The sequence below is a fragment of the Phyllostomus discolor genome, chromosome X, assembly GCF_004126475.2.
Source record: "Phyllostomus discolor isolate MPI-MPIP mPhyDis1 chromosome X, mPhyDis1.pri.v3, whole genome shotgun sequence".
In the NCBI taxonomy this organism is placed as follows: domain Eukaryota; kingdom Metazoa; phylum Chordata; class Mammalia; order Chiroptera; family Phyllostomidae; genus Phyllostomus; species Phyllostomus discolor.
The window spans coordinates 27,962,079-28,034,167 of record NC_050198.1 but is presented as its reverse complement, the minus strand read 5'-3'; the positions used below and the strand labels follow the sequence as shown (position 1 = coordinate 28,034,167).

General features: G+C 38.0%; 2 protein-coding genes across 3 annotated transcripts; one reads left to right on the top strand and one right to left on the bottom strand.

Moving 5' to 3' along the window:
• The first annotated feature begins 36,811 nt into the window (after positions 1-36,811).
• Positions 36,812-63,812, top strand: LOC114505108 (norrin cystine knot growth factor NDP). Of its 2 annotated transcripts, XM_036016441.1 has the most exons (4): positions 36,812-37,061; positions 43,211-43,284; positions 53,495-53,875; positions 63,479-63,812. In XM_036016441.1, the coding sequence occupies exons 3-4, from the start codon at positions 53,702-53,704 to the stop codon at positions 63,704-63,706; spliced, it is 402 nt and encodes a 133-aa protein (XP_035872334.1). In that variant the 5' UTR covers positions 36,812-37,061; positions 43,211-43,284; positions 53,495-53,701; the 3' UTR covers positions 63,707-63,812. The 2 variants fall into 2 exon arrangements, with proteins under 2 accessions (XP_035872334.1, XP_028378791.1); XM_028522990.2 differs by lacking the exon at positions 43,211-43,284.
• On the bottom strand, positions 51,486-52,322 carry LOC114505282 (40S ribosomal protein S6-like). Its single transcript, XM_036016440.1, has one exon. The coding sequence runs from the start codon at positions 52,282-52,284 to the stop codon at positions 51,535-51,537; it is 750 nt and encodes a 249-aa protein (XP_035872333.1). The 5' UTR covers positions 52,285-52,322; the 3' UTR covers positions 51,486-51,534.
• Positions 63,813-72,089: the final 8,277 nt, after the last annotated feature.

The following is a 72,089-nucleotide window of genomic DNA, read 5'->3' as shown; positions in this document are numbered from 1 at the left end:
CCTCCCTTATTATTGTCCAAAATATTTAAAGAACTCACATGAGTCCACTCTAAGAAGACAAGCAACCCAATTAAAAAATGGGCAAAGGACTTGAACAGACACTTCTCCAAGGAGAACATACAGAGGATCCAGAGACACATGAAAAGATGCTCAGTATTGCTAGGTATCAGAGAGATGTAATATGCATTTTTTAAAAATCAGCTTTATTGAAGTATAATTGACATACAGGGTGGAGAGAAGTATGTTTACAGTTGTGAGTATATGACACAGAATTTATTGTTGTATTATTATTTATTAATTATTGTATTATTTTCTATACAAACAGCTGTACATTTACTTTTTCCCCACTTTATATACATTTGTAAAGCAATAAGCATTTAAGATTCCTCCATGCCTTTTCATGGCTTGATAGCTCATTTATTTTTACTGCTGAATAATGTTCCATCATCTCCATGTGTGGTATACTTCAATTCATTTATCCATTTATCTGCTAAAGGGCATCTTGGTTATCTCCAAGTTCTGGAATAAAGATGCCATAAACATTTATATGCAGATTTTAGGGAATAGCTTTCTATTATTAAAAAACAAAAACAAATGATTATTTGTATTTCTTTTTTAACCATTTTTATTAATGTTTGGATACAGTTGTCTCCACTTTCCCACCACCACTTTCCCCTGCCCCACCCACCCCCACCTCCCACCTTTACTCTTTTCCCACTTTGGCCTTCTCCATGAGTCCTTTATATATGTTTATTGGTGACCCTTTCTTTTCCTTCCCCTGATATTTCCCTCACCACTCCCCTCTAGTTACTATCAGTTTGTTCTTAATTTGGGTGTCTCTGTTTATATTTTGCTTGCTTGTATGTTTTGTTAATTGGGTTACAATTATAGATGAAATCATATGGTATTTGTTTTTCACCACCTGGCTTATTTCATTTAGCATAATGCTCTCCAATTGCATCTATGCTGTTGCAAAAGGTAGGGGCTCCTTCTTTCTTTCTGCTGTGTAGTGTTACATGGTGTAAATGTACCACAGTTTTTGATTCATTCATTTACTAATGGACAACTAGGCTGCTTCCAGCACTTCACTATTATACATTGTGCTGCTATGAACTTTGGGGTGTATAGGTTCTTTTGAATTAGTGTTTCGGGATTCTTATGGTATAATCCCAGCAGTGGAATTGCTGGGTCAAAAGGCAGTTCTGTTTTTAGTTGTTGTTGTTGTTGTTTTTAGGACATTTCATTCTGTTTTGCAAAGTGGCTGCACCACTCTGCATTCCCACCAACAGTACACTAGCGTTCCCTTTTCTCCACAACCCTGCCTTGTTGTTTGTTGATTTGTTTATGATGGCAATTCTGAATCGAGTGAGGTAGCATCTCATTGTGGTTTTAATTTGCATCTCTCTGATGGCTATTGATGCTGAACATCCTTTCATATGTCTCTGGGGCCTCTGTATATCCTCCTTGGAGAAGTGTCTGTTCAGGTACTTTGCCCATTTTTTAATTGGATTGTATATCTTCTTGGTGTGGAGTTGTGTGAGTTCTTTATGTATTTTGGAGATCAAACCTTTGTCTGAGATATCATTGGCAAATATATTTTCTCATACAGTTGGTTCTCTTTTAATTTTGCTAATGTATTATTTAGCCATGCAGAAGCTTTTAATTTTATGAGGTCCCATTTGTTTATTCCTTTATGTCCCTTGCTCTAGGGAACATGTCAGAGAAAATATTGCTGCGTGGAATATGTGAGATTTTCCTACCTACGTTCTCCTCTAGGACTTTGATGGTATCATGTGTTATACCGAAGTCTTTATCCATCTTGAGTTTATTTTGTGTATGCTGTAAGTTGGTACTCAAGTTTCATTTTTTTTTTTTTTTGCATGTAGCTGTCCAGATGTCCCAACACCATTTGTTGAAGAGGCTATTTTTACTCCATTTTATGCTTCTACCTCCCTTGTTGAATATTAATTGATCATAGACTTGGTTTTATTTGGGGGCTCTCTATTCTTTTCCATTGATCTATGTGTCTGTTCTTATGCCAGTATCAGATTGTTTTGATTACTGTGGCCTTGTAATATAGTTTGATGTCAGGTATGGTGATCCCTCCTACTTTATTCTTCTTTTTCAAAATTGTTGTGACTATTCAGGGTTGTTTATGGTTCCATATAAATTTTTGAAATGTTTGTTCTACATTTATGAATCATGTTGTTGGTGTTTTAATAAAGATTGCATTGAATCTATACATTGCTTTTGGTAGTGTGAACATTTCGTTGATGTTAATTCTTCCAATCCATGAACACAGTACATGCTTCCATTTATTTGTGTCTTTCTTAATTTCTTTCTTCAATGTTGTATAGTTTTCTGAGTACAGGTCTTTTACCTCCTTGGTTAGGTTTATTCCTAGATACTTTATTTTTCTTGTTGGTATGTCAAATGGGATTTTCCCCCTAATTTCTGTTTCTGATATTTCATTTTTGGTACACAAAAATGCCTTTGATTTCTGAATATTGACTTTGTTTCCTGCTGTTTTGCCAAACTCACTTAATAAATTGGGTAGTTTTTTGGTGGAGTCTATAGGGTTTTCTATGAACTCTATCATGTCATCTGCAAACAGTGACAGTTTTACTTTGTCCTTTCTAATTTGTATGCCTTTTATTTCTTTTTGTCTGATTGCTGTGGCCAGAACTTCCAATACTATTTTGAATAGAAGTGGTGAAATCACACATCCTTGTCTTGTTCCTGATCTCAGTGGGAAAGCTTTTAATTTTTCTAGGTTGAGTATGAAGCTAACTGTATGTTTTCCATATATGACGTTTATTATGATGAGGGATGCTCCTTCTACTCCCACTTTGCTGAGACTTTTTAATCATAAATGGGTGCTGAACCATATAAAATGTATTTCTGTATCTATTTTTTAAAATTATTTTATTGTTGTTCAATTACAGTTGTTTGCATTTATCCCCTACCATGCCCCCCCCACCCCAGCAAAACCCAACTCCCTCCTTTGCTTCCACCCTCCCTTGGTTTTGTCCATGTGTCCTTTATGATTGTTCCTGAAAACTCTTCTGACCATTATCCCCTCCCACCTCCCCTCTGGTTACTGTCAGATTGTTCTTAATTTCAATGTCTCTGGTTATATTTTGCTTGCTTTTTTCTTTTGTTGATATGATCATGTCATTTTTCCACTCCTTTTGTTTAGGTGATGTATTATGTTTATTGATTTATGAATATTGTACCATCTTTGCATCCCTGGAATGAATTCCACTTGATAATAGTATATGATCTTTTTGATGTATTGCTGAATGTGGTTTGCCAGTGTTTTGTTGAGGATGTTAGTGTTTATGTTAATCAGCACTATTGGCCATAAGTTTTCTTTCTTCGTTGTGTGTTTATCTGGTTTTATGATTAGGATGATGCCGCTTTCATGAAAAGAGTTTGAGAGTTTTCTCTCCTTTTGGGTTTTTAGGAACAGTTTGTGAAGGATAGGGCTTAACTCTTTCTTAAATGTTTTGTGAAATTCTCCTGTGAAACTGTCCAATCCAGGGCTTTTGTGTGCTAGGACTTTTTGATTACTGTTTTAATTTCCATAGCTATTATTTGTTCAGGCTTTCTGCTTTGTCTTCATTCAATTTTGGAAAATTATATTGTTTCTAGAAATTTGTCCATTTCACCTAGGTTTTCAAATTTCTTGGCATATAGTTCTTCATAGTAATTTCTCACGATCCTTTGTGTTTCTGTGGTATCAGTTGTAATTTCTCCTATTTCATTTCTGATTGTGTTTATTTGCATCCTCTCTCTTTTTTTCTTAATGAGTCTGCTTAAAGGCTTGTCAATTTTGTTTATCTTTTCAAAGAACCATCTCCTGGATTTATTGATCCTTAGAATTGTGCTTTTAGTTTCTGTCATTTAATTCCACTCTGATCCTGGTTAATTTCTTTCTTCTACTTTCTCTAGCCATGTCTGTGTTGTTCCTCCAGTTCTTGTAGATGTAGGGTTAGGTTGTTATTTTGAAGTGCTTCTATCTTTGTTAGATAGGCCTGTATCACTATGAACTTCCCTCTCAGGAGTGCCTTTGCTGTGTTCCATAAGTTATGGACTGTTGTGAGTTCATTTTCATTTGTTTCCAGAAATTTTGATTTCTTTCATGACCTCAGTCTTAACCCATTCATTGTTTAATAGCATGCTGTTCAATCTCAATTAATTTGAGTGTTTTTGGCTTTTTTCCTTGAGGTTGGTTTCCAGGCTCAGGCCCATGTGGCCTGAGAAGATGCTTGAAAGTAAAATTTACTTCATGAAGAAAAAAGGGAAAGAAGAGTGAAAGTAAAATTTACTTCATGAAGAAAAAAGGGAATGAAGAATGTGAAATGGCGTATGAGAAGGGAAATGTATAATATTAGGTTTGATTTCAATTTTCTTGAATTTGTTGAAACTTGTTTTGTGAATCCTGTGGTCTATCTTTGAAAGTGTTCCATGTGCATTTGAAAAGATTGTGTATTTTGTTTGTTTGGTATGAACAGTTTTGTGTATAGCAGTAAGTCCATTTGATCCAGGACATTGTTCAATGTCGCAATATCCTTGTTGATATTTTGTTTGAAAGATCTATCCATTTTTTTAAACATTTCTGATTATTAACATGTTTCAATGTTCTCACCTTCTCATTTTTTTTAAGATTTTATTTATTTATTTTTAGGGAGGGAGGGGAGGGAGAGAGAGAGAAAGAGAGAGAGAGAGAGAGAAACATCAATGTGTGGTTGCTGGGGTTATGGCCTGCAACCCAGGAATGTACCCTGGCTGGGAATCGAACCTGGGACACTTTGGTTCCCAGCCCGCGCTCAATCCACTGAGCTACACCAGCCAGGGCCTAGATCTATCCATTTTTGACAGTGGGTATTAAAATCACCCAGTATGTGTGTTGCTGCCTGTACCTTTCTTGAAACCTCAAAGATTTTCCTTATATATTTGGATGCTCCTATGTTGGGTGCGTATATGTTTATGTCTTCTTGATGGATTCTTCCCTTGAGTATTATGAAGCGTCCTTCATTGTCTGAAGGACAATGTCTGTTTTTACAGCCTTTGTTTTGAAGTCTATTTTGTGTGATATAAATATTGCTACCCTGCTTTTTTTCCCCTCTCCATTTGCTTGGGATATTTTTTTCCCAACCCTTCACTATGAGTCTGTGTAGGTCTTTTGTTCTGAAGTGCGTCTCTTGTAGGCAGCATATGTGGGGGTGATATTTTCTTATCCATTCAGCTATCCTATGTCTTTTGATTGCAGCATTTAATTAACTTACATTTAAGGTTATTACTGATAGGTACTTATTCATTGCCATTTTACTCCCTTTGTACCTTTGTTCCTTTCTCTCTCACAGTTTTTCTTCCTCTTCTTAAAGCAGTTCCTTTAGCATATCTTGCAATGCTGGTTTAGGGAGGTGCATTCTTTTAGCCTTCTTTTGTCTGGGAAACTCCTTATTTCCCCTTCCATTTTAATTGAGAGCCTTGCTGAGCAGAGTAGTCTTGGTTGCAGGCCTTTACTTTTCATTACTTGGAATATTTCTTGCTATTCCCTACTCACTTGTAATGTTTCTGTTGAGAATTTAGCTGCTAGCCTTACAGGGGTTTCCTTATATGGTACTTCCTGTTTCTCCCTTGCTGCCTTTAAGTATCTCTCTTTGTCTTTAAATTTCGACATTTTAATTATGATGTGCCTCTTTGGGTTCCTCTTGATTGGGATCCTCTCTGTTTCCTGGACTCATGTGACTTTTTCTCTCATCAATTAGGAAAGTTTTCCATCATTACTTGTTCAAACAGGTTTTCTATCCCTTACTCCTCTTCTTCTCATTCTGGTATTCCTATTATATGGACATTATTCTATTTCACATTTTCTTGCATTTCCTTTTACCCCTCTAAATTCTTTTTGAGCAATTTTTTTTCTTTTCTTGCTGTTTTTGGGAGCTGTTTTGTACATTGTCTTCCAGCTCACTGATTCAATCCTCTGCTTCATCGAGCTTGTTTTGGTTCCTTCCACTGTGTTCTTTAATTCAAATTTTATTCTTCATTTCCTCTTGGCCCTTCTTGGTTGTTTCCATGTTATTTCCTCCTAGTTTTCCTGTCATTTTTGGTAAATTGCACTGAGCTTATTGAGCTTCCTTATAACCATTGTTTTAAATTCAGTTTCTGATAATTGACTTGTCTCTATTTCATTTAGCACTTCTACTGGAGATTCCCTCTTTCCTTTTGATTAGGTGTTGTTTCTTTGTCTTCCCATTATTTGTGGGACTCTTGTTTGCTTCTGTTTCTTAAATTGATCTGTTTTGACTTTCTGAGTTTGTGGGGTGAACTTCTATTGTAGGAAGCCTGTGAGATTCAGTGGTGCAAACTCCTTGATCACCTGAACTTGATGCTCTTGGCATCATGCCCTTTATGCCTTTTATGCTGGCTCTCCAGATGTAATTGGGGTTTGATTGTTGTTGGGTCATTGTTTGGTGGGTTCTTCTTTCCAGCTGGTTGACTGAAGGTCACTCCACCGACCATGTCTTGTGTGCTGTTGTGCAGGTGCTGCCAGGACAAAACCACAAAGCCCAGGAAACAAGCCCACATCTATAAATAGAACTCCCCCACCCACAATCCCACTATCAACAGCAAATGAACCACAATTAATAAGGGCATAAAGAGATTAAGACTACTATAAGAAAGAAGAGTGGATATGAGATGACCTAGTGAAAGAGAAATGATTTTGGGAGGTTGGAGGAAGGAGCGCTAATAAGAATTGAGAGTTGGAGCAATGGAAAGAGTGAAAGTAAAATTTACTTCATGAAGAAAAAAGGGAATGAAGAATGTGAAATGGCGTATGAGAAGGGAAACGTATAATATTAGGTTTAAACACTAACTAAAATAATATAAAATAAAGTGAAAGAGAGAAAGAGAAAGGAAGGAAAATAGTAAAGAATTAATAAAACTACAGAAGCCAAATTAGAGAGAAAGATCCACCACAGTACTATCAACCACAAATGAGCTAAAATTAATACTGGTGCTATGGGAATGAGGGAAAAAGGAAACAAATAAAAATCTAAGAGATATTTAGAGGAAAGGGAAGTGATTTTGAAATGATAGAGAGAGGGGGAATACTAAGAGTGAGGAACAAAAACCAGGCTAAGAGAGGGAACAATTAAAATTTGGGATGGAAGGAAAGGGTAAAAATAAAGGAGAATAAAGAAAACTAATATGTCAAGATGGAAGAGAAATAGAAGAAAGAGAAAAAAGAAAAAGAAGAAAAAGGCTAAGATGGCAAAATTAAAATTTGACTTGAAAAATAGAGTAGAAGAGGAGACCAGTAAAATTTGATATTTGAAAAAATGAATTAGTGAAACTCGAGAGATAAAATGGAGAAAACAATGCAACAACAACTACCCTGCCCACAACCATGCAGCAAAGATTGTTAAAGGTAGAAAGAGAACGTAGGTATTTTAAGAGCAGGGCAAAGGGATATGAAATTACCGTTGGCAAGAAAATTGGTTTTGTGCGTCTGGACGGGGGAGAAATAGTGAGAGTGTGGAATGGAAACAAGTTGTAGCTAGACAGAAAACAAAAATTGAAATGAAAATAATGCAAGGAAAGAGGAAGGTAAAATGGACTAAGAGGAGGGAGAGGCAAAATATGTGAATTGAAATACACTATAGTGTAAAATCTAGTAACAATATGTACAAACTTGCTGGACAAGAAATTATGTTAAAAAGCTATGCAGGAAAGAAAATAATGGAAATCATGAAGAAGACCACAGTGGCTTTCATCTCAGTAGCTTCTTGTATTACCACTGTTTTTTGGATTTTGAAGCTGCCTTTGGTGATGTCAGATGTTGACTCTATCTGACCTTAGGCAGCTTGCTGGATACTTCCAGTGATCTTGTGTTCCTGGCTGTATCCTTCAATTGTTAATCTGGTCACTCTGCACTCAGTAGTCAGGTTGGAGCACCATAAGGTGTGCTGAATCCCTCCTGGGGTGGGGGCTATTGTTTCCCCTCAGGCTGCTGATGCTCGGAGGGGAGTGGTCTGCCTGAGCAGGATGGTTGCTGCATATGGGGATTGGCTCAGCACTGTGATCCTGGTGGCTACTCACTCAGTTCTCTCCCCAAGGCCTCCATCTTCAGTCTCTCCTCAAGTCTGTCTAGTCCACTCTACCCACCATTTACCAGGATCTTCTGTCTCTGGCTATCTCCTTTGGTTGTTAATCTGGTCACTGTGAACTCAGCAGTCAGGCTTAAGCACCATAAGGCCAGGGCAGATACCCTCCTGGGGTCTGGGCTATTGTTTTCCCTCAGGCTATTGTCACTCAGAGGGGAATTGTCTGCCTGAACACACTGGATGCTCCCATCTGGGTGGTGACTCAGCACCAGAACCCTGGTGTCTACTCTCTCAGTTCTCTCCCCCAAGCTTCACTCCTTAGTCTCTCCTCAGGTGTCACCAGCCCACTCTGCCCCTGCCTTTGCCAGAGCCCAGGGTAAGTGGCTGCAAATGAAAATTTGTGTGTTGGCCCTTGAAACCACTCTTGCATCTCCAACCATCTGTCTCTGCAGCCTTGCCACTTTTGGTGCTGGTTGTTATCTGTGTTCTTTTTGAGCTCTGGTGCTCTAAGATAGGGATCCTAGCTTAGGGTTTAGACCGCATTCTTTTCAGGGGGATCCAACCGGCTGCTTCATTACCCTCCAGCACTGCCACCTGTGGGTGCCCAACCAGCCCTTTCAAATCTCTACCACACTCCTTACCAGACAGGTACAGGTTGTGCCAATGCTGGTTCTTCTGTCTGTCCAAAGTTATACTGCTTCTCTCTGGCTATTGCTTAGTTGTTTGTTCTGGGATTTTCTCCACAATTGAGTTGTAATTCCAGATTGGCCCTGGGAGGAGGTCAGTGTGACTTCCATTCACTCCTCCACCATCTTTGCTCCCCCTATTATTTGTATTTCTGATGACAACCCACTCTGCTGATTTTCTCCTACATCTCTGATCTCTTTTTAATCTCATTCAATGTAGATGAGCTCTAGGATTTTACCTTAGTTTCTCATCTTTATCCTTATTCTCATTCTCAGTGACCTCAATCACCTACACTGTTTTAAATACCCTTCATAGATTGACAACCCCCAAATGTGTAGCTCCAGATTTGAAATTGCTCCTGAAACTTAAGCTTGTATATCACACTATGTTCTCTACATTTCAACTAGCATGTCTTATAAGAATGTCAAACTTAATCTGTTCCAAACTAAGTTCAATAATTCCAGTACCACCCCCTCATCAAATTTGTGTTTGTCTTAGTCGACCATGGGGAATCATCCTGAGTTTTTCTGTTTTTGTTCACCTCCCACATCTAATTCAGAGGAAAGTCTTGTATATTCTAACCCCAAACTACAAACAAAACCTGTCCACTTCATTCCACCTGCACTACTTCAACCTTAGTGCAAGATACTACATTTTCTTGCTTGGAGACTTCAGTAACCTCTGTCCTTCCATTGTTTTTCCTTTCAACCTCCTCATTTTCCCATAATCCATCTTTACATATGAGCCATAGTGAGCTTCTAAATCATTGCTTTAAACCTATCAATGTATTCCCATCCAATTGCAAACAAAACTGATTTGTTTCCTAGTGCTGCTGTATCAAAGTGACAAAAACTGAGTGTCTTAAAACTACAGGAATTTATTGCCTCGCAGATCTGGAGACCAGAAGTCTGAAATCAAAGTATCAGCAGGCCCATGCTTTCTCTGATGGCTTTAAGAGAGAATTCTTCTTTGTATGTTCTAGCTTTTGTTGTTTGTTTGCCAACCTTAACCTTCCTTGTCTTACTGATTTATCACTTCAGTCAGATGACTGTCCTCTTCCTATGTACCTTCACATTATCTTTTCTCAGTGCATGTATGCCTTTGTGTCTAAAATTTCCCTCATATAAGAACACTAGTGACTTCATTAGAATTTGAGTATCTCTGTAAAGACCTTATTTTCAAATAAGATTGTATTCTGAGATACCAGAGATTAAGACTTCAACATATCTTTTTTGAAGGAGATACAAGTTAACCAATAACAAAACCCCAAACTTCCTACACTGGCCAATAAAACATTTTGTGATATATGAAGTCTGTCCAGAAGGTATCCAGTCGTGTAATATGAAAAATAGAGACATTTATTGAAGAAGATACAAGATACAAGAAGTTTTATACATAGGATAATGATGCTTCAGTCCCCTTCAAAATATGCACCTTGGGACCTCACATAGTTCTCCCAATTGCCATCAACTTCCCCATCATATTTTCATGAATATCATCAATAGTCTGAAATATCTTGTTTTTCAAAGGTGATTTTAGTTTTGGGAAAAGCCATAAGTTGTGGGCACTGAATCTGGGCTGTAGCGGGCCAAAGTCATCTGGGTGATTTGAAGTTTCACCAAAAAATTGCACAAGATGTGATGCATGAGCAGGTGTGTTGTGATGAAGCTGCTGATCACCAGTTGCCCATAGTTGTGGCCTTCTGAATCATCTGGATAGTTTCCATGGAGGAATATTCAAGCTTAATGCAAAATTGGATGTAGATGTGTTGCTCTACTTGCTCAGTCATTTTGAATGCGATGGCGACACAGTACACATACTCACTCAATGTCATCTACCACTTCTACTGACTAGTACAGTGAAGTTGTCATTGTTCACGCATATGCATTTAGTTCACTCTCCTTGGCTGCCAGATTACATTGATGTCATGCAAACTGTTCTTATTATATTAACAATGGCTGGATTTTTCCAGACAGACCTCATATATGGCTCCTACTTTCATCTCTAACCGTATCTCCTACTTTTGCCCCTCTTATTCTGTTCCAGATACCTTGGTGTTTATGCTTACCAAGTTTGCTCTTAGCATTTCAACTCAAATGTCACCTCTACAAAAAGACTAACTATGGTCACCCTATTAACTCACCCATCTTCCTGCACTATATCAAATTACTCTCTCATTATAGTTTCATTTTCTTCATAGCATTTGTCACAACCTGAAGTCACCTGATGTATATGTTGTTTTTATGTCTATAGGAGATAGTAATAGTAATCTACCCATAACTATTTACCCTTTTTCATCACTAACAATCTGATTGTGTCTAGTCTGCCATGCATTCAGCCCCAGGGCATGAAGTGTGACCAAGCCAGCCCAGTGTTAGCAATTATGTTTCCCTTTGCAAAGATCACTGTTTAGGTAGGAATGTGGACAAATTCTGGTAAATGGGATGTAAGAAAAAGCCCTTGGGATTTCTGGAAAGACTTTCCTCTCAGTGTAAGTGGACAAAAAGCAAGCTCTTTTCACCTTTCCTCTTGACTCCTGAATTTTGATGTGATGCTTAGAGTTCCTCCAGCTATCTTGCATTCATAAATTGACCTGCCAGAGGAGAACAGAATCCACCAATGCTGAGCATGATGGAAATTGGAAGGAGCTTAAGTTTTTGATAATACTATGGCCACCATACCAATCCTAGAACAATCTACTTCCTGATTGAGCATCATATATGTCCCATGTTTTAAGCCATTGATACTCAAGTTTTTTGTTATTTGCCTTGAAAGTGTCTTACTGATATCCTCCTCTACCATTAAATAGAGACATTGTCTGTCTTATCCAATGCTGGAGCCTCTGGGATAAGAATATGTGCCAGGTAGGAGGCACTAAAAGAATATTTTTTTAATAAATGTATGGATGAATAAAAGTACCTACTTGTATTCCTGCCATGCTACTTATCTTTGTTCCTCTGCCTCAGTATTCTTCTTCAACTTACATAGCATCTTCTTTGTGTCAGTGTTTCCTGTCTAATTTTCTGCTTTTAAATATCATCTGGCCTAAGCCTATAGCTTGTCTCCTCCTCTGCTTACTATGTCATTCTGGATCACTATATCATAGGCTTAAGCCCAGACAAATGTCTGACTATATGCCAGTCTAAAAATTTAGCTGGTTCCTATAGTTCCCACTGAGTGGTTTCAAAGCCCAAACCTAATGGAGTCCTCCTGAATGCACCACCATTGACTTTTAAGAAATCTCTACTTTTATTTATTTTTCAGTTACAGTTGACATTCAATATTATTTGATATTAGTTTCAGGTATACAGCATAGTGTAAGACACATAGATTCACAAAGTAATTTCCCCCAATAATTATAATAACCACCTGGCACTATACATAGTTATTGCAATATTATTGATTATATTCCCTATGCTATACTTCACAACCTTGTTACTATTTTGTAACTGCCAATTAGTTCTTTTTAATTTCTCCCATTTTTCAAACAGCCCACCTAACTCCCTCCCATCTGGGAACCCTCACTTTATTATCTATATGTATAAGTCTGTTTCTGTTTTGTTTGTTCATTTATTTTGACCTATAGATTCCACATATAAGTGAAATCATATGGTATTTGTCTTTCTCGGTATAACTTATTTAACTTAGTATAATGTCCTCTAGGCCCATTTATGTTTTCCCAAATAGTAAGATTTCCTTATTTTTTACAACTGAGTAGTATTCCACTGTGAAAATATACCACAAGTTTTTTATCCAATCATCTATTGATGGGCACTTGGGTTACTTCCATATCTTGACTATTGTAAATAACACTGCAAGGAACATGGGAGTGCACATATTCTTTCAAATTAGTGTTTCAGGTTTCTTCAGATATATTCCCAGAAATGAGATCTCTAAGGCAGTTCCATTTTTTAATTTTTTTGAGGAACTACATACTTCTTCCCGCAGTGAATGTCCTAATCTGCATTCCCACCAACAGTGCACGAGGGTTCCCTTTTCTCTGCATCCTCACCAACACTTGTTGATATATTGATGATAGCCATTCTGACAGGTGTGCTGTGATATTGTGGTTTTAATTTGCATATTCCTGGTGATTAGTGACATTGAACATCTTTCAATATGTGTATTGGCCATCTGTATGTCTTGTTTGTTGAAGTGTTCATTCAGGTCCTTTGCCCATTTTCTAACTGGATTTTTTGTGTGTGTGTTGAATTGTATGAGTTCTTTATAAAATTCACATATTAACTCTTTTAGGATATATTGTTGTCTAGTATCTTATTCCATTCAGTAGGTTGACTTTTTGTTTTGTTGGTGGTTTCCTGTGTTGTGCAAGAACTTTTTAGCTTGATATAGTCCTTTCTAAAATATTTTCTTTTGTTTCTGTTGCCTGAAGAGATGTCAGAAAAAAATATTGCATAGAGAAATGTCAGAGATTGTACTACTTATTTCTTCTTGTAGTTTTATTGTTTTGGTTCTTAACATTTAGGTCTTTAACCCATTTTCAGTTTATTCTCACATATAGTGAAGAAGGTATTCTATTTTTTTGCATGTATCTGTTTAATTCCTCCAATGTAGTTTATTTTATTTTTGCTTATTTATTGTATTTTTTAGTATTTATTTATTTTAGTTGATAAATTTTCAATAATAACACATCCAAAATCAATCCCAAGCATTTTTCTTACATGTTTTGATTCTTTTTAAAAAATTATATTGGACTTGTTGGGGTGACGTTGGTTAATAAAGTTGTATAGGTTTCAAGTATACAATTCTGTAATACTTAATCTTTACATTGTGTTGTGTATTCATCACTCAAACTCATGCCTCCTAGACACCATTCGCTCTCCTTTTACCCTCTTCCACTCCATCCCACCCTTCTTTACCTCTGGTAATCACCATATTGTTGTGTTTGTCTATAAAGGTTTTTTTTTTCTTTTGCTAAGCCCTTTAACTTTTTAATTCAGCCTCACAACCCACCTCCCCTCTGACAGCTCTCAGTCTGTCCTCTGTATCTGTGAGTTTGTTTCTATTTCATTTCTTAATTTTGTTCATTAAATTCCACATATGAGTAAAATCATATGGTATTTGTCTTTCTCCAAATGACTTATTTTACTTAGCATAATACTCTCTAGGTCCATCTGTGCTGTTCCAAAAGGTAAGATTTCTTCTTTTTCTTTGTAGCCAAATAGTATTCTACTGTGTAAATGCACCACATTTTTTAAATCTACTTATCAGTAGATGGGCACTTGGGCTGCTTCCAAATCTTGGCTATTGTAAATAATGCTGCAATGAACATAGGGGAGCATATATTCTTTCAAATTTGTGTTTCAGGTTTCCTCGGACATATTCCCAAAATGGAATCATTGGTCATAACATAGTTCCATTTTTAATTTTTTGAGGTAATTCTATACTGTTTTCCACAGTGGCTACACCAATCTGCATCCTCACTAACAGTGTATGAGGGTTCTTTATTCTGAACATTCTCACCAAGACTTGTTTGTTGATTTATTATTGATGGTAGCCATTCTAACAGGTATGAGGTGATATCTCATTGTGGTTTTTATTTGCATTTCCCTGGTGTTATGTATATGCCTATTGGCCATCTGTATGTCCTCTTTACATAAGTATCTTTTCCGGTCTTTGTTCATTTTTCATTGGATTGTTTGCTTTTTGGTGTTGAGTTGTACACGTTTTTCATAAATTTTGCATATTAACCCTTTATCACATACATTGGCAAATATGTTTGCTCATTCTGTGCATTGTCTTTTCATTTTGTGGCTGATTTCCTCAGTTGTGCAAAACCATAATAGTCTGATGTAGTCCCATTTGTTTAGTTTTTCCTTTTTTCCTCTTGCTTGAGGAGACATAACAGAAAATATATTGCTATGAATTGCTATGAAATTTCATTGCTATGAAAAATGTCTGAGCTTTTACCAAATAAGTTTTTTCCGAGGATTTTTATGGTTTTGAGTCTAACATTTAAATAAATCTTCAATTCATTTTGAGTTTATTTTTGTGTATGGTGTGAGAAGGTGATCTGGCTTCATTTTTTTTTTTGCATGTTTTCTTCAATATTTGCAACACCATTTGTTGAATAGACCATCTTTGCCCCATTATATGTTTTTGCCTCATTTGTCAAATATTAATGGACTATAAAGGTGTGGGTTTATTTCTGGTCCCTTTACTCTGTTCCATTGGTCTATATGTCTTCTTTTGTGCAATACCATGCTGTTTTGATTACTATGGCTTAGTAGTATAGTTGGATATCAGGTAGTATGATTCCTCCAACTTCATTCTTTCTCAAGATTGCTGTTACTATTTGGGGTCATTTGTGGTTCCATAGAAATTTTTGGATTATTTTTTCTAGTTCTGTGAAATATATCATTGGTATCTTAATAGGAATTGCATTGAATCTATAAATTGGTCTGTACAGTATGGCTATTTTAATGATGTTAATTAATTCTATAATAACATGATAATTTTTCCACTCATTTGTATCTTCTTCAACTTCTTTCTTGCGTGTCTTATCATTTTCCAAGTACAGAACTTTTACATCATTGGTTAAATTTATCCCAAGGTATTTTATTATTTTTTGAAGCTATTGTGAATGGGATTGTTTTCTTAGTTTCCCTTTTTTAATAGTTCATTTTTGATGTATAAAACTTCAACTGATTTCTAAATATTTCTTTTGTATCCTGCTACTTTACTAAATTCATTGATCAGTTCTAGAGGTCTTTTGGTGAAATTTTTAGGATTCTCTACATACAGTATCATGTAATCTACAAATAATGACAGTTTTACTTCTTCTTTTCCCATTTGGATGCCTTTTATTCCTTCCTTTTGTCTGATTGCTGTGGCTAAGATTTCCAATACTATGTTAAATAAGAGAGGTGAAAGCAGACATCCTTATCTTGTTCCTGATGTAAAGAGAAATTCTTCTAGTTTTTTCCCATTGAGTATAATGTTGGCTGTGCGTTTGTCATATATGGCCTGTATTATGTTGATGTATGTTCCCTATATTTATACTTTTTTGAGATTTTTAAAATCACAAATGGCTGCTGGATTTTATCAAATGCTTCTTCTGTATTTATTGATATGATCATGTGAAGTTTATCCTCATTTTGTTTATATGGTGTATCATGCCTGTTATTTTATTGATATTGTACCAACTTTGCATCCCCAGAATAAATCCCACTTGATCATGGTGTATAATCTTTTTAATGCATTGCTGGATCTGATTTGCTAGTACTTTCCTGAGTATCTTAACATTTATTTTCTTTTTAAAATATATTTTATTGACGATGCTATTACAGTTGTCCCATTTTTTCTCCCCTTTATTTCCCTCTGTCCTGTACACCCCCACCATCATTCCTCCACCTTAGTTCATGTCCATGGGTAATACATATAAGTTCTTTGGCTTCTCCATTTCCCATACTATTCTTAACCTCCCCCTTTCTATTTTCTACTTACCATTTATGCTTCTTATTCCCTGTAGCTTTTTGCCCATTCTCTCCCCTCCCCCTCCTCACTGATAACCTTCTATGTGATCTCTATTTCTGTGAATCCGTTTCTGTTCTAGTTGTTTACTTAGTTTTTTTTTTTAAGGTCAGTTGTTGATAGTTGTGAGTTTGTTGTCATTTTACTGTTTGTATTTTTTATCTTTTTCTTATACAAATCCCTTTAACATTTCATGTAACAAGGGCTTGGTGATGATGAACTCCTTTAACTTAGCCTTATCTGGGAAGCACTTTATCTGCCCTTCCATTCTAAATGATAACTTTGCTGGATAGAGTAATCTTGGATGTCAGGGATATCAGTCTATAGTTTTCGTTTTTGTAGTTTCTTTACCTGGTTTTGGAATTAGGATAATGTTGGCCTCATAAAATTATGTTGAGAGTCTTCCCTTCCCTTGAATTTTTTAGGATAGTGTCAGAAGGGTAGGTGTTAGTTCTTTGAATGTTGGTAAAAATTCATGAGTGGAGCCACTTTGTTCAGTAGTGTTGTTGGGAGTCATTTAATTACTGTTTTAATTTAACTAGTTGTAACTTGTCTATTCAGATTTTCTGAGTCTTCTTGATTCAGTCTTGGAAGATTTTTTATTGCTAAGAATTTATGCATTTCATCCAAGTTGTCCGATTTGTTAGCATGTAGTTATTCATAGCATTTGTTTTACAATCCTTTGTATTTCTGTGATACTAATTGTTACATCTCCCCTTCATTTCAGATTTTATTTTCTTTTGAGTCCTCTCTTTTCTCGATGAGTCTGGTTAAAGGTTTGTTGATCTTGTTCACTTTTTCAAAGAACCACCTCTTGGTTACATTGATATTTTTCAAATACTATTTTGGTTACTTCTCCTCTAATCTTTATTATTTCTGTTCTTCTATTCACTTTGGGCTTTGTTTGTTGTCCTTTTTCTAAAACTGTTAAGTTCTGTAAATTTGGATAGTTTATTTGGGATTTTTCTTGTTTCTTAAAGTAAGCCTGTAATGCTTTGAATTTTTCTTTTAGGAATGCTTTTGCTTTGTCCTATAGATTTTGGAATGTTGTGTTCTTATTTTCTTTTGTTGCAAGGTATTGTTTTTAATTTGTTCCATAATCTCATTGTTAACCTATTCATTGCTTAGTAACACATTATTTAGCCTCCTTGTGTTTGTGTGTTTTCCAGTTTCCTTTTTGTGATTCATTTCTAGTTTCATACCATTATGATCAGAGAAGATGCTTCATATGATTTTAATCCTCTAAATTTAGTGAGATTTGTTTTGTGTCCTAACATATGGTCCATCCTGATCGGTGTTCTTTGTGCACTTGAAAAGAATGTATGTTTGATGCTTTTGAGTAAAGTGCTCTGAATATGTCAATTAAATCCATCTGATCTGGTGTGTCCTTTAAGGCTACTGTTTCCTTGTTGAATTTCTGTCTGGAAGATTTATTCATTGATATCAATGGGTATTAAAATTTCCTACTCTGACTGTATTACTATCAATCCCTCCTTTTATGTCCATCAAGATTTGCTTTATGTATCCTGGTGCTCCTATGTTTAGTACATAAATATTTACAATAGTTATATCCTCTTGTTGGATTGATCCCATTATCATAATGTTGTGTCCTTTTTGACTCATTATAGCCTTTGTTTTAAAGTTAGTTTTCTCTGATATAAGTATTGTTACCACAGCTTTTCTTTTCATTCCAATTTGCATGAAATATCTTTTACTATCCCTTTATTTTAGTCTGTGTGTCTCTTTCACTTTGAAATGGGTCTCTTGTAGAAAGCATATATATGGGTCTTATTTTCTTATCCATTCAGCCACCCTATGTCTTCTGATTGGAGCCTTTAAGCTATTTACATTTAAGGGTATTATTTTTAAGGTTTCTTTTATTTATTTATTTTTAATTACTTTATTATAGTTCAATTACAGTTGTCTGCATTTTCTCCCCACCATTCCCCCTCACCCAAGTAAAGGTATTATTGATAGATATGTATTTATTGCCTTTTTAAAAAAATCATTCTTCTGTTTTTTTCTTCTTCTCCTTAAACAAGGCCCTTTAAAATTTGTTTGTAACACTGGTTTGGTAGTAATGTACTCCTTTAGCTTTTTCTGGTTTGGGAAGCTCTTTATTATCTCTTTCAATTTTAAATGACAGCCTTGCTGGGTAAAGTAGTCTTGGTTGTAGGTCCTTCCTTTACATCACTTTGAATATTTCATGCCAATCTATTCTTGCTGATGCTCCCTGAGTCTACCTGGACCCTACACCCCAGGCCTAGAAAGCTGACTCCTCAGCGGAGTGAGATTTCCACAGGGTGGGGTGACAGAGAATCCAGAGGCTGAGGCTTTTACATTTCCTCAGACTCATACCATATTGAGGGGAGTGCTGCACTCAAAAAATATGGCATCTGGGGTATAAGAGAGGGACTCAATACAGATCTGGTAGCTGTCTTTCAGCTCTTTCTCCAGAACCACAAACCCCAGTCTGTCCTTCTGTGACTCTATTCCACTTTGCTTACCCTTTCCTTGAGCCTATCATGAGTAGCTGGGAAAGAGATTTTGTGCATTGAAAGGGTACCTGTTTCTCTAGCAGACTTCTGTTTCTACCTGGAGGGCAAAATCCTTACTGATTTTTACAGCCAGATGTTACGTGGGTACCTCTTCTGGGCTCTGGTGCTTAGGGCTAGGGAGTCCAGCATGGGTTTGAGATTCCATATCCCTTAGAGGGAAGCTTTTCAGTTGAAAAATCCCTCCTGGAGCTTAGATGCTTCCTGTGAGAATGGGGTCAGCCCTTTTTTTGTTTCTGCCCTTCCTGCCAATCTTGATGTGAATTCTGTAAATTTTGGTTATAAAACTTCTGTTTAGCTAGTGTTTGTTTGGTTATTTAGGTAGATTTTTCTATATTTTAGTGGTAATTTTAGTTTTCTCCTGGGAGGAGGTGAGTGTACCTTTACCTACTCCACTAACATCTTGGATCCCCCTAGATTATCTTTATTTCCTAACACCATTTATTGAATAGATTATCTTTACTCCATTGCATACTCTTGCCACTTTGCAAATATTTAACTGACCAATGGGTGTGGGTTTATCTCTGAGGTTTCTATTCTGTTCCATTGATCTATGTGCCTATTTTTATGTCAGTACTATGCTATTATGATGACTATAGCATTGTAGTATTGTTTAATATCAGGTAGTGTGATTCCTTCAACTTTGATCTTCTTTCTCAAGACTATTGTGACTATTGGAGGTCTTTTGTGGTTCCATATAAATTTTAGAATTATTTGTTCTAGTTCTGTGAAAAATGTCATTAGTATTTTGACAGGAATCATATTGACTGTATTGTTTGCTTATGATAGTATGGACATTTTAATGTTAATTCCTCCTGTCCATGAGCACAGTATGTGCTTCCATTAATTTATATCTTCTTTAATTTGTTTCTTCAGAATCTTATAATTTTCCAGGTACAATTCTTTTCCCTCCTTGATTAAATTTATGCCTAGTAATTTTTTATTCAATTGTAAATTGGATTGTTTTCTTAGTTTCTCTTTCTGATAGTTCATCATTAATGTATAAAAGTGAAACTTATTTCTGAATATTAATTTTGTATCCTGCTACTTTATAAATTTATTTATCAATTCTGATAGGGTTTTTTTGGTTGAATCTTTACAGTTTTCTATATATAGTATCATGTCATCTGCAAATAATGACAGTTTTACTTTTTTCTTATCAGTTTCTTTTATTCATTTATTTATCTCTTTTTATCTGATTGCTGTGGTTAGTACTTCCATTACTATGTTGAATAGACATTTTGAAAGTTTTCAACAGTGTCTTTTTCCTCATCTCTTTTTTTAATTTAAATGATTTTATTGTTGTTCAATTACAGTTGTCCTTACTTTCTCCCCACCCCTCACCCCACCCCCTCTAAACCCACCTCCCTCCCTTGCCTTCACCCTCTCCCTTGGTTTTGTCCATGTGTCCTTTATAGTAGTTCCTGACAACCCTTCTTCCCACTGTCCCCTGTCCCCTCCCCTCTGGCTATTGTTAGATTGTTCTTAATTTCAATTACTCTGGTTTTATTTTGTTTGCTTTTTTCTATTGTTGATTATGTTCCAGTTAAAGGAAAGATCATATGGTTTTGTCCCTCACTGCCTGGCTTATTTCACTTAGAATAATATTCTCCAGTTCCATCCATGCTGTCCCAGAGGGTATAAGTTCCTTCTTTCTCTGGAAGATGATTTTAGCTTTTTCTCAATGAGTGTAATATTAGCTGAATGTTTGTCATGGATGACCTTTATTGTGTTAAGATATGTTTCCTTTATTACAATTTTGCTGAGAGTTTTTATCATAAATGGTTGGTGGATTTTGTCAAATGATATGATTTTTAATTTTAATTTTGTTTATATGCTGTATCATGTTAATTGATTTGTGCATATTGTACCAAAATTGCATCCTAGGAATAAATCCCACTTAATCATGTTGTATGACCTTTTTAAAGTATTGCTGGATGTGGCTTGCTAACATTTAGTTGAGGATTTTAGCATCCTCAACTAAAATGTTCTATGTTCATCAGATGATATTGACCTATAATAGTTTTTCGTTGTAGTGTCTTTATCAGATTTTGAAATAAGGATAATGCTGGTCTTGTAAAATGAAGTTGGGAATCTTCTTTCCTCTTGAATTTTATTGGAATGATTTGAAAAGGGTAAGCATTAGTTCTTTTTTGAATGTTTGGTAAAATTCACCTGCAAAGCCATCTGGTCCAGGATTTTGTTTCCTGGTGGTTTTTGATTACTGCTTCAATTTCATAATTTGTAACTGGTCTATTCAGGTTTTCTGATTCTTCCTGATTCAATTTTGGAAGATTGTATGTTTCTAGGACCTTATTCATTTTGCTCAGGTTGTACAATTTGTTGACATATAGTTGTTCATAATACTTTCTTAAAATCCTTTGCATTTTCTGTGGTGTCAGTTGTTACTTCTTTTTCATTTCTAATTTTATTTATTTGAGCTCTCTCTTGTTTCTCTTGATGAATCTGTTTAAATGTTTGTCAATCTTGTTTTATTTTTCAATGGATTAGCCATTGGTTTCATTAATCATTTATATATTTTTAACTCTATTGGTTTATTTCTGCTCTGATCTTTACTCTTTCTTTCCATCTACTCACTCTGGGCTTTGTTTGTTGTTCTTTTTCTAGTTACCTTAAGTGTAAAGTTAGATTGTTTATTTAGGATAATTTTGTTTCTTGACATAGACTTGTATTGCTATGAATTTCCTTCCATTCTAGGACTGCTTTTGCTGTGCTCTATAGCTTTGGGTTGTTGTGTTTATATTTCATTTGTCTCGAGTTTTTTTTTAATGTCTTCCCTGATTTTATTGTTAACCCATTTTTTCCTAGTAACCTGTTATTTAGCCTCCATGTGTTTGTGTGTTTTTTCAGGGTTTCTTTTTATTTTTTTAATTTTTATTTTTAATTGTTGCCCAAGCACAGTTTTCTGTCTTTTACTCCCACCCCACCTACCTCCCCCAGTGCTCCCCACCTCCCTCCCATTTCCACCCCCCTAGTTTTTGTTCATGTGTCCTTTATACTCATTCCTATAAACACTTCCCATTCTCCCCTGAAATACCCTCCCCTCTCCCCTCTGGTCACTGTCAGCCTGTTCTCTATTTCAGTGCCTTTGGTTATATGTTGCTTGTTTGTTTTGTTGTTTAGGTTCCTGTTAAACGTGAGATCCTATGGTATTTGTCTTTCACTGCCTGGCTTATTTCACTTAGCATAATGCTTTCTAGTTCCATCCATGCTGTTGCAAAGGGCAGGAGCTCCTTCTTTCTTTTTGCTGCATAGAATTCCATTGTATAAATGTGCCATAGTTTTTCGATCCAATCATTTACTGATGGACATCTAGATTGCTTCCAGCACTTGGCTATTGTAAATTGGGGTGCATAGGTTCTTTGGATTGGTGTTTCAGGGTTCTTAGGATATAATCCTAGCAGTGGAATTGCTGGGTCAAAAGGCAGATCCATTTTTAGTTTTCTGAGAAAATTCCATTCTGTTTTCCATAGTGATTGTACCAGTCTGCAATCCCACCAACAGTACACTAGTGTCCCCTTTTCACACAACCTCTCCAACACTTGTTGTTTCTTGCTTTGTTCATTCTGGCCATTCTGGCCAATGTGAGATGGTATCTCATTGTGGTTTTAATTTGCATCTCTCTGATAACTAGCAATATTGAGCATCTTTTCATGTGTCTCTGGATCCTCTGTATGTCCTCCTTGGAGAAGTGTCTGTTCAAGTCCTTTGCCCATTTTTTAATTGAGTTGCTTGTCTTCTTAGAGTGGAGTTGTGTAAGTTCTTTATATATTTTGGATATTAAACCCTTGTCTGAAGTGTCATTGGCAAACATGTTTTCCCATATAGCTGTTTCTCTTTTTATTTTAACACTGTTTTCTTTAGCTGTGCAGAAGCTTTTTATTTTGATGACATCCCATTTGTTTATTCTTTCCTTTATGTCCCTTGCTCTAGGGGACATATCAGAAAAAAATGTTGCTGCATGAAATATCTGAGATTTTCCTGCCTATGTTCTCCTCTAGGACTTTAATGGTGTCATGGATTATATTTAAATCTTTTATCCACCTTGACTTTATTGTTGTGTAAGGTGTAAGTTGGTGCTCGATTTTCATTTTTTTGCACGTAGCTGTCCAGTTCTCCCAACACCATTTGTTGAAGAGGCTATTTTTACTCCATTTTATGTTGCTGCCTCCTTTGTCAAATATTAATTGACCATAGAGACTTGGGTTAATTTCTGGGCTCTCTGTTCTGTTCCACTGGTCCAAGTGCCTGTTTTTAAGCCAGTACCAGGCTGTTTTGCTTACAGTGGCCTTGTAATACAGTTTGGTATCAGGTCTTGTGATCCCTTCTACTTTGCTCTTCTTTCTCAAAATTGCAGCAGCTATTCGGGGTCATTTATGGATCCATATAAATTTTTAAAGTGTTTGTTCTATGTTTGTGAAATATGCCATTGGTACTTTAATAAGTATTGTATTGAATCTATAAATTGCTTTGGGGAGTATGGACATTTTGATGATGTTAATTCTTCTGACACATGAAGATGGTGTATGTTTCCATTTGTTTGTGTGTTCCTTGATTTCTTTCTTCAGTGTTGTGTAGTTTTTTGCATATAGGTCTAATACTGCCTTGGCTAGATTTATTCCTAGGTATTTTATTATTTTTTTTTTTGCTATATTGAATGGGATTTTTTTCTTGATTTCTGCTTCTGCTGTTTCACTGTTTGCTATACAAAAATTTCTTTGATTTCTGGATATTGACTTTGTATCCCATTGTTTTGCCAAATTCATTTATTTGGTAGAGCAGTTTTTTGGCAGACTCTGGAGGATTTTCTATGTACACTATCATGTCATCTGCAAACAATGGCAGTTTTGTTTCCTCCTTTCTGATTTGGATGCCTTTTACTTCCTTTTCTTGTCTGATCACTGTGGCTAAAATTTCCAGTAGTATATTGAATAGAAGTGGTGAAAGTGGACAGCCTTGTCTTGTTTCTGATCTTAGTGGAAAAGATTTTAGTTTTGCCCACTGAGTATGATGTTGACTGTAGGTCTCTCATATGTGGCCTTTATTATGTTGAGGAATGCTCCCTCTATTCCCACTATGCAGAGTGTTTTTATCATAACTGGGTACTGTACCTTATGAAATGCTTTTTCTGCATCTATTGATATGATCATGTGATTTTGTCTTTCATTTTGTTTATGTGGTGCATTATGTTTATTGATTTGCGAATATTGTATCATCCTTGAATCCCTGGGATGAATCCCACTCTGTCATGGTGTATGATCCTTTTAATGTATTGTTGGATGTGGTTTGCCAATGTTTTATTGAGGATTTTAGCGTCTATGTTCATCAGTGATATTGGCCTGAAGTTTTCTTTCTTTGTTGTGTCTTTATCTGGTTTTGGGATTAGAATGATGCTGATTTCATAAAAAGAGTTTGGGAGTCTTCCATCCTTTTGGATTTTTTGGAATAGTCTGTGAAGGATAAAGGTTAGCTCTTCCTTAAATGCTTTGTAGAATTATCCTGTGAAACCACCTAGTCCAGGGCTTTTGAATGTTGGGAGTTTTTTGATTACTGCTTCAACTTCATCTGCTGTTATTGGTCTGTTCAGGCTTTCTGCTTCTTTTTCATTGAGTTTTGGAAGATTATATTTTTCTAGAAATTTGTCCATTTCACCTAGGTTTTGAAATTTCTTGGCATATAGTTCTTCATAGTAATTTCTTACAATGCTTTGTATTTCTGTGCTGTCAGTTGTAATCTCTCCTCTTCCATTCCTGATTGTGTTTATTTAGGTCCTTTTTTTTTTTTCTCGATGAGCCTGCTTAAAGGCTTGTTGACTTTGTTTATCTTTTTGTAAAACTAACTCCTGGATTCATTGATCCTTAGAATTGTGCTTTTAATCTCTATGTCATTTAATTCTGCTCTGACCTTGGTTATTTCCTTCCTTCTACTTGCTCTGGGCTGTCTTTGTTATTGTTCCTCAAGTTCTTGTAGGCATAAGGTTAGGTTGTTTTTTTGAAATGTTATTACATTTTTCAGATAGGCCTGTGTCACTGTGAACTTCCCTCTCAGGCCTGCCTTCGCTGTGTCCCATAAGTTTTGGGTTGTTGTGAGTTCATTTTCATTTGTTTCCAGAAACTTTTTTATTTCTTCCCTAATTTCATTCTTGACTCATTGATTGTTTAATAGCATGCTATTCAATCTCTGTGATTTTGAGTGTTTTGAATTTTTTCCCTTGTGATTGGTTTCTAGTTTCAGTCCTTTGTGGTCAGAGAAAATGCTTGGTATGATTTCAATTTTCTTGAATTTGTTCAGCCTTGTTTTGTGTCCTATCATGTGGTCTATCTTTGAACATGTTCCATGTGCATTTGAAAAGTATGTGTATTTAGCTTCTTTGGGTTGAAGGGCTCTCTGTATATATCAGTTAAGTCCATTTCGTCTAGGGTATTGTTGAATGCCACCACATCTTTGTTGATATTTTGTTTGGAAGAGCTGTCCATTTTTTGACAGTGGGGTGTTAAAATCACCTACTATAATTGTGTTGCTGTCAATATCTTTCTTGAAGTCCTCTAAGATCTTCTTTATGTATTTGGGTTCTCCTCTGTTAGGTGAATATATATTTACAATGTTCATGGTTGCTTGATGGATTCTTCCCTTGAGTATTATGTAGTGACCTTCTGGGTCTCTATTTATGGTCCTTTTTTTGATGTCTACTTTGTCTGATATGAGTATTGCTACTCTGGATTTTTCCCCTGTCTATTTGCTTGGAAAATTTGTTTCCAGCCCTTCACCTTCAGTCTGTGTAGTTCTCTTATGCTTAGGTGGGTGCTTGTAGGCAGCATACATGTGGTTAATGCTTTCTTATCCATTCAGCTATTCTATGCCTTTTGATTGGAGCATTTAATCCATTTATGTTTAAGGTTATTATTGATACGTACTTATTCATTTCCATTTTCATACTCTGTTCCTCCCTGTCTCTCTCCTTTGCTTCCTTTCCTTAGATCAGTCCCTTTAGCATCTCTTGCAGAGCTGGTTTGGTATAGGTGTATTGTTTTGGACTTCTTTTGTCTTGGAAGCTCCTTATTTGGCCTTCTATCTTTATTGAGATCTTTTCTGGGTAAAGTAGCCTTGGTTGCAGGCCTTTGGCTCTCATTACTTGGAATATTTTTGGCCATTCTCTTTGGGCTTGGAGCATTTCCATTGAGAAGTCAGTGGCTCACCTTATTTTGGTTCCCTTGTATGTTACTTCCTTTTTCTCCCTCGCTGCCTTTAAGATTCTCTCTTTATCTTGGAATTTCGCCATTTTAATTATGCTGTCTCTTGAAGTGGGCCTCTTTGTGTTCCTCTTGATTGGGACTCTCTGTGTTTCCTGGAGTTGTGTGGTTTTTTCTCTCATCAAATTAGGGAAGTTTTCCATCATTACTTTCTCAAATAGTTTTCTACCCTTTTCTCTTCCTCTTCTCCTTTTGGTATCCCTATTATATGTATATTATTACATTTTATATTGTCTTGCATTTCTCTTAATCCCTCTTCATTCTTTCTGAGCCTCTTTTCCTTTTTTGCTCTTTCTGGGTGTTATTTTTTTTCTACTTTGTCCTCTAGCTCACAGATCAAATCTTCTGCTTCATCGATCCTGCTTTGATTCCTTCTACTGTGTTCTTTAAATCAGAAATTATATTCTTCATTTCCTCTTGGCCCTTGCTGATAGTTTCTATTTCCGTCTTCATGTCAATATAGTTTGCAGTGAGTCCATTGTAGTTTCCCTGTAGTTTCTGGTAGCTCATTGTGAACTCATTGAACTTCCTGATTACCATTGCTTTGAACTCAATATCTGATAGTTGAGTTGCCTCTACTTTATTTAGCCTTCTTTCTGAGGCTTCCTCCTTTCCTTTCATTTGGGGATTGTTTGTCTGTATTCCCATTGTTTGTGAGACTCTTCTTGTTAGCTTCAGCTTCTTAAATTCATCTGTTCTGGCCCCCTGGGTTAATGGTGTGACCTTCTGTGGTAGAATACCTGTGAAATTCAGTGGAGCAGTTTCCTTGATCTCCCGAGTTCACTAGTCTTGGGCTATCATTTAAGTTGGCTCTGTGTTTGTCTTTGGGTTTTGATTGTTGTTGGGTCTTTCTTTGGTGGGTCCTTCCCACCAGCTCCTTAACTGAGGGTCACTCTGTCCACCACCTCTTGTATTTTGTTGTGCTGGTAAGAGCAGGTTGTGTTGAAGCTGGTTCTTCCATGTGTACAAGGTTTTGAGGACTCTCTCTTGTTCTTGTTCTGTTCTTTGTACCGGGTATTTTTTCCATTATTTAGTTGTATTTCCATATAGGTCCTGGATTGAGGTTTGTGTGGTTTCCATTCCCTCCTTCTTCTTCTGTTGTTATCTGTTAGTGGTTCTTATGTTGTTGGGTTTCCTCTTCCAGTGGGTATCCTGGTGTTCACCGCTTCCACCTACTCTTTTTTATAATCATTTGGAGGGGGAAGGCAAAACAGTTTAAGACAGCCAGAGAATACTCTATGATATTTACAGTATCAGCTGGTAGAGAAGAGATAGGAGATCCTTTGGCTATGTATAGTGTTAACTGTGATCTTCCACCCAACTAGCCACTTTTTAGAAAGGGTAGAAAGAAGGTAAGACTCTTGTTGAGGAGGGAGGGATTGTAAATTGGATCTAGAAAGCAGTGGGGTTGTGGGAGGTCAGATCCTGAGGTAAGGCGAGATTAAAGGATAGTAAATAGGTGTAGTGTGTGAAGGAATAGAGTTAACCACTACAGTAATAGAGTTCAGGAAACTGTGAAACAGTCTAAGATCTGAGAGGGGTGTTGTGAAGTATTTACAATTGTATGGAACAGCTATTATTTACAATAATATTAGAGCAACTGTCATATGACAGAATCTATGTGATCTGGATAGCAAGAGTAAGGAGTATAGGGCCTTAAGGAGTGTGCTAAAGAACCACAAGTGACGTGAAGGACAGCAAATTAGCAATACACTATGAAAGAGAGAACAGGGGAAACCTGTCAAATGATACAATATAACCAGCCAAGCAAAGAAAACTATACAGAAAGAAAAGGGATAGAAAAATACTATTAAAATAAAAGATGTAAGTATAATGAAAAAAACAATAATAATACATATATGCAATAACTTGCAGGTTCTCTGTAATAGCAAAGTTAATTTTGTCTCACTGTCACTGTCTCAACTGTTGGGATGCCCTCTCTTTGGGTCCAACTCTAGTCTTTTTACAGTTCCAGGTTTTTTTGTCTCACTTGTGGGTATTTAAAAAGATGCAGAAGGGAGGAAGCAGAGATAAAGTTGGAAAGAAAGAAAGAAAGAAAGAAAGAAAGAAAGAAAGAAAGAAAGAAAGAAAGAAAGAAAGAAAGAATAAAGCAAGAAAAAAGGAAAGAGAGGAAAAAAGTATTGAAAGATAAAAAAATAATAAAAATTAAAAAAATAAAAGAGTACTTAAAACCAACCAACCAACCAACCAACAAACGAAAAAAACCCCTCCTGTTGGTTTCAAACTGACCAAACAGATTTTTCTCGTCTTGCTGGCTGCAGCAGGGTGAGGGGCGATTGGTATGTCTTTTCTTCTTTCCTGATCTTCATTCAGCCAGTCTTGCATGTACTTTCCCCAGAGCTAGCCTGATGCCTCTCCCCTGTGCCTTGGGTGTGGGATTCAGGTGTTTCTGAAAGCGCTCTTTCCCCAGGGTTACTGCTGTGCCCTGGGGTGTGGGTGCATGTGCGTTCAGCCAGGCTGCCTAGGTCCCTCAGGTTTGGGTGTGAGCTCTTCCCTGTGCTATGGGGACGCACAGGGCATTCCGTGCAAACTTCTGCACAACCTCAGGATTGCTGCCTGGCTGGGTGGGTAAGAGGCCGAGTGGCTGTTGTAGGAGAATTCCCTAAACAGTTTTTATTTTTGAGAAATTCCTTCTACTCAAGCCTGCCACTCCATACAACCCAATTTTCCAGCCAGACCAGTGACTATCAGAGTCAGTGCCCCTCACAGCAGGACTCTCAACTCTCCCAAGCCAGCATCCACTGACTCTGCGGGTGATCACAGCCCCTGTGTTTTTGCCACTTTGTCTTTTTTCCCCTCTTTGTGACTTCAGGCAATCAGGTCTCTCCCAGTGCTGTTTAAGCCTTGATTGGCCAGGGAGGGAGGGAGCAGTTGACCAGGCTCTCTCCCAAGGACTCTGTGGCAGACCCGGGGTAGGTGCTGGGCCTGGGGCTGCAGCCGCTTTGGTCCCCGAGCCCTGGGACCTTATTGTCCTGAAGTACTCTCCTTACTGTCTGGTTTTTCAGTGTCCACTACAATTTTTGGTCTCTTATTTTCATATATGCTGGTGTACTGTTGGCTGTTTGCTCTGTTCCTCTGTAGATTGGCTAGGTTTTTCTCCTGTGTGTAGGGGAAAGTGGAATCTGCCCCCTCCTACTCTGTCACCATGTCCCCTCCCCCCAGGGTTTCTTTTTAAACCAATTTCTAGTTTCATACCATTGTGGTCAAAAAAGATACTTGATATCATTCTAATTTTTTAAATTTATTGAAACTTGTCTTGTAGTAACATGTGATCTGTCCTGGAAAATGTTCCATATACACTTAAAAAGATGGTATATTCTGCTGCTTTGGGGTGAAATATTATAAAAAATCAATTAAATTAATCTGATCTGTGTCATTTAATATTGCCATTTTCTTGTTTATTTTCTGTACTGAGGAATCTATTCATTGATGTAAACAAACTGTTGAACTCTTTTAGTATGACTGTATTATTGTTAGTCTCTACCTTTATGTACATTAATATTTGCTTCATATATTTAGATGTTCTTATGTTGGGTACACAAAAGTTTACAAGGGTTATATCCTCTTGTTGGATTGATCCCTCTATTATTATGTAATATCTTTCTTCATCTCTTATCTAACCTTTGTTTTATAGTCTATTTTACAGTGTATAGCCTTTGTTTTATAGTCCATTTTGTGTGATATAAGTATTACTACCCCAGTTTTTTCCTATTTGCATAAAATAATTTTTTTCATTTCTTTACTTTTAGTGTGTGTGACTTTTGATGTGAAGTCGGTCTCCTGTAGACAACATACGTATATGTCTTATTTTTTTATCCATTTAGCTACCTTATGTCTTTTTATTGGAGCACTTAATCTATTTAAATTTAGAGTGATTATTGATAAGTATGTAGTTATTGCCCTTTTGCTATTCATACTTTTATTTTCTTTTTTCTCCTTTCTTCTTAAAGAAGTCTCTTTAACATTTCTTGTAATACTGCTTTGGTGTTGATAAACTTATTTAGCTTTTTCTTGCCTGGAAGCTCTGAATTTTTCTTTCAGTTTTAATTGATAGCCCTTCTAGGTAGAGTAGTCTTAGTTGTAGTTTTTGCTTTTCATCACTTAAAATACTTTGTGTAAATTCCTTCTGGCTTAAAATGTTTCTGTTGAGAAGTTAGCTGATAGTTTTATTGGAGCTCCCTTGTAGGTGACTTTATTTCTCTTGTTGCTTTTAAGATTCTTTGTCTTTAATCTTTTGCATTTTAATTATGATGTATCTTGGAGTGGGCCTCTTTGGGTTCATCTTGTTTGTGACTCTCTGTTCTTCCTGTACTTGTGTATTTTTTTCTTCACTAAGTTATGGAAATTTTGTCATTATTTCTTCAAATAGGTTCTCAATTTCTTTCTTTTGCTTTTCTCCCTCTGGTATACCCCTATGATGCATATGTTGTTATACTTGATATGGTCCCCGACATCCCTTAAACTAATCTCATTTAACAGTTTCTTCTCTTTGCTGTTCTGATTTGGTGTTTTCTTTTTCTTTAACAGTTTTCTGATTTGGTGTTTTCTACTATCTTCTCTTCCAAATTTGATCCTCTGCTCATCTCATCTACTTCTGAGTCCTTCTAATGTATTCTTCATTTCAGTTATTATATTCTTCATTTCTGACTGGTTACTTTTTATGGTTTCTATGTTCTTTTTTATGCTTACTATTTCTTTGTTTAAGTTCTCACTGAGATAATTTATTCTTCCTTTTTGTTCCTTGAGCATTTTATAATCAGTGTTTTGAACTACATATCTGGTAGATTGCTTGCCTCCACTTCCTTTAGTCCTTTTTCTAGAGATTTCTCCTTTCATTTAGGACATGTTTCTTTGTTGCTCCATTTTGGTGGCTTTTCTGTGTTTGTCTCTATGTATTAGGTAGATATGTTATGTCTCCCTTATCTTGGCAGAGTGGCCTTATGTAGTGGGTGTCCTGTGGGACCCAGTTGTATACTGTTCCTTATTACCTGAGGAGGGTACTTTGGGAGTGTCTTGTGTGGGTTGTGTGTGCCCTCCCATTGTAGTTGAGTCTTGATTGCTATTGGCAATCAGTAGGTGACATTCTCCCTCAGGCTGGCTGACTCTGAGGACTGGCCGTGACCATAGTGTATAAGCTGCTGTATTGGGGCTGACCATACAAAGTGGGATTCACTGTAGTGGGGTCTGTTGCCTGCAAGACCTCCCTTTGTGTATGAATGCCACCTGTGGAGCTAATCAGGTCATGCTCTGTTGAGGTATGAAATTAGCCACCAGGTAAGTTGATCTGGGGGCCTTTTGGGAGGGACTCTGGTGCAGGTCAATGTCAGAATCTGCCTGTTACCAGCTTTGGGCTACCTTTTAGGAGCTACAAAGCAATCTGAAGTCAGTAGCTGCCTATTCTGGGCCTGGATGCCCATGGGAGGGGCTAGGTTTCAGTGAACCAACAGTAGCTGCTACCAGTACTTGGCCTGGGGCAGGTCATCAAATGACCTAAGGCACTCCAAGGCTTTCCACTGCCTGCCAACTGCCCATAATGCTCAGTCTCTAAAAGAGCCTCAGTCAGTATAGGACTCAGGGAATCACCAGAGTGGGCCACTTGTTGTTCACCAGGTTAATATAGACTCATATTTGGCACCACTTATGTACCTGAAGCCTCTCAGCATATGCCTCAGTGTACACTGGGTACAGCTGTCACCTGCCCAGGATCTGTGGACCTTTTCAGTGGGGCAAAGTCTCAGATAGTCATCAAGGTAAAGCTAGTGTATTTCATCAGGCTGATGGAGATTCAGATTTGGTTGTGTGGGTGGAGGGCTCATTACAGGGACAATGGTGGCTACCCTTCCATACCTTGCCCTGAAGCCAAGTAACTCAGTTTCTTTTGTATGCCTCTACTCTCTCAGACTTCAGCTTGATCAGAATGCCTCAAGAATTTTTAAAGAAGATTACAATATGCGACCAGGCTGGTTTCAACTGAAAGAACCTTGGATCCTGCTCTAATTAGGTAAAGCAGGATCTCAGGGAGTCAACAGGTTGGAACTAATGGAGTTCACTAGGCTAATGTAGATTCAGATGTGGCTACAGGAGAGGAAAGCTCAACACATGGACATTTTCAGTCATCCCTTCAATCTTTGCCCTGAAGCCACACCACTCAGTTTCTCCCTGTATGTCTCTGGTGCCCCCACCCTGTGGTCTCTCCATTGGAGCCCAAGATGAATGCCTACAAGAGAGAGTTTGTACAGTTCCCACTTAATAGGATGGTTTGGTTTCCAGTAGCCTTCTGTGTTACCCAGATAGGCAGAATTCCCACTTATTTTTACAGCCAGATATTATGTGGGCTCTTCTTCCTGGCACTGGCATGGGGCTGAGACCCCTCACTTCTCGGGGGAACCTCTGCAGCTGAGATATCCCTCCAGATTCTCAACCACCACAAATGGGTTCAGGGCCAGCTGTTTCACATCTCTGCCCATCCTACCAGTCTCTCTAATCCCTAGTTATAAGACTCTGTTTGGCTGTTCTTCGGATGGTTATTCAGATTGATTGTTCTATAATTTTGTTAAAAATTTTTTTACCAAGGAAAAACAAAGTTTATTTAACACCATATCACAGTGATACAGACATTGTTTTTCATTAAATGCATTGGGGTGACATTAATTGATAAAATTATTTAGGTTTCAAGTATACAATTCTATGATAAATCGTCTGTATATTGCTTTGTGTGTCCATCACCCAAAGTCAAATCTCCTCCTGTCACCATATATTTGTTTACTCTTCACTATCCTTTACCCCACTTCTTTCTGGTTACCACCATACTGTTGACTGTGCCTGAGTTTTTGTTTGTATTTCTTGTTTATTCATTTGTTGCTTTCAGTTTTATATATCATGCTAAGCAAAATAAGTCAGACAGAAAAAATCAAGAACTATATGATTTTATTCATGTATGATATAAAACTGAAAAATTTAGTTGTAATTTTGATGTGGTTATGGGAGGAGGTGAATGCTATGTCCAACTACTCTGCCATCTTGACCAGAACTGTACCACCTTTGATCTTACTATATCTTTTGCTTTTCCTGTGACCTTGATCACATTCTATCTGGCTGTGTCTTCATAAGCAAACATTTCACTCTTGCCTATAATATCACTAACACCTTAAGAACTGCATTGATGTCCTGCTTTTATTTGTATTTCTTACAAATAACAACATTATCATAAAAGCATTGCTCAGTAAATTTTTGTTGAATGGGGGCAGCATGGCATACAGGCTAAGCCTTGTCCTTTTGGAGATAAGAAAACCAGAGATCATATTTTCTATTTTCTTCCTGTGTCAACCATAGGGAAATCACCTATCCTCTCAGAGCCTAAGTTTCTTCCTTCCTTCCTTCCTTCCTTCTTTCTTTCTTTCTTTCTTTCTTTCTTTCTTTCTTTCTTTCTTTCTTTCTTTTCTTTTTTGTAAAACAGAGAATAACAAACAATATCTACTGTATAGGATATTGTGTCTGTCTGTAAAAGAGATAATGCATGTAGAATATTTGGCATAGAGCTCAGCAGAGAGCAAACACACATTAAATAGTTGCTATTATTTCAGGTATTTTTGAATAAATGCTATAATATTCCTGTGGATAATAAAGATTAGTATTCTCATAGATAATTGTAAATCATACCTAACAGACCATGCTGGTATGTTGGGATTTTACACACACACACACACACACACACACACATACAGCTATCTGTAGCCACATAGATATGATGACAAATATTATTAGCTTTTAGTGAGTATCTTGATAAGTTCTTATATGTGTATAAAAACATGGATCTTCTTATATATTCATGTAGGAATTCTCTACTTTCAAAATGTTATAGCAGATACTGAAACAGACTGACAATGTATCTGAAACCACTTGGGAAAGTAGCTAGGACAAGTAGAGGCTACATTTTCATTCATATGTTAATTTTAATTTGCCTAGCTTTGGAAAATGTAGTGTTCAGGTCAAAACTCCTGGTTGCCAACCTCAAAAACTGTCTCTAGCTAATTATACAGAAAGGAATTTACTGGCAGGATTTTGGTGGGTGTGGTGATAGGGGCAGTTCACAGAATTACCAGGAAAGTTGGAGATCTAGGCTCATAAAATGGTGGCAAGGACGGATGCAGCCATAAAGGTCAGATTGCTAAGGATGTTGTCATAGATAGACTCTGTCTTTCCAGATCATCCACTGCCACAGAGGTAGGCATTGGCTGCTATAACTCCTGGGCTCTTGATTCCACTGTGACCATGGCAAATAACCTCTGAATGTCTGCATGCCTTGGCCACTCATTCAAGATGGCACATCTGGTGAGCCAGGCTTTGTCATACCTGGTTTTCTAGCTGTCCTGAAGAGGGGAGGGCAAAGATCTGCTCCTTACAATTTCTGCAAGGAGGAGGCAGGTTCTACCTCCTACCTGCTTTGGGATTACCTGCACCTCCATGGGTGTTTGGATGCTTGGCAACTCCTGTAAATAACCAATAGAGCTAGCAAGAAAGAGAGAGGCAACCTGAAAACTGTACCAGAAATAAAAGGTCCAGAAGTAGTTCCTTAAAGAATTTTCCATTCAGATAATGGACATCTTCTCCAATCTTTTCCCACCCTGAGTGCATATGAAATGACAACAGGAGTATTTTCATCCCTCTTTGTGTAGATAAAGATGTAAAGAAATCCCTTCTTTCTTAGCAACATTAATTGATGGCCACTAAAGTTACCATGTGTGGACAGTGACCTTTCTAAAAAGCATGATAATGTGATGAAAAGAGTTGCTAATGCCAGATACCTATTGATAGACAGAGAAACAGGTTCTCTGGAGCCCAATGGGTAGAGGCAAAGCCTCCCTCTTAAAAGGGGCAGCAGATGGTATTCTCCACCACCCCTGACAGAATAATGGCTGGAAGAAGCAGTAGGGCTCCATCTGGGAGAAACACTGTCTTGTAGCCATGTAGTCAATGTGTTTGAAATCTTTACACTTTCTTTGGTGCTCTTGCAGAAGCTTAGATTTTAGGAGGCTGGAAAATTCCAATCAGGAAGAACCACAACTTTTCACGTTACTTCAGAGCAGATAGAATGACTTTGAGAATACATAGGAAAAAGATAGCAAGGTGGAGTGTTAAGCATACATCGGGAAAGCCACAAATTATTTAGTAAGAGAAATGAATAGGTGGGTGGATGTCAAGCTCTGATATTTGAAAATGTTGGTGGCCAAAGAGTTTATCTTCCTTCCCAATCTGACCCACAATATTGAGCCAGAAAATGTGTTCATGACTATTTCCATGCCTCTTACTCAGCTACAAGTCATTTCCCCTTTCAGATTATTTCCACTTTTAAGGCCCGATTTCCATTTGCTTTTTGATCTTCTGCTTTTAAGACATTTAGCCAGTATCATTATGGGCCAACTGTCAGGTTTTCTTTGAAGGCTTTGAACTTGTCATTTATCTTTTGTACTTGTGGGTGGATTCTGTTTGTGACTTGCTGGTTCCAAGTAGACAGAGTTTTACTGGTAGACCAAAAGAAAGAGGAATTCTTATTAAAGGATAGAGGTAAACCTGAAAATTTCAAGACACCTCCTGTAAACATCAGTGACAGTTGGGAGTAAAGATTCTGCAGAAAAGTAATAATGTGATTATCAATTTATTAATGAATAATAAATGATGTGATACAGTCAAACATGAAAGTTTCAGCATCAACAATTATATGGGACTCCCAAGAAAAATTTCTTTTTAAGTGTTATTTACTGTTATGCAAAATATTATTAATTAATATTCTCAGTTTAATTCTTCATTGTTGTTCATAAAAAATTATTCTGGAGCTGGGTCCATCTAACATAAAAATTTGTAAATGGTTAAATAATTCTTTATGTTTTCTACAAACACTGCTGATGGTTTCTTGTCTTAATTTTAAGCTTTTTAAGGGCAAGAATTATGAAATATTTCCCTTTGTATTCCCACAGCTCATAATTTTTATCCAGCTAGCAAGTGCTTAGCCTACACACATAGTCACCTTTACCATTTTTCTACTAGTTGTGGTGTGGTGGATTGGCCTTATTTATTCTTTTCACGCTCCCGTATCTCAAGGAATCAAGGATTATACTTTCTCATTATGTCTAAATAGGATCTAAAATTTTATTCTAAATGACACAGATGAAGGCACTTATTAAAGTGCAATTGTGGATTTAATCATGGATACACTGCTAAAAATCATTTAATGGATGAACTCCCACCACCCACATACATCATATACAATAGGGTAGTGTTTTGCACTTGCTTCAACATCATCGTCTGAGAAGTAGTTCTTATTCCCATCCTTCTCTCTTAGAATTTCAACTTTGTCTCATTCAGCTGCTGAATTGTTAAACAAAATGCCACTTTGGCTTTGTATTTCTGAAACTATGTCTTTATTGCATACTGCACATCTTTATGGCAGTCACAGGCTCGCCAAAGAATTAAATCCAAAATATTCATTTATCCCCACATTATTTCCTTAATGTCTGCCCCCCACCCCAGGAGAAACTTCCTTGCCCTTGTTCTATGTTGTTCCCATCGCAAGATGCTCCATGGAAGAGAGCCAAGCGGTGGGCAGTGGCTGTGAATCCCCGATAACAAGCGCCTCACATTTCCCTGGCATTTCCATTTGCTAGTGCGCTGCTGCGGCCGCACGCCTGATTGATATATGACTGCAATGGCACTTTTCCATTTGACATTCTCTCTCTCTTTCCCTTTCTCTCTCTCTCCCTGTGTCGCTTAAACAACAGTCCTAACTTTTGTGTGTTGCAAATATAAAAGGCAAGCCATGTGACAGAGGGACAGAAGAACAAAAGCATTTGGAAGTAACAGGACCTCTTTCTAGCTCTCAGAAAAGTCTGAAAAGAAAGGAGCCCTACGTTTCTCCTAAGGTAAGCAGGAAAACAACGCTGACGGCTTGCCTAGGAAATTACTTCTTTCCAAACGGAGCATTTCACCCTCCTCTCAGACAAAGAGACAACCTTTAAATACCACTTAAATTTGCATTAATATAGTTTAATTTGCATTGATCTGTGGCATGCTAGCATTGTGTGTGTATGTGTGTGTGGTTTAAACGGGTCTTTTACGTCTGTGACAGAGCAGGAGAGCCTGACAGAAAGGTTAGAAAAATCTCTTTTGGTTGGACTTAAAGAGATTTGATTTTGAAACTCGCTGAGTAGTTGGATGTAACTTTGTAATGGTTCTTATATTTGACCATGTGAAAGGAGACTGAGAAGCAACAACTTGGGCACATGGATTCCCGAATCCCCAGTATCTTCCCCACTGTCCTCATCCCTCTTACAATGGGGACACTATTAACGCTGGCAAACCTCTGCGTTTAAACGCGCACTGTTTACTTTTATTACTACTTTATATATGCTGCTGATCTCCTGCCAGGGCTCTCCCAGAGTGGTTAGAATGACTTCAAACAACAGGCAATATTTACTTCTAGCTTTCTGTGTCATGCTTTGCAGGATTCTGTTCCTTTTGCACTCTTCTCCCAAAGTGCAAGTACTTTGCTTCCATAAATGCAGGCAGGAGTACTGACTGACAAGAGAAGAGGATGGATTTACTATATGATTTTGATTGGGCAAAAATTCCGAGGAAATGCATGCTGTTTGCCTTGGCCTTATTGCAAAGGGTTATTTTTAGTAGTCTGTTTGTCCCTGCAGCAGGACCGATGCTACACTAAGTAGTGTGACAGGGAAAGGATGCTCTCATCAGCACAAGGACCAGGACTTATTGGAATGACTCCTACCTGAGGAATATTCAGAGGGTTCTTTTAATCTCCTGAATATAAGTTCTCTGTTTAAGGGAACAATTGGGCTTTAGGAGGCCTGAACATAACTCTTTCTTGGGGGACGGGAAGTTTGAATGTGTACAGAATGTTAATGACTCAGAATGTCCTGTAAATGAGGCTCTTTGTAATCAAGGAGTCTAGATAAACCCACATAAAAGAGGCAGACTCTCTTCCCTACTGAGATTCAGGTGCTGGGAGGCGGGGGGGGGGGGGGGGGGGGGGGGGATATTTGGCAGGATGAGAGTTCCATGTTCTATTCTTTGCAACTGTTATTTGTTATTAATAACAAATATGGATGCTGTGAAAAATGTCTGCTTTCAGTCATAATATTATTAGTATATTTCAATTACAATGACCTGGTATTGGCAAACTGCTCCAACATATAGTATTAAATACCAGGTGCATTTGAAAACATAGAGATGCCTAAAATGCAGTGTTGGTTCTGGGTGTCAACAAAATACGGTGGGAGACTGCAGAATGCTTTTTGATTGTGTGTTTACACCAAAAGCAAACATGTACCCATTTTCTCCTCACTAGTTTGGCTTCTGAAAATAACTTTAAGGTTCTATCAACCAATGTCCAGTGTGGAACAGAGACATGATCTATGGGGAACCTTTCTGATTTTCTCTAATAAATAGCTTAGCAGGCATTATTAAAAGAAAATATGGCTTTTGAATGAGTTAATTTACAACTTTGGGATATTCACTGTTTGAGAAAGCCTTTAATGATGCTATGGATTCTATTGCTATACAATTTTAGTGATTTTCTTTAAAAGTGCTGCTGTTAAGGCATTTAGCTGAATCAAAACAATTTTCTTAAATTATTATTCAGATTATCACATAAGAGTGTCTGAACACAAAACACAATGTTTTGAGTCATTTACTGTAAAATGCATTTAGTTCAGGTGAAGGGAAACTGTTTGAGGCCTTCTTGATGACTGTGTACCAAGCAGTTAACACCCACAGATGGAAACACGCCTATGGAGTTTTCAATCTTAATTCGAGTTCCAACAACACTGTCAAGGGGAATATTAATCATTTTGCAATACATTTAACAATTTCCAACTCATTTATTTTCCTGGGCCCTTGAAAAATGTGTTGAGTTTCTTAGAATTATAGCCACCAATGGTGGTCACAATTTTAGTTCACTTCAAGAACTAACAATTCAAGTACTATTATTCTTATTGGTTAATTATTCATTCCATCATTTTTTAATGAATTATGCTAGCTGTTATGGGTGCAAAGATGGGTGAGACATTGTCCCATGCTCTCATTCTCAGTCTATATGTTATCTCCAGTTAGATTTTGGAACTGAAATGGGCTTTGCCAATGGGTAAACTGGGCAATGACCTCATTATAATAAATCATTTAAAATATGTGTTATTATTCTGATTTACTTGAAATGATTGCCACTTATCAATGGGTTTTCTTTTCATTTATGATTAAGGGGTTCCTGTTGGACCTTTATCAGCAGATCCTGGGTACAAGTTACTTGCATAGCTATCATGGCCTGGATCTTTCCTGCGTATGTAGAAGAAAGTAAGAAAAGAGCAGTTTAACTTTTCTCTGCTCTCTTGAGCACCCTTTATAAAGGGTCACATATTGTTTTTATCTGAAATCTACTCAGAAGCTGACATCAGGGGCCCTTAATGAATCATTGAATTAGAAACATGTACAGATGAAGATGCAGTCACTATCTCCCACCACTTACTTGTCCAACTTCCAGGATCAAAATCAATGACCTCTGGGCCTGACCTAAATTCAAGAGGCCCCTGGGAAAAAGTTGCCAGAAGTTGTTCTCCAAACCCAGGTCTTCATCAGAACCATACAATGTTGCTTTCAAATAATCAAGTCTTTTGTTTTTTGACACGGGTAGGGTACTAGGAAACAACACTGAAGACAACATCACTAGGGTCCTTGATTCGGTCCTTATCAGCAGATGACACCTCCCCCATACCCAACAGGTGGATAAAGTGCCTCTGACTCCCTGGGGTGCCTGACTCACCCTAGCCAGCCCTCAGCTTCTTGGTCAGCAACCTTCTAGTCTACTCTCACCTCTTCCCATGACAAGTCAGTTAGTGCTAGTTTGTTCAGGCCTCTTGGCTCAGCCATTGGGAGCAGAAAGGATCGGGAGCCAGGTGGAAGGACTGAGAAATGCTAAAGCAGAAGGAAGTTGGGCCATGTTAGGGTGGATGAGCTCCAGGGCCCAGATTTCTGTGGCCTGCCATGGCTCTGATCAGCTGTCATTTCCTCTTTGTATATGACACTGTGGAACATATTAAAATTTTTCTTGGATGGTATGTTTGGAATTCCTCTGATGCCCCACCTCACCAACTTACCCGGACAATAAAAGCAAGGTTGTAAGCCTTTGAACAGCTGGCAGGCTATATATTTCCCCTCTTTCTTTCGCATAATCTAATTCAGAAAAGAATCCAGCTAAACTGGCAGTGCCATGTCTGGGTACTTGTTTCCTACAAGTCCTTCTCCAGCCCTTCCTGGAATCATCCTGGGTGGCATGTGGACTTTCTTTTCTTTTGCTCTCCACCACCCCCACCCTGCCCCCTTTTCCCTTCCCCTGAGCTCCTTCCATTGTGAGATTACTCTTTGCTCTGCCTGTTTTCCTGACAGCCTGGGTCCTGTTCCTTGAGGTCTCCCCATCTCCATAGTATTCCCAGGATGTCATTCTTGGCAGTAGCTCTGCTGGACTGATAAAATTGGGGGGCTTTTGGATCCCTGACCCTTAACCCACTCAGAGAGAGGAGAAGCCTCATGGCTCGGCTGCCTTTTAGGCTGCTGAGAGCAGGGTTGGAGTGACCCGGGCTGGCAGGGACAAGCATACCATCACAGTGACCCGCACATCTCCAGCAAAAGGCTGAGGGTGGGAGTGCTATGGGAATGCCTGGATGCACTTAGGCCTACATTAAGAGAAAATTGGTTATTCTCTCTTTCAGAGGAAGAGACAAGAGACTTAAAACAAAGCTCCTTGGATTCTTAAGCCCTGCCTTGTCCCCTTTCTCCGTCCTTCCCACATTCTTCTCTTACTAAGGAAAAAGAAAGAGAAACAAGACTTTTAATTTGACTAACTTGTGCCTAAATGTCTTTAAGAAACCCATCTGGTAAAAGGGAAAGGGTAGAAATGGATCCTGGGTTAAGCTGAACTAAAAATGCATGGGGCTGGGGAGACAGGGAGGAGTTTTTCTAGTTTTTTTTTTCTTCTTTTAACACAGAACAACGGATTGGTTTATGAGTTGCAAATGGAAAGAACTGGACTTTTCAATTAGACATTCCCATTTAAGAGCCTCATGCAACCCCCTCTGTGCAGCATCTTTAAAAGATGCTGCTAATGTCCTTGGGACCAAAAGGTATTAAAGAGCAATCTACAATGCAGCTTCCTATTACTTTTCTTTCCCTAAGAGCTTTAGTAGTCTTTCTGAATTAGATAAAGTTCATTAAAAGACCCAAAGAAAAAAAATAACACAGTTGAATTAAAATGAGTCTTTTCCCGTTAGCTTGACAAGAAGAAAAAAAGGAAAGAAAAGAAAGAGAAGAAAGAACCAACTCCCCTCCTCTGCCACTTCTTGGGTTTTAATATGAATTATTCCATACAAGTCCCTAGGCTAGAGGATCTATTTAAAGATGCCTGGCAGCATGAAGGGAGAGGGTAAAAATACAACTACTCTTTTGTCCATCAAAGGTTTTCTTTTTCATTAAGAGCATTCCTATTTTCCTGTCTGCCCCTGCCAGTGGCAACATTCCAGCTGGTAGTACCCACTCCTTAACCATCAGATCAGCAACCATGAATTTCTATGCTTGATTCCAAGAGAAAACAAAGAGTGGGGAATCCTTCTGAAACTCTCATCTATGTATAGCAGTATGGGAGAAGCTGGTGCTGAAATAAATGCTGGCTTGGCTGTGCAGGTTGCATGCTGCAAATTCACACGCCTACACATTTGAGTTTTTGAGGAATCTTGTGCCAATGGCATTCTTTCTGTTGCCAACTAGCCCTCACATCTGCAGAGCTTTTTTTCTTGTGTGCCTCTCTCTAGTTTGCTTGGTATCATTTATGCTTACTGTTCCCTTCAGAGGGTCTCAGAGTCTGATGGATGAGCACATATTGCTGAGAATCACACCCCCAGATCTATTTTCAATAGTCAGACTGTAACACCCTGGATAGGGTTGACATTCTGGAACAACAACTTTCTTGTTAGAAAGAGTGCTGACTCAAAAAATTTAAAAAATGAGTAACTTCAGTTGGCTATATATCCCCAGTGCTTATAATCAGGAATTCATACAATTAAGGTCCATTTCACCCTCATGTCAAAATCTGCACATGAGTATTAAACTTAGTTCTATTAAATTTAGATAATTTTTCTTTTTGTTTTTCTATAAAAGCTAAGAATTTTTCATACAATTTTCTCTCTTCCAAGGGGACTGGCTTAATCCCAACTTTTTCTTTTAAGCTGTGATCCAACCAATTGCAGTATCCTTTAAAAATGAAAGGGCAACAGGTTAATGCATTTAAGAAAGTTGATGAGTTGTCAGAAAATGCTCTAGGGTGACCTTTCTGCAGTGTCACACACCAACAATAGCTCTAAACATGGAGTTCCTTTCCATTCTTTCATCAATAGGGAATAAATATAAAAAGAAAGCAGCTCATGGGAGAAGTAACAAAAGAGAGGAGAAAGGATTATTTTTGATGTTCAAAATCTGCCACTGTAGATTTTCAAATAGCACATTTTCAGAAAGGAAAGTTTCCCTTAATTTTACCTACTCACTCCCAGGAACAGGGGTTTGAACTCTGAAGTTGCTTTCTTTACTTGATATTAAAAAAGAAGGTTCACTCTTCAAGTGAAAAAAATATCCCATCTTTAACTCTAAGTAAAGTGTAGATTCTTCCTCTAATGGATAGGAAGAATCAAAGAAAGTCAGTCCTTATTCAAAGTTCAATTTTCTTTCAAACACAAGGTGGTATTTTAGAACTTGATACGTTCCTATGATTTTCCCTCAAATTATGAGAAATTACTTCTTTTCAGAATTTAATTTTTTGAGCTTTGAAATCTAAAGGCAGCAGAAGAGAATTGTTGCAGAATTAGCAACCAAAAGATATAGTTATATGTTATTTAAACAAAGCAAGATACAAACAGAAAAACAACAGCCCAATAATTTCAGAGTTATTACAGGGAATTGTTTTTGGAAACATGTTTTAATGTGATATTATTTTAACTTTACCCGTCTGACACAGGTCTGCATGCACAAGTGTTCCACATTGCAATAACACTGAATTCAGTATTCAAATCCTACCATTGGAAAGAAAAGGTATGGAAAGACTATATTGCCCCTATTGTTTATGCTTCATTTCTAACTAAGGGCTCTACAGCTGTTAGGTGAGGTCACTACTCATCATTCCAAAACATTGCTGTGGGTGAGAAGATTCAAATGTAGCATGGAAACACTTTGAAGAAAAGCCAACATACTCATTTGGCTCCAGGGTAAACAGGAGCTTGTACCCTGAGCTAACACTGGTCACCTTTCTTCTCCTAAGACTCTTACACCAGAGCCAGCAGTCCACTGGCAGAACCAGTGTCAAATTACATCAGCACCAGGGTCCCCAAAACACCTGGCCACCATTTCTTTTCTACATGTAGAGTACATCCATGTGTTTTGCAGGACTGAGTCCCTGGATTGGTTATCTCAAAATTCTCCTGTTTCCTTTCCAAAGGGTTTAACATAAGGTGAGTGGTTAGAATGTGCCTCATTCCTCACATGAAACCCCCTTCCTAGGAGGAAGTGGGGGAAAAGAAGGGAACCTTTTCTAATGAAATTGTGCTATTTGAAATCATTGAGAGAGCAGTGGCAGATTTTGAGAATGAAAAATAATATTTCTTCCTTCTCTTCTGTGGCTTTCTCCCTCCCTATTTTTATTACTTATTGATGAGGGATGGAAGAGGATTCCATGTTTAGGGCTATTGTTGATTTGTGGCACTGTAGACAGGCATTTTCTGACAGTTTGTGACCAAATCAGTTACAACTTTTAGTGGGCTCATTAGATTTAGAGAAATAATCCAAACTACTGGAGGAAAAGTCTTTAACTGTTTTGTGCTTTTTGACCATGGGTAATCAGACCTGGTCATTTCCAATATATGCAAGGTTTGTATTCTAAAAGTCCATTAATTTTGTCAAGCGTTAAGAGTGAGTCTTTGCATAGAAACTATAGAAACCCAAAAAAGCCCAGCACAGGATCCAAGAGTCATACACAATGGGCAACTCTTTTAGACCTAAGTTCCAGTCCAGGGCTTCAAGAATGCACCATACCTAGCACAAAGGTTCCACACATAGCAGAGTATCTTGCTCTCAACAACTAGAACCTTATTCATTCTATATCTGCAGAGAGATAACTCTTCTAATTAATTTTCCTCTTCTATCTTGAACCAGAACATTACATATGACTCCATTTGGGCATGAGGATCTGTGTCTCAGCCTCAGTTTAAGAATAACAGTCATTTAGGAGTGTTGAACTCAGCCTATACCATCATCATCATCATCATCATCAAATGAAAGAAGTTTAATTCTAGAATGATTGACTATTATTTATTTCTTCTCTCCCCATTTGGTGGACACGGGAAAAACACTACATATACATTGTAAGACAACTTTAAGGTAAATAAGAACTGGTAAAATATCCTCACAAACTGCTTCCTATTATTAACCACATATTATTAATTTATGAATGAAATTGATTTTAAGGGCTATTTTTATTTCAGGCCATCAATATGGCCTTATCAAGGAAAAAATTCTTATAGTTTAGCATTCAGTGTTGCCTCAGGCACCACATGAGAATTTGTTTAAACTTTTCCACAATCATTAACTTCTTGAGTATGGAAGGAACTCTTTCTATAGCATTGATTTGGAGACTACATAGCTCCAAAGCAGATGCTATACTCTGAGAAGCTTATAGTTAGAGAATGTTAGAAATTGGTAGTCATAGAAGCATCTAGACCATTCCATTCACTTTGCAAATGAGGAACCTGAGTTCCAAAGAAGTCAAGTCACTTGTTCAAGATTGTATAGCCAGTGATGGGAAGGTAGAACTCAAAGCTTGAGGTTCCTCAGATCAGCCTTCTTTCTACCATATCAGGCAACAGTAGAATGCTCTTTAGGTTTCAGAATATAGTAGATTAGTTATCTAATATTTCTGGAAAATGAGTGTAAAGCACTGGGAAATGGGGTACTAACAACATAGTCTAGAAATAGGTTTGAGGAGAAAAAGATAAAAGCTGTAAGTAAGTGGGAGTTTAGATAACATGAAAGGTTCCCCTGATTTCCTGAAAATCAGAATTTTAAGTTTTAGCCAGTCTCAGGGTTGAGTCGTCCTATACCACTCCCTTCTCAGACAGTAAATTTATTCAATCTGAGGACATATATACACAGGTGGGTCCATTTGAGAATTGACTTATTTCAAGACATTATAGTCATACCTCAGTACTCATTGGCTTCAGAACTCATCAAACCCCTGTACTCATTGCATTTTGACAAGAAAAAAATGTTTCAGCACTCAATGTTTGTGCAGGACTTGTCACACTTGCTAGAGCTTGAGTGAGTCATGATGCACCTTGCAAGAGAAAATGCATCATGAGTTCCAGAACGGATTAATGATGAGTGCTAAGGTACCATTATACTTCTAGTCCCAGTCCTTTTTCTTCACCCCTGATTACCTCAGGATTGTTATTTACTGCTTCTTTCCTGAGCTATATTTTCCCTTTCCTTTTGTTTCTCCCATCTCTTTTATTCCTCCATCACCATCACTGCTGAGTTTGACCATGCTTGGCTAGTAATGCAGATTAGGAGAACAGAGGGTCCTATCCCAGACTGGAGGACTACTATTTAATTACAAGGATGTCATTTTCTCTCTCCTAAGGTGGCACAATGGGGGCCTCACATGCTTCTTCAACCTCTGATTGTAGTGTAGATGCCATGACACAACAGGGGCAGGAGCTGCACCCTCCCAATTGACCTTGTGGCTCCCCACCCTTGGAGCTACCTGAGGCTGGCAGGTTGGGGGCCTGGCAGCATTCATAGTCAGCCCAAGCTTGGCTTCTTGGCTGTTACTAATGTGCTTCCAGATAAGAATAATATCATCTTATTAAAAACTCATTCATTGAGTGCATGGGATGCTTTATAGAATCCAACATGCTGTTTACAGTTTATAAATTAAGTGCCTTGGGAGGAGGAATCTGACTTATTCTCCAAGGCATCTAGTTGACTAGATCCAATTGGAATTCTTTGAGTTCCTGGGAAGGGGTTACTTAGCACTTCACACTCTTTGATTAGACCTTGAGATTTTTGCTTTTCTAATGCTAGTATGGTGTTGTCTAGGGGCAATCTTTCTTCTACACTGAAATCCTTGATTTTGGTGGGGAGCAATTTCTTTGAGAGAAGCTCTACATTCTGCCATCCTTACCTTACTCATGGCTGATATGATTGTTTTAAATTATAATAAATATAAAATAATTCTGTCTGTTACACTGATGCCATTCCAGAGTCATTATATTTTATCTGCTTAACTTAATCCTCTTTGAAATGATGCAGTGCATGTTGGATACAAATTATATGTTAAAGGAGTTTATCAATGAGTCCAAAGAATGATTCAGGAAAACAACAGGTCAAGACTCTGTACTGGTAGATGCAGTGAGCTGGAAGAAGGAATTAGGGTAGGACCTATTATTTTCCCCAACCTTTAGCTTTTATCTCCTGGAACATCAACAGACACATAGTAGGTGCTTAGTGAATGTGTTGAATGAATGCTTATTAAAAGAAACCACAGAAGGCAACACCTCCATATATTAGCACTGAAAAGAGCCCTGGGTGTGTGAGGGGGTGCAGGGGGAAATGAATACTGGAGTACCATCATCCCTTGTCTGACAAGCAGGGCAAGAATAAGGCTATTCTTGGCACATGCCACTTGTTTTAGCCTGTTGCTAGAATAACTTTGTGAGAAATCAGCACTTTACCCTCTGCCAGGCAGAAGGTCAGCCCAAGAGTGAACTGATTTCTGGACATAACACCATCTCTCACCCAGGAGGCTGTGGGCCCACTGTAAGCTCTGCTATATTATTTCGCTGAGGATGACAGGTGGGGAAATCTGGGCACCAGTTGTTCTTTTCCACTGGTATCGTTTGGAGGGTAGCTCCAAAGTTGGGCACACCAAACTCCATGCCTCTCCTGCTAGCAAAAGGTCCACATTGGAGCTATTAGAATGTGGGCTGTGTACACTGGCCAAGTCCATGTCTCAGAGACTGTACCCAAAGCACAGAGCAGCCCTGGGGCTACTGAGTTCAACAAGAGAGTCATTTTCTCATTTAATCCATCATTTGCTGGGCTGAGGTTCTAAGTCTTGATAGGCAGCATTTGATTTTATGGTATATGGCTTTTAAAAAATGAAAGCAGCCCTGACTGGTGTGGTTCAGTGGGTTGGGTGTCATCCTGAGGACCAAAAGTTTACTGGTTTAATTCCTGGTCAGGGCACATGCATGGGATGTGGTCAAAGTTCTCAGTTGGGGGAATGTGAGAGGCAACTGATTGATGTTTCTCTCCCTTTCTTTCTTCCTCCCTTTTCTTCTCTCTAAAAATAAATAAAATCTTTTAAAAACGAATTAGAATTAAATTTTAAGAAAAATGAAAGAAGCTCCTATAAGACAGCCCTATGAGGGGGGCCTCCAAAATTGGAATTTATTTATTAAAAAATTGTGTATTCTTACATGTTTAAACTTGCCACCTTCAGAGCACTCTCCATTTGATGCAATACATCTATCAATACTTTTTTTCCACTTCTCAAAACAGTTTTTGAACTTGTCAAATTTTATGCCTTTGAGTGCTTCTGCTTTTTTTTTTTTTTACTTCACTTCTTCCACATCTGCAAAATATTTCCCTTTGAGGACTTTTTTCATCTGGGAAAACAAACAAACAAAAACCTGATCTTGGGGTGAGATCAGGTGAATAAGGAGGGTGGGGCATGGTGGTCATGGCATTTTTGGTAGAAAACTGCTGAACACTCAGTGTGGTGTGGGCAGGTGCACTCATAAATCACCCATCATGGAATGGGCAAACAAGTTGAGTCTTCAAAAAAATTCACCGAACCAAGGTGCAGTCTCACAACAATGCTAGCTGGTACACTGATGCAGATGGATTCCTAGAACACTCCTGTACTACAGGGGGCCCACCGTCTAGGAGATAATTCTATTTTGGGTCTCTCCCTCAGATACCCTTAGACTTCCATAAAGTCAGAATCTCAAGTGATGTAAATTTCCTTCATTTCTAATTTTCCTCTTTGTGAGCATTTCCCTCAGTACTCTGCATATTCTCACCAATGCACATACTGACCAACACAATGTTAGGACAACTCAACTTAATATCCCTCTTTTCTTAAGCATTATGTTTATTCCTTCTTTAACACAACAGTGTTGACTTATTCAGTCTGGACACTTAAGGTCAAAATCCCAATGTTATTTTGCAAGAATCTTACCTTTATGTTTTGAAGTTCTGTGAGCTCTGTGGCACATTTATATTGTTTCTTGCATTCTTATTTCAAAGGCTAATATAAAAACTGAACAAAAAGTACCATGCTTTGTGTGTTGAAATGAAAAGTCTATTATTAGTGGTGCAGCAACATTTCCTCTGTCACTCTTTTATACTTTACTTTTATTATTACTTCTGAGTTCAACTTATCATCTTTAAAGAGAAAATCACATAATACAGTTACATTTTGTGTGATGTTAACTATCTCTTTATCAGTATAAACTTCATGATATTTGCTTGCAAAAATATTTTATTCACCTTTAAGGAAAAAAAAAATTAACTGTGCTTGCAATTCAGGATGTTGGTACTAGGTGGCAGTAGTGCATAAGAACAAAGAATAGACTGGCTTGTCCTTCCATATTTATAAGAAATAAAAATATATACATGTTCCTTGATTTCCCTTCCTCTTCTTTCCCACGTTATCCCCCCCCCCACCCTCTCCTCTGGTTACTGTCAGTTTATTCTTTATTTCAATGTTTCTGGTTATATTTTGCTTGCTTGTTTGTTTTGTTGATTAGGTTCCATATATAGGAGAGATGCAAAAAAAAATGCATAGAAAAAAGATATGAAGTAAACATAAAACAAAATGTATATTTATAATTTTGTTTCTATAACTAATAAAAATTATTTTAAAGAAAAGAAAAAATATACTACTAAAAAAACTGACACAGACTTTAAACATTATCATAATTATTATTTTTAAAACTAGCTTTCAAAAGAGAAAATATTATTTTTAAGTAAAATTTTGGATAGGTATATATTCACAAGTTCAAAAGTCTACAAATAAAAAAGCTATAGACTGAAAAGTTTTTCTCCCATGCCTGTCCTCCAACATCCACAGGCAACTAATTGTATAGTCTCTTGGGTGTCCTTCCAGAGCTTCCTCATGTAAATACAAATAGACACAAATCTATATTCCTGTCTCTCCCTGTTTTTTTTTTTCTTAGAGAATTTTTTAGTTTAATGAAAAAAGTTTTTACAAAAAGAAACCAACATAAGGGATCCAAATGTATCATGAAATCCCAGGTATTCACTCTTTTTGTTGGAGATGCTGCTTAACGTGTTCTGCTCTTCATTTTCTCTCTTGTCCTTTTCCCAGATCTCTTATTTCATCCTTTCTTTCCAGGACTCTTGAGGTCTTTGCCATGACCCATCTTGGCCTAGAAGCTGGATATATCACCATAGCTCTCACAAATGTTCCACTTGGATCTTCTGCATTCTTTTTTCTGTAGTTGCATAGTATTCCATTGTATGAATGTTCTATAATATATTTAACCAGTATCCTATTGATGGATATATTGTGCTGTATTTTATGCTATGGCAACCAATGCTATAGTGACTATCCATACACTTACATGACCTCACATGTAAGATAATTCTCAGAAGTTGTATTCCTGGATCTAAGTTATATACATTTGCAATTTTAATAGATATTGCCAGGTTGGCCTCTACAGAATTTATATTGATTTATACTGTACTACTTCAGAATTGGTCTGTTTTCCATAGCCTTGTTTACAGGGTGCATGGTCAGATTTTGGAATCTGTAAATCTGATTGATTGAACAAAGTATCTCAAAGTACTTTAATTTTCATTTCTCTTAGATGAGTGAGCATACCCATCTTCCATGTTTAAGGGTTATTTATTTTTATTGATTTTATTTTATTTTTATTGTTTTTACTTTTTAATTTAATTTATTTTTTGTATTTTTTCCATTAGCATTTATCTTTCTGATACCCTCTTCCACCTCCACCCACCCTCTATCCCTCACAATCACCACACTGTTGTCCATGCCCATGAGTCCATTTTCTTGATCCCTCCACCCTCAATGATACCCACCACCACCCAGAACTGTCAACCTGCTCTCTATAAGTCTGTGTTTCATTTCTGTTTAGGGGCTATTTATATTTTTATATGTTATTTTTTGGATAAAATGCCAGCAAATACAACCATCTATATACATATATAGAGTTTTGTTATTGAAGCTCTTGCTTGTTTTTTGCTTTCATGCTATACATGTTTTTCTTTCATTTGCTTTGCTCATTTGACCATGCCTTCTGACCATGGCTCTGAAGAGAAGGTTCTGGTAGTGGGGAAGGAGGGATAGGAGTAGAATGTCTGTTTTTACCTTCATCCCTTTGCCATTGACTCCTAGGGGAAATATCTGTAAACTGGAGTGGTGAAAGGAGAAATCTAATAAATTTTCTTTCTGAGACTAATTAAGGCTTCAAAGAGACAGATAACTGCTAGGGATAATATAGTCATATTAAAACTCAGGAAATGGTCAGTATTATTGTAGCCTCTGAACTTAGAACACGCCCCAAAGGGAAAAGATACTGTCTCTTTGAACTGAAGTCTTGGTGAGTTTCAGTTTAACGTGCACAGGAAAACCTAGACTATGAAGCTGAAAAGGAAACAAAAGATGTTCTTCTGTATTCTTTGCCAACTTGGAGCTTTCAGCTCAGGCTTGATAAATTTTAATGAGATGTTTCCATTAGCATGCACATAAAGGAAAATGGTACAAAGTTATATGAAAAGATAGTCTCCACAAGTTTAGGATTATCTTCTGCATATGGAGATGATGGTAACTGAGTCCGTAAGTTATCGGGTAATGGCATTTTAGAGCAATAGGGAAATGCATTTGTCATCTTTTCCAATTCTCCTCCTCCAAAGGTGAAGAATCTGGGGCTAGAGCAGTTTAAATGACCCATGGAAGGTCCCCCTGCTAATTAATGGCAGTGTTAGAGTCCAGGTGGGTCCCCATATTACTGATTCCTGCTTTTCCTTCAATTTATAGAACTTCCCTGAAACATACATGATGAGGTTTTGCCATTGCCAAGGATGTTGTGCTCTGAAATAGCCCTATGTCACACACCCTTTTCTGCTTGGGATCACCTGCCCTACACTCACAGACAGCTAACTGAGGCTAAGTTGGCTTTGAGCCATTCTTTTTTTTTTTAATGTTTAACCTTATTTATTTGTTACTCTTAGAAGACCTCATTTTTGGCTGGACTCAGACTTAGAGGTAGAAGCTCTCAGAGAGGACAGCCTACGTCTCTTGGCAATTTGTTCCTGGCATTTTTCTTTGGCCTCCTTCATCCTCTTAGCTAAAAGTTTAGCATACTCTGCAGCCTCTTCCTTATTTTTCTTAGTACGTTGCTTCTTCAGAGCAATACGCCGACGTTTGTGGTGTAGGACACATGGAGTAACAAGACGCTGAATCTTAGGTGCTTTGGTTCTAGGTTTCTTACCTTCCTTGTTTAGGGGCTTTCTCACAACATATTGACGGACATCATCTTCTTTAGAGAGGTTGAAAAGTTTTCGGATTCTGCTAGCTCTTTTGGGCCCCAGGTGACGAGGCACAGTAGTATCAGTGAGACCAGGAATATCTTTCTCCCCTTTTTTAACAATGACCAAGTTGAGAACACTGAGATTGGCATCCACAATGCAACCCCGAACTGATTTGCGCTTTCGCTCTCCAGTCCTCCTTGGTCTGTAACAGGAGTGCCCCTTGCTCAGCAGCAGGCCGACGTGGCCATGGGTCAGGACACCATGCTTCATGGGGAAACCTTGCTTGTCGTTCCCACCACTGATTCGAACAACATAACCCTTCCACTCTTCACCCAGAGCGTCAGCAGCAACTTCTGTGACCATACGCTTCTCATAAAAAGTACGAAGTTTGCATTCATCGTCCACTTCAATGAGTTTCTGACAGCCAGTGGCTGGGAAAGAGATGTTCAGCTTCATCTTGAAGCAGCTGACCACCTCCCAGGCGCCACAAAAAAGAGCGAGCCATTCTATTAGAGCAAAACTGATTGACTTATATGGGCTTAAACTTCTAATCTTGATCTCTTCAATACTTTGCCCTGTTTATTCAGACTGTCCATGAGTAGGAAGCTTTAAAAAATGTTGTACTGTGAACAAAAATCAATCTTTTATCCAAAATGTTTGAAAGTTTTTCTGAAGCTTTGATTATCACGTTCCTTTTGTTTTGGATGTAATGTCAGCCCCACCCCCCAATTTTACTAAATTTTTTAAGATACTTTTCATATTCTTTGTCTTCTGTTATGATAAAAAGCATCAATGTTGGCCATGCTTTGGGGGTCAGTGAGGTGATTTGGGGAGATTTCTGGACCTTAGCCCTTTGTCTAAGAGGTATATGATTAAAGGAACAAAGCAAATTTCAGGAAAACCAGTATAGTATGAACCCATTGTAATGGTAAGTTACTGCTCCAACAATCACTTATTTTCTCAAATTATACCATGTGCTCAGGCTACAAAGACTGCAGAAATGTGTGACTGTACTGGCAAATACAAGTATTACCTTAACCATACTGGAGGCCAGGTAGCATAATGTGTATTTCAGATGCAGTTTGTCATTGATGCTGGGTAACATTGGGGCTTTAAACAAAAACAGGATGAGCCCAGAACACAGAAATGGAAAACTAGGTGGTGAGTGAGTGGGTGGGTGGGTATGAACCTGGAATTGGAAAATGTATTTCCTTCCCATGGGACATGACCTGTGTTCATTAGTGCTGACCTTTCACCTCTCTTTCTCTGTAAGCTGATGTTGATATCAAAGCTTCCTGAGAAACTGAATAGACACCACCAGCCAGGGATAATGATGAGACCACCAAATTCAGATAGGCCAGAACTGCATGTTTAATCTTTACCATGGGTTCAAAGTATTCTTGCTCATAGGAAGATGGACTCCAGCAATTAAAGTCAATACGTGCTTCCATTAAGCCACTTTTTCTACCCTAAAATGGTTATAAATATGCAGCATAAGCTATGGAGGCGGTCTGGAGTGGATGACAGTTTATGCTAACGACACCTTAGAAACTAATATTTTCTACTCGAAATCACATAGAAAAATTCTACTCAATACTTCCTGGGTTCCATTAGTTTTTTTCTCAGTAAATGTTTCAGGGGGAAATAATTTCTGTTTTCATTCCAGCTGTGCAGCAGATACAGTGATGATGGACTGCAAGTGCAAAGAGTAAGACAAAACTCTGGCATACAAAGGACAATGACAACCAGAAAGCTTCAGCCAGATCCTGCCCTTTACTTGGAAGGAACTGAATCCTAGGAGGTGAAGGCATTTCTCATTTTTAGTCCTCTGCCTCCCTCTGCTGTTCTTCTTGAGTAGTTTTTCCTTACAACAATGAGAAATCATGTACTAGCTGCATCCTTTTCTATGCTCTCCCTGCTGGCACTAATGGGAGATACAGACAGCAAAATGGATACCTCCTTCATGATGGACTCAGATCCTCGACGCTGCATGAGGCACCACTATGTCGATTCTATTAGTCACCCACTATACAAGTGTAACTCAAAGGTAAGAGAAAGATCTCTGTGAGGGTAATAATCCTAGAAACAGGAGAAAAACCATATACCTTTATCAAGGGATAAAGAAGTATGATGATAACCTGAGCAAACTTGAGCTATACGACTGGCCCACACATCTTGTGGGAGAATCATGCTTTGCACTTTTGTCAGTAAAGCTGCCTAATTAAGTATGTGTACACACAGCTAGCTTCTCTCTTTTCAGTCTGCTCAAAACCAATAGAAAAGGCTGGAATGTTCTCACAATAAAATTGTTGCTAAAGACAAGATAGTAGGGGAGCATTTCGTCCTAGGTTGTGAGATTTATAAGTGGTAGAGTCCTTTTTCAAGAAAGAAAAATAGTCTACAAGTTATTGTAATACCTTCTACCGCCACTGGCAATAAAGAGGAAGGGGATTCAAGAAATATGATTGAGCAGTGAAATGTACTTCTTGAGGGACTCCTCAAAGAGTTTTTCATGAAACAGTTAGTCATTGGCCTTGTACTCCCAGTTTTTCTTCACCTTCCACATTTATGTTAAAATTACTTCAAAAGATAAATGGCAACTTGATCATTTGTCATTTTTACATTGATTATCCAAATCATTCTTGTTTGGAGATTGTATGATTTTTGCACAAGCACTTATGCAACTGATGTCTCACTGTTGAGACAAGTTGTGGGAAAGAATACCATGCTTCAAAGGTCATTGAGAGTGAGCAGCCACATGGACCACCCAGAAGGGAGGCACGTAGTAGGGAACAGTCTCAGAATGAGAATTCTCATGACTGTCACTGCTGCAGTCACATAAATGAAATTTGCCCACATTTAGTAAATAAGAATTTGTTTAGGACAACCTCAGAGATTTTCACTTTTAGTCCTGAGACTAAAACCACTTAACTGTTCTCATATGACAAGTATTTTTTAAATTACCAGTATAATTAAGAAGGTTCTGTACTATCAACCACTAGAATTAAGACCATATAAGTAAATCTCTCTACCCTCCATCTGAAAACATTAAAACTTCTGTCTGCCTTTAAAATTTCCATAACTTGTCTGATTAAAGCTCAATGATGATGACTTGTTTTAGTCTGGCAGGACCAGAATTTGAGTGAAATCATTTAAATCATTATATTAGTAAGCTCTAGGACTGTGGGAAAAAATAGACCTAAGGAGAAAGATTGTGACAAATAGAGAGTTAAGTGTTACCAAGCACAAAGGATATTTGTCCCAAAGTTCTCTTTCTACCAAGAAAAATGTTCTGTCTCTTATTTGCACAGTTAGAGTTTAAAAAATAAAAAAATTTGCAAGATGCAATTTTGCAAATTGCACTTGCTAGCACTAGCAAGGATTTAGTGTTTCTTATTCCATGAATGATTTCTCCCTCTGTTGAATTGTCCTCCATAATCATTGTCCTTTAAAAAAAGGAATTAAAATTATTTCAAGGAAATTGTCAATATGATAATAAGAAAGAACAGAGATATAGAAGCAGAATAAAAAAGGAAAGAATACTTTGGAAATATTTGGTGAAATGATAACAGAGTGCCTTAACAATTATCACATTAGTTAAGGGAAGGTCAAAGAAGAGATGTCATTAACTTGAACCCAATAAACTCACAGTGCTTGAGCATGAGTCCTAGAAACAGACTTTAGCATACCTTTGTTTACCTCTGTTTCTTCCAGAATGCTATGGTAAACAGTAAGAGAAATGTTTGTACTTTTATGGGAACAATCTGTTTTCAAACATCCTAAACTATCCCAAATATACCAATAGTTTTATGTAAATGTGCTTGTAATTATAAACCTTTCTTCTTCGGCCATAAAATATACCTGGCAGAATCTCAATTAACCAGACCTTTCCTGAATTAGATTTTCTTTACATATCCAGGAAAAAAACCTGTTTCATTTTTTAAGAGACTTTTTAAATTTATTTTAGACAGAGGAGAAGGGAAGGACAAAGAGAGGGAGGGAAACATCAATGTGTGGTTGCCTCTCATGTGCTCCACACTGGGGATCTGGTCTGCAACTCAGGCATGTGCCCTGACTGGGAATCGAACTAGTGACGCTTTGGTTTGTAGGCCCATGCTCAATCCACTGAGCTACACCAGCCAGGGCATCAGCAATTTTTCTAGAACTAAAACTGAATGCCTACTGTGTGCAGGCACTGTGGTAGGTACTGGAGGCACAAAATTTTTTTTTAAAAGTTTTGCCTGTCATAATGTTTACAAGTAAATGGGGGAGAGAGGGAAAGGAACCTTTTCAAGAGCTTTTTATGAAACCGCCTATTTCCCCTAGCCCTGAACTTGCAGCTGGCCAGTCCCAGAGGTCTGTTGCCTATCTCCTAGTAATTCAGGAAAAAGCTGAGATGGGATCAGACAGAAAATACTGGCTGCAGTGATCCACTAGGGAGGTCAATGTGGACACACATTAGGATGTGCCTGCTGGCATTTAGTGATTGTTGTCTTGTTGTTTAGTGGTTTTGTACCTTCTAGGATGGGGTACAAACAATTCTGAGAGTGACAGATTCATTTACAACCTTCCCTGAAATTCTAGGTGAGTAAAGGCTATAGAACAAACAGACAAAATGTCAGTAGTTAGTGGGAATGAGGTGTCTGCAGCATATTTAAGGGAACTGAGGCATCCCAGACTTTTGAGAAAAAAACTCCTTTCAAATTCCAGCTTTACAGTTTGACAAGTGAGGAAAGTGAGGTAATTATTTGGTGCTTCAGTTTCTTTGTAAAATGGAACTATTGTTATCTACCTGAAGGAATGGGCATGAATCTTGTTGATAACATTTGTAAAGCATCCAGCACAGTGTCTGGCATATAAAAGGCATTAATAAATGATATTATAATCTTGATGATGAAGTTATAAACTGGACAGGTGTTTAGACTCACTTTTCTATTTCAGTCACTACTGTGACCTCAATAACTGCTGGGATCTCCTATAGCCTTAAAGGATTAGGAAAATAAACCTCATTGTGGTTCATGTTGAATACAGAAACTTGGTAGGGGTGGTGGGAGTGTGCAGAAGAGCAAAGTAAATGTAAGCCACTGTGTTGGGTGCTAAAAGGAAGGATAAAAGTCAAAGAGAAACAGAACTTGCTGTCTGACCTCCTTTCTCAAGTGAGTAGAGACAAGAGAGACTGGAGGAGAGGCATTTCTGGATTCAGGCCAGGAAAGGTTTTTAGGAACTGAGCTTGGGAAAGGAAGCTGGTGGGGCAGGTCTATGAGGTCTGAGTTGGGTGAGGAGTTGGAGATGGTGACCCCAGGCCAGGAGTGTGGAACCATGAGATAAGGTTGTTTGAACTCTGAAGGGCCACAGGAGCTGCAACAAAAGAGAAGAAGTGGAAGGGTTCAGGGGACAAATCCTAGGAAAATTCCCAGAGTAAAGGGACTTGGCATGCCAAGGACTGAGCCTAGAGCTTGGGAGGTAGTGATTAGGATTCTCAAGCCATGTCCTACTGGTGCTACTGAAGCTCAGAGTGGTAGAAGAAATGAAGGAGTCAGAAATAATGAGTTTATAACTCAATTAAGTATTGGGAAGATATGAGTTATTTTTTTTTTTAAAAAAGGAACAAATGTATACTGAATGCCTATTATGTACAGGCACTGTGGCTACTGGAGGTAGAAACAAGTTTTAAAAGACAGTTTTGGCTCTCAAAATGTTTACAAGTAAACAGGGAAGAGAGGGAAGGGAAATGTTCTGTGTTGCAAAGGCCTCTTCATGCCCTACCGAGTTGTGACCAGAGTAAAGGTACCAGATTCCAGTCGAAGTTTGCAGAGTTCTCACTCACCCTATCAGAGCTCTCACCACCACCACCACCACCATCTCCCCCATACACATTGTTTCATTGTCCTGGTTGCAATTTTGCTTATTCCCTCAGCCTTGCATGGTCAGTATAAACGTCAATTTGGATCCCTAGAAGTGAATTGAATAGTCATTTATTGAGGCTGTTGGTAAGGGAAAGTTTAGGAGAATCATGGGTAAATCTTATTCCTGAGGAGAAAGGGCGTGGGTGTTTCAAGGAGTACCATAGAATAAGAAGTGTACAGTGTTCACTGCTGACAAAAGGTAAAATATATTTCTCACTCAATTGGGGTAAAATAGCCAAACCCTTATTTGAGGAAGGGAGACATGCATCTTTATTCCGATATTTATGGAGGCACCTAGTCAGTCATGACTTGAGCCAGGAATTCATGGGTTTCCACATGACAAAAGAGGAAAGTGACTTCGGTGGTGATAAGTCTTTCAACAAAGGGTGATGAAAACCATCTGTGTTTGGGTTTTCTCTCATTCAGAAGATAGTTGTGTATTGCAGAAAAGACATAACCATCTAAGAATTATGGTAGGTCACCAGGGAGAGCAGAGCCCTGAGGCCTCCAGTGCATTCTTTGGTCTGAACCCAGGAATCACAGAAGACTACAACCCTCACAATCTAGATTGAACTTACCCATGACCAACTTGAACATCTTATGAAAACTGAGGGCTTGACAGGCTGATTGTCATGGCCTAATGATATAGCACTGTGTTTAGGAGAAAATGCTCAGGAGTCTGGCTGTGTTGGTTCAGATGGTCTGGCCCTCCATTGTACAGCTCTGTGTCTTCAGGTTGGTAGCTTTTCCTTTGCCTTTTATTTTCTAATTTGTAAAATAGGGAGAGTTTACCTTTTGAAATGCTTATTAAGTACTAAGTTGCATATGAAGGACTTGGCATGGCTCCTAATAAACATTCAATAAACATTATATATAATCATTTATACTGTTTTTTATTATTGTCCAAGGACCTTTTTATTACTCTTACCCTGAGCACATGGAAATCATATTATAGCATGAAGAAACCTGTTCTTGAACAAGCACTCTGGCAGCTCTGTTCACATTGGAAGAAACTGGCTTTAACATGTAGCTGGAGCCAAGTGACACCAAGGTTGGGGGAATACAAAGCAACTGCTGGAGGAGTTTCCCAGCTTCCTAGCATCAGGCCACCTGTTTGGTAAACATAAAATAATGAAAATTAAACTGGACCTAAAGAGGATAACATGTATCTGTCACCCACTTGGGCTACAAGAAGTCAATAAGTATTACACACAATAACCAGCTGTTGAACACACTGTCTAATGGTGGAGCCCCATGTAGGCTTATTGTCATAAGAATTTCCTTTCCTGATTTGATAATAGAGCAATGTGAACACTCCCCATTAAGAACACAAATGCAGTTCAAAATATAGAGGAGTCCTCCCATGTTATTGAAACACAGCCAAGTCACCCAAGCATGAGGAATGTATGTCAGCCACAAACTGGGATCCACTGTGTTTTGGCAGATGAACTGATGTTTGTAGGTGTCAAAGGTTTATTGAGTTGGAGGATGAATTGACTAGGAATTAGAGACTGTGTGGTACTACCCAGTGAATTGCTGACAGTCCCTGAGAGTCCCCAAATCATGAGGGGATGGAGCCGAGCAAGGATCTTGATAGTGTAGGAGGTATTATGTAGGACTATCATGGATCTTAGAAGATTCACTTCTGCATAAGCTTGGAGGTGGTGATGACGTGTCCCAAAAAGTCCATAAGACAAAGTTCAAACTTGCATGGAAATTATATATAGTTAGGGCTCCCAGAAGCATGTCAAAGTACATTAGAGAAAGGTATGAGTTGGCTTATGATTCAGGAAAACATATTAACCTCAGGAGACAGGATAGTATAATGATTTAGACCTGGTGTTTGCTTTTAGACAGAACTGAGTTTGTCTCCAACACTGCCTTTTACTAGATATGTGAGTCTGAGCAAGTTACTTAAACTCTTTTTTAAAAACATTTTTATTGTTGTTCAAGTACAGTTTTTTGCCTTTGCCCCCACCCCTCCCCACCACCCCAGCCTCCCCACCTCCCCACCTCCTCTGAATTTCCACCCCCACGTTGTTATTTTCCATGTGTCCTTTATAATTGTTCCTGTAAACCCTTCACCCTTTCCCCCATTATCCCCTGCCCTCTCCCCTCTGGTCACTGTCAGCCTGTTCTCAATTTCAATATCTTTGGTTATATTTTGCTTGCTTGTTAATTTTGCTGATTAGGTTCCTATTAAAGGTGAGATCAAATGGTGCTTGTCTTTCACCACCTGGCTTATTTCACTTAGCATAATACTCTTCAGTTCCATCCATGCTGTTGCAAAGGGTAGGAGCTCCTTCTTTCTTTCTGCTGCACAGAATTTTGAATTGGCAATTCCACTGCTATATCCTAAGAACCCTGAAACACCAATCAAAAAGAATCTATGTGCCCCAATATTCATAGCAGCACAATTTACAATACCCAAGTGCTGGAAGCAACCTAAGTGCCCATCAGTAAATGAATGGATCAAAAAACTATGGTACATTTACACAATGGAATATTTAAACTCTCTAAAGCCCCAGTTTCCTTATTTGTAACAATAATACAGATAATGATATGTAGTAATTTTAGCATAAGATTGTTCTGAGGATTAAATAAGATTAAATGTTCTAAACACTCAGTAAAGTTTATCTTCCATTATTATTAGCTAAATGATCACTATCTGGTAATCCATCTGAAGCAGATCCTCTCAAATTTTAATAGGCCTAGGACCTTCCTAGTGAAAGTATGGATATTAGCCCAGCAATACTCACATCAAATAAAATCTTTTGAGAAATGAAGAATCTCTGGTCTCACTTAGAACTACTGAATCACATTGTAAATTTGAACAAGAACCCCAGATGATTTACATACATATTACAGTTTGAGAAGCTCTGGTCAGGAAGAGGTGAGAAAATGTTCATTAAATTTGTAACATAAATGATGCATGGCAGAGACTAAAATGTGAAATATGAAGAGTGAACCTGGAGAGCTTTATTTTTTCCATTCTTTAATAACAGTCGTTTATGGATCTTATCTAACAAACTCCCCACTTTACATACGCAACCGACATACACAAAACACAATTACAGTTTATATAGTTTTCAGTTTTGAGATAAGATCTATATATTATACATTTCTTGGAGAGGGGATTGGCATGTATGTGTGTGTTGAGAACATTGAGGGCCCAATAACTGTTTCATAGCCTTTTCCTCAAGGAGAGAAACTTTGAATTTGGCAATGGAAGGCAGTTGGGATTTCATTAAGCACAGCTAGGAGGAATGGGCATTCATAAAATAGAAAGACATGAGCAAAATCAAGAAGCAAGGAAATTCAGTATAGTTCCAGGAACTCATAAGTAATTAAGCTTGATCACAACAGGGAGTAGGTGATGAGAATGAGAATAGTTGTAAGAAAGATTGGAAAGATAATGTGAAATCCAAGTCAGAGAGGGCCTTAATGCCTGCTCAGGATTTTGAACTTTATTCTGAAGTCTGGGGGGCAACCCCTGATGGTATTTATTATACATCTTGTGCATTCTCCTTGCCCAGAAAGTCCAGCTCCTGAGAAAGAGGGGCCCCTTGGAGGTGGTCCCAGGGTCTTCAGTGCTGGAGTTCTTGTCCATCAGAATGAGCTGAAGGCAGAGCTTCAGACCCTGAAAACTTTTAATGAAATCACTATCAGGTTAGTTCTTCTGTAAATGGCCCTACATTGTTGACTTTGTCATTTTACAGACTAAAACTAATTGCCTGGCCATTCAAGGTCTACATTTGGTTCACCTGTATGTGTATCATTTGGAGATGATGCACTACTATGCCTTTGCTTCTGAATTAAGTCTGCTGGCACAGGTTCACTATATCCATCTAGACTGAAATTGGATCTCTAAAGGCTCCATTTTGGGAGATGATTCTTTAAATAATTGCTTGATATTCCTAATAGATGATTTGCATTAGTGAGTAAATTGAACACTACTTCAAAATGAGATGTCAAGGAACTTTTCCCATGTAGTGGTAAATTGTGAAGAAGGGACTGGGGAAGATCTTGGACTTTCCTCTCATTAGAGGGATAGAGGTGGCACCAAGAATTGGCCCAGGTACTACTGACTATGGCACAATCTCTCAAAACATTTCAGATCATGTTTGTTTCACCTATCAATGTAAAGAGCAGGTAGGATAGAATTAAAGTTTTAATACACTAAAACAGCTTATAGCTGCCATTTTCTCTCTGCCTCTGATCTTTCAGAGAAAATATATCAGTAGGTTTTGTTCAGTTTATCTTCACCAAGCCCTCCTGGTTGTTTCCTAGTGTTTCATATTCTCTTATTGGTTGCTAAGAGATTGTTGGATTCATCCCAGCATCTTCTCAGGTAATGATCTATAATTACCAGAATTTAGTTTCTCTTCCTTTTGGAAAGATAGACAGGCCATTCCTTTCTTTTAATCCTTGGGTATTTAATTCTGGCCTATAAGAAATGTTAAAGATAATAGCTTGTGTGTTTTTAATAACAGCTGCTAATTTGTAAAATATCATGAAGTAAATGTCAAATGGTTTCATATATGTATGTATCTTTTAATCTTTTATTTAAAATTTTATATTCTTATTGTTAGTTCTGGAATTATAGGGCAACATTTTCTCCATCACTTACTATGAAATTCATGAAGCAAGACCTCCCCACATAAACATGGACCAATAATCTCAGATTCTCCTCACCCTCTGTGCCCAAATAGAATCAAGATGCCCACCCTACCCCACATATGACTGCCACTCCTAGGACAGCAGGATTTATGAGCCTCTGCTATGTTCCCATAATCTATATACAAAATATTGAGTGTGTGTTTATGTCCATTGTTCTGGGGATAACTTTGGTAGTTGGTGTCAGAGTCTTCAAGGAATCTGTTTACTAAAATCACATTGAACCATTATAGAGGACACACATCTTCTGTTACTTCAGCCCAACCTTTATTATCATACTAACTTATCTTTGAAAATAGATGTGGTTAGAATGAGTTAATATTTGCTCTAAATGACTCTGAAAATGTGATTGCACAAATCTTAGGTTCCCTCAATGTATAAGCCCAGAAATGCCATTCCAGGGCCCAAAATGCAGCCCATTATTATTTAATGCTCTTGTTTCAAGTTGTAGTAATTAGAATATTTTTTCCTAAGTATACTCAGGTTACCCTTACTTTTTCTTCTTCAGAAACCAAATTCTTTTTGTTTAGCAAGTCCCTTCACATAGCAAATTCTTTTTTAAATTTAGTTATCCTTTACTCCCCAAATTTTAATTTGGGATGACTTTCTGCATTTTGAGACTGGTAGAATTGGTATTAGGCAAATGATAGATTCTCACTTGTCTGAATAAATTTTGTTTGTTCTTTGATTTTTATTTGCACATCAAGGTGGTGGGCCTCTTTCATTTCTTCTCAGCGCACTCCAGAATTACCTAAGGAACTTTGAAAACCACAAAAGTCTGGCTCTGTCTTCAAGGATTTTATTTTTTCTAAATTGTCTTATTGTTGTTCAAGTACAGTTGTCTGCAGTCAAGGATTTTAACTCAACTGGCTTGAGGCAAGGCCTGGGTGTTGACATTTAAAAAATAAGTTTTACCAGATGATTCCAAATTGCAACCAGAGTTGAGAGCCACTGCTCTAATCCAGCAGGAATTGGAAAAGAGGGTTAGGTTTTTATAAAGAAGTCTGTGCTATATGGCTGGGGTTTTGGCATCTCCCATGTGGTAACCACCTCTCTTTTCTCTCTAGATGGTACTTCTCGCCAGGTGTGAGGGGCACTGCAGCCAGGCATCGCGGTCCGAGCCCTTGGTGTCCTTCAGCACTGTCCTCAAGCAGCCCTTCCGATCTTCCTGTCACTGCTGTCGGCCCCAAACCTCCAAGCTGAAAGCATTGAGGCTGCGCTGTTCAGGGGGCATCAGACTCACGGCCACCTACCGGTACATCCTCTCCTGTCACTGTGAGGAATGTGGTTCCTGAGATCTGCTTTTGAGCGACTTCTGGATGAGACAACCTCCAGCCTCTGATCAAGGCAGCTCAATCAGCCAAGGAAGGACTGGCAAGAAAAGAGTTAAGGCAAAAAAAAGTGCAGCAATTCCCACAGGATTCTGCATATTCTAGTAATAGACTCTACATGCTTGCTGACAGAGAGAGATACTCTGGGAACTTATTGTCCATTCCTGTCTCTTTTCCCTAGTACAATATCTTTTGCTTCCTTTTCATATTCAGGCATTTTCCCTCTTGGCACTGAATGTTGTTTGGGTTTCTAACAATTCAGCATTAGTGGGAAAAGTGGGCCTCCAGGCAAGAGTGGGTCAGGCTGTCACTGTTTGGTGCAGATTAGGGAAGCATTTGCTTTGAAAAGAGGGACAGCACAATTCTTTCTGGGACATCATCTGGTTTTGTTTATCTTGTCATTTGGTCTAAAGTTGCCATTGCTGCTAAAGGTTCCCAATTCAAAATTCCAGGCATCAAGCATGTGGATATGTTTAGTCAGGTATACTCATAGCCAGCTAACTGACTTTCAAATAATTAACAGATTTTCTTATGTGATGCTGGAACTCCTGATAGCTGTAATTATAATTCAGAAGTGACTTTTGGGAAGTAAATGTGGCATAAAGAATCTGTAACCTGAAGGCTCTCTCAGATAAATTATGGTAAAATTTTGTAAGGGAGCAGACTTTTAAAGACCTGCACAAATACGGATCCTGCACTGACTTTGAAAAAGGCATATACATACTGGTGGCATGGAGAATGCACTATACTCATGCATGCAAATTAGACAACCATGTATGATTCTATTTGTGGGTGTGCTACAGCTTCAACCATGCCATGGGCATTTTTCTTCAACATCTACTTGTCTATGTGAAACATGCTGCCAAAATGGTGGCCTGGCTCATCTTCTGAACATTTGGTTTAAATATATTTTGGTCTTTGAGACTCAAAATTTGAATTATTCCCATATTGTCAATAAAAAGAGAGTATCATCACAATTTTGAAACTTTGACTGTGTAAGTATTGTTTTTTCCTACTAAATGTCCTACTTTGATGCATCACTATGTTGTGTGTGTGTGTGTGTGTGTGTGTGTGTGTGTGTGTGTGTGTAGAGGGTCCAGAAAAAAGGAGATAGGGTTCCAGAATGTATGGTGGGGTCATTTTTTGAAATCAATGTACTAAGGTGGTGGGGGCTTAAGAAATTTGGCTTTTAGTCTCAGAGTTTAGTTTATTGAATGAGCACGGCTGCCTTAGGTACTACAAAATGAAATAGAGATGTTATCTCCTTTTTTATCTCTTCACTTTTCTCAGAAGAGAATAGTATTTATAAATGAAGTCTGAAGAACCAGAAGGACATATAGTTCACTAACAATGGATTCTGTGTCACTGACCATGCAGTGCTCCAGGTCCAATGATACTCTTGAGTACTATGAAATCATTCATGGTGCTATCATAGTGCTATGTCTGCTTTAGGCATGTCAATACTGGCAAGTCACTTTTCTGGGCCAAACTTGATACCATGCTATCATGGTTCACCAGAGATACCATTGCACCCCATTGTTAGTACAGCCAACCTGTAAATTACTTTTCCTAATGATTTTATAAACTTTTTGGCACAACTTTACACATTTTTTTAGAAAGACAACAGGGTTAAATTTGTATTTGTACCTTTGGAACAGAAAAAAGCTAATGCTATTAAGCCTAGACCTTAGTCTTCACCGTCATTGTGACAGAGCCAGGCAGTCCACTAAATAAGAGGCTATCTCATTCTGAAGGCAAATGTAAAACAGTAATTTGGATTATTACATGAAGAAAATTTTGTCATAAAAAATAATTAAATTTAATACCAAAGTTAAATGGTTATAATTCTTAACTGGTAATGAAAGTATTAACTACTGGTCACATTTAGAGCTATTCTTTTATGTAACTAATCAAAAAGTGGAAATAATACTTTTAGCTTTAAAATATCTCTTTCTGGCTTTGAAAACTCAATTTGCTTTGAGAGTCACATGCCCCAAATTCCAGTATTTATTTCCTTACTCCTGATTTGGGAGTGGAGGGCATAGTTATATGACTCATATTTTCCAAATTCCCTGGAAGCCAGAGAAAATATTCCCTTCAAATCCCATTACATGGTCTATTGTCAAAGTTTTCCTCATGAAAATGAGCAGAATATTCTTGTAACATTAGAGAATCATAGAACAGTGACATTAGGAGGGCCATTAAAAAGCATCCATTCTCTTTTTTCCCCTAAATAGATGAGCAAATGAAGGCCTGAAGAAGCTCAAGAACTTGCTCAAACTCTCACACTTCATCTTGGATTTGGACCTAGAACTCAGGGACCCTGCTTCACAGCCTTTCACTTCCTCCACCAGTGAAAGGAGCCTTATTCTTTTCGGTGTCTTGGATACTGAATATGGTGAATGGGCTGGAAAAGGATGTGGCAAAACAGTCACATTTAAATGAAGCATATCAAGACTGAGAAAGAGAAAAAAAAGCTATATTTTCCTTAAAGCCCTAAAAATAGCTCTTGGAACTGAGAGAATTTAGGCATTATTGGATTTTAAGTTACTATGGAATTTGTATTATAGCTTTTAAAAATTAAACATATTTAGCTTCATTTTTATGTCTACCCTTAAGAATTGAATGAGAACCAAATGAAAACCCTTATGGGTTAAAATGCTACTGCTGGAATGCCTAAGGAATGTTTACCCTTCTTCCTCATTTACTATGCATGAATAAAGGCACACTAAAATATGCTATAATCTTAGTAGTTTACATTCTAAAAATCTGTATGATAACCCATAATGGTGGAGGGCAAACCTCTTGTAAACTGATGTTATCACCATCACTTACTTATAAACCTTTAATAATGATGAGTTAACAGTGCACTGGAAAATAGAAGGGTTTATGGACTGAATTGATATCTCAGTTTCCCAGACTGATCTCCTAAGTCTCATTTATGTAAACTCTGGAGCTTTCTCCAGAAATTTAGAAGGACAAATCAACCCTTCTATGTCCTGAGAAAATAATGGATGATTTTCTACTAAACTCAAGTGTTTGCTAGTCCACCCAACACATCCTTTTGTATTAAGTAGAGCAGGCCACACACACATTATGACTAGGGAACTGTTTAAGTTCATTTCTTCCTTGTAACCTTGGGGAAATAAGGCATAGATTTGCTTTTGGTTACTTCTTGTAGCCCCAATAAGACATACACACTTGACTAAGAGACCTGACAGAGATAGAACAACAAATGCATGGGGAATCAATGGGTTGAGAAGGCTTAGATCAGAAAGTGAAGCCATATCCTGCTAATGTTGCCATCTTCATGACCCAGACACAGCCACATCCTGGCGGGCAGACATGCTCATTACCTTTCAAGCTAGAACAGTGGAGAAGGTTGGATATGGGAGAAGAGGTTCTACACATAGTTGTATCATTATACCCCCAGAAGATTGCTTTGTTTAATAATGCCTGTTTCAATGCACAAAGAGGTACCCAGCAACAACTTGCTGAAGACAGTATTTCATGAGAAAATGACATCACATACCAATAAACCAATGTCTTTCTGTAAGTCTTCATTACATTAATAAAATATTTTGGCACTGTATATTCTACCATAAATCTGTAACAGCATAGGCTTTTTCTTTAATTTTATTGTGAATGTAATTCCAAATTTTTCATTGATTAAAGTCACTCTGTGCCCTCAAATGTGAATGTTATCTTCTCATGTGTAGACAGAACATTTTAAATTTGGTTACTCTGGTGAACATGGACGAGACCCAAGGAGTGATTTGTTGCCTCAGCTGTCAATTTCTTCAGAGACTGCCTCAGTTGCAGAGTTACCTTGCAGAAAGGCATGTTTTCCCAGGGTTGGCTCATATTCAGTGAGTGATAGGAGTGGAGGTATAAGAGCCTGGCTACCTTAGCCTGATGAAAGACAACTTTAGTGGGCAAACCTGGCTCCAGAGCTATCTACTGGGCTGACGGAGGCATGTCAACTCTACTTCTCTTTCTGCCCAAGCTTGCTTCTCCCTGACCTTCCACAGGTGCTGATCCCTAATAAAGACACTACACTGCAGGCTTCATCTCAGCATCAGACTCTTGGGAACCAAGCCTGAAATAAAAACTTTTATATATTTGTTGGCCTATAAAAGGAAAGGAATACATCTAAGCTGTGCAGTCTTATTATGTGACCAATAACATTTAGGGTTAAAATTAATATTTCTACTTCATTTAAGTGCAGAGTTTAAATATATGTGCTAGCACCTACTATGTGTCAGCTAAACTGATAAATGCTGAAGATTTTTTATTACTTTATTGTTGTTTAATTACAGTTGTCTGCATTTCTCCCCACCCCCTGACCCCAGCCAAACCACCTCCTCCCTTGCTTCCACCCTCCCCCTTGGTTTTGCCCATGTGTCCTTTATAGTAGTTCCTGACAACCCTTCTCACCACTCCCTCCCTCCTCCCCTCTGGCTATTGTTAGATTGTTCTTAATTTAAATGTCTCTGGTTATATACATTTTTCCTTTTGTTGATTAGTTCCAGTTAAAGGTGAGATCCTATGGTATTTGTCCCTCACCACCTGGCTTATTTCACTTAGCATAATGCTCTCCAGTTCTATCCATGATGTCCCAAAGGGTAGGAGCTCCTTCTTCCTTTCTGCTGCATAGAATTCCATTGTTTAAATGTACCATAGTTTTTTGATTCACTCATTTACTGATAAATGCTGGAGATATTGAAGTGAAAAATTTACAGCCTTGCTATATTATGTACACAGGCTACAGATAGCAAGAGATGACTATAATAAGTGCACTGATGACATATAGAGATAATTCACAAAACAGAGGATCATTTTTATTGGATTTATTGGGGTGACATTGTTCAATAAAGTTATATAAATTTCAGGGGTACAATTCTATAATACATCATCTGTATGTTATATTGTATGTTCACTACCCCACATCAGGTTTCTTTCTTTTCTTTTATTACCCCTTTACACATTCCTACCTCTTCACCCAGCTCGCCCTCTAATAATCACCATACTGTTGTCTGTGTCCACAAGTCTTTTTTCTTTGCCTAATCCTTTCACCTTTTTCACTCAACCCCTGTAGCCCCTCCCCGCTGACAGCTGTCAGTCTGTTCTCTGTATCTATGAGTCTATTTCTATTTTGTTGAAGACACTGTGGAAAGCAATATGGAGTTACCTCAAAAAATTAAAAATAGAACTGCCTTAAGACCCAGCGATTCCACTTTTAGAAATATATCTGAAGATGCCTGAAACACTAATTTGAAAGAACATAGGCATCCCTATGTTCTTTGCAGTGTTATTTACAATAGCCAAGATGTAGAAGCAGTCCAAGTGCCCATCAGTAGTAGATGAGTGGATAAAAACGCTGTGGTGCATTTACACAATAGAACACTAATTGGCTGTAAAAAAAGAGAAGGAAATATTACCTTTTTTGACAGAATGGATGGACCTGGAGAACATTACACTAAGTGAAATAAGCCAGTCAGAAAAAGACAGATACCATATGATCTCACCCATATGTGGAATCTAACAAACAAAATAAAGCAGATGACCTTGTGTGTTGGTTTTAATGTGCCTTTTGATCCAGTGATCCCAAGGTTGGGATTATACACTAAGAATCCTATGCACCCCTATATTCATAGAAACATTATTTACAATAGCCAACTCTTGGAAACAGCCTAAATGTCCATCAGTAAATGAGTGGATTAAAAAAACTGTGGCACATTTACACAATGAAATACTATGCAGTAGAAAGAAAGAAGGAGCTCCTACCCTTCATGACAGCATGGATGGAACTGGAGAGTATTATACTAACTGAAATAAATGGGACAGTGAAAGACAAATATTATATAATCTCACCTATATGTAGAACCTAACAAACAAAACAAAAAAAAGGAGGAGATGGAAATGAGACATGGTAATAAGGAACAAATTGACAGTGACCAGAGGGGATGGGGGAGAGGGCTAACAGGGGAAAGAAGGGGAAGGGTCAAGTCAATGAACATGTATAAAGGACCCATGGTAATGGATAACAGGGTGGGGATTGACTGAGGGAGAGAAAGTAGGGAGTGGGCAGGGTAGGAGAGAGTAATGGAGGGAAATTGGGAAAACTGTAATTGAACATCAATAAAAAATAAAGCGGCTGTTTTAAAAGTAAGGAGATATGAATGTCAGTTGATTTTCAAAATATCCTAATAAAGTAAATTAATACAAAATATTACAGATAAGAAACTGGAGGTTGTCTTCTGGCCTTAAACTTTATGTTTTCTAAGAACATTTAGGCAGGGTTGGGGACGGAGGGAGGCAAGTTTCTAATCCTCATTTTCTCTTAGTGATAAAAGACTAATAACATAGGATTCATAGGATTAAATGAAATAAATGCCAGTAAAGAATTTGCCACCCTGTTTGGAACAGAAAAAGGCAAGATGGCAGAGGAGTTGAATGGAAGCGACACTAACCTCCCAGGACCAATCTAGAACTGCAACTACATTGTGGAGAAAACACCCAGAACAAACTGAAAAATAGTGCGAGAGAAGCCTTATAACCTCAGACAGACAGAAGGATCAACTCCAGTACAACCTGTTTGGTAAGGAGTGCAGTGGAAACTCAAGAGGGCTGGCTTGGTGCCCACAAGCAGCAGCACCAGAGGGATAATTAAGCAGCCGTTTGGATCCCTCTGAGAAGAATGGGATCTAAACCCTAAGCTGGGATCCCATCCTAGAACACTAGAGTCCCAAGGTACACAGATAACAATGGTGGCAAAAAGTGGCAGGATTGCTCTCTGCCAGAGACTGATGGCTAGAGACACAAAGAGGCATTTAAAGGGCCAATGCACAGATTTTAATTTGGAGCCACTTTCCTGTGACTCTTGCAAAGGCCAGGGCAGAGTGAGCTACAGACACCTGAGGAGACCCTGGGGATGGAGGCTTTGGGGAGAGAGTGAAGACAGTAGCCACAGGAATTCTGGTGCTGAGTCATCACCCCTACAGTAGTAGCAAAGTGTCTCAGGCAGACCACGACCCTCTGAGCAGCAACAGCCTGAGGGGAAACAATAACCCCAACCCCCGGAGGGATTCTGACTCATCTTAGGGGACTTAAGCCTCACTGCTGAGTGCGGGAGTGATTAGATTAACAATTGAAGGAAACAACCACAGACAGTAGATCCCTGGTAGTTTCTGAGCAGGCTGCCTAAAGTCAGACGGGGTCAACATCTGACATCACTAGAGGCAGATCCAGAAAGCAGTGGTAAATACTAGAGGCTACCTAGAGGAAATCGACCGTGGCCTTCTCCATGATTAGCAATATTGTCCATCCTTCATAGCTTTCTAACATTCATTTCTTGTCCAGCAAGTTTGTGTATGTTAAGACACTAGAATTTATACTACAGTTTATTTCTCTCATTTCTTATAATAGTCTTAATCTCATGACACCCTTATTAATACTGGTTCATTTGCTATTGATAGTGGGATTGTAGGTGGTAGTTATATTTGCGGGTATGGGTGTGTTTCTTGGGCTCTGTGGTTTTGCTCAGGTAGTGCCTGCACAACAGCACGCAAGATATGGTGGGCAGAGTGACCCTCAGTCAACCAGGGGCAGGGAAGGACCCACCAAAGAACAACCCAACAACAATCAAAACCCAATTACACCTGGAGAACCAGCATAAAAGGCACAAAGGGCATCCCAAAGCATCAAGTTCAGGTGATCAAGGAGTTTGCACCACTGAATATCACAGGTCTCCTACCATAGAAATTCACACCACAAACTCAGAAAGTCAAAACAGATCAATTTAAGAAGCAGAAGCAAACAAGAAGAGTCCCACAAATAATGGGAAGACAAAGAAACAACTCCCAATCAAAAGGAAAGAGGGAATCTCCAGTAGGAGTGCTACATGAAATAGAGGCAAGTCAATTATCAGAAACTGAATTCAAAACAATGGTTATAAGGAAGCTCAATAAGCTCAGTGCAACTTACCAAAAATGACAGGGAAACTATGAGGAACTTACTGCAAGCTACATTAGCATTAAAAAAGACACAGAAACAATCAACAAAGGCAAAGAAGAAATGAAGAACACAATTTTAATTAAAGAACACAGTAGAAAAAAACAAAACAAGCTCGATGAAGCAGGGGATTGAATCAGTGAGCTGGAGGACAAGGTAGAAAACAGCCCCCCAAAACAGCAAGAAAAGGAAAACAGTGAGAAAACTCAAAAAGAATGAAGAGGGGTAAAGGGAAATGTAGGACAACATGAAATGGAATAATATCCATATGATAGGGATACCAGAACGAGAAGAGGAGCAAGGGATAGAAAAAAAACCTGTCTGAAAAAGTAAT

Excerpts from the sequence above, each read along its gene's own strand:
- LOC114505282 (XM_036016440.1), bottom strand. The coding sequence starts at position 52,284 with ATGAAGCTGAACATCTCTTTCCCAGCCACTGGCTGTCAGAAACTCATT.
- LOC114505108 (XM_028522990.2), top strand. The coding sequence starts at position 53,702 with ATGAGAAATCATGTACTAGCTGCATCCTTTTCTATGCTCTCCCTGCTG. Across the intron at positions 53,876-63,478 it reads TATACAAGTGTAACTCAAAG|ATGGTACTTCTCGCCAGGTG; the intron begins GTAAGAGAAAGA and ends TTTTCTCTCTAG.